Source organism: Lycium barbarum, chromosome 6 (assembly GCF_019175385.1).
Source record: "Lycium barbarum isolate Lr01 chromosome 6, ASM1917538v2, whole genome shotgun sequence".
NCBI classification, from domain to species: domain Eukaryota; kingdom Viridiplantae; phylum Streptophyta; class Magnoliopsida; order Solanales; family Solanaceae; genus Lycium; species Lycium barbarum.
In genome coordinates, this window is record NC_083342.1 from 137,058,783 (window position 1) to 137,129,629 (window position 70,847).

Here is a 70,847-nt window from a genome sequence, read left to right on the forward strand (position 1 = left end):
CGCAAGGATCATCCCACAATGACAATCATCATAAGCAAACAAGTAGTAGAGGAAAGTTCCTTTGAGCTCAAACTCAATTGTAAAATCCCCATTGGACACATATGCCTTTTGGCCATCATAAGAGACTTCACATGCCAACAATCTAGCAAGAAAAGTATCTACCAAAGCAACACCATCAACATAGCTATCATCGAGATCACTCACAACATCAAAGTCAAGCTTATCGATTGACATAGGGCTACTCAAGGATGACACTATGCTCTTAGCATGAAGATAACTTTCCTCACTAGTGTTCTCATCGACAAATGGATCACTTGAATAAAGCCAAGCATTAATATCATCATCATAAATGGGAGGAGTATCATACAAGAACTCACTATCAATGTCAAAATTGTAAGAGTAGTCTTTAGTTGGGTTTCGCAAATAATCGAGCAAATCAAATTCTTCCTTAACCAAAGGATCACCCTTTTTCAAGAGAGAAAGGTCCATATCAACAAAGGAATAGTTAGCACAACCTTCATCAAAACATATGTTCTTAATGGCATTCATGAAATAGAAAAAAAAATGAATTTTTATCATGTTATCTTTCCTTTCAAGCAAACTACTCATTCTACTCTTGCCAACACATGACAATGCACTTGCATTCTTCAAACTAAACTCAAAGTTACTTGTACAACTAGAGTTCATGCCTTTACAAGAAAAGGAATCAAGACAACTACATTCACTTTGGTTAACAATGCAAGAAGACGAATTATCAAGATTACACAAAGATAAGCCACCATTCACATTCAAGGTCTCAACAATATTACCATTCTCTTCACACATGTCAACACTAGATGGACACAAATTAATCTTGCGAGAAGATTCTATTCGGTCATCAAAAGGATCAACTAGTGTATGATCACTTTCATTAATAACATCATGAACACTTGAAGTATTAGGGATAAATAACTTACCTTGATGCTCAAGACAAAGATCGTCTTCCATGGGCTCACTTCGTTCCTCCAAGTATGGAAGTTCTTCACATGAGGACTCATTTAGCAATTCTCTTCTTTGGGAACCTACAAAAGTGTCTACACAATGTGGTATGGTAAGCTCCCCTTCTGGAGGCACGTTAACACATGTTAACACCTTTTTTGCCAAGCAAAGTGGGACGGTGATATCACCATCATCTTGTTCTTCATTACTCCCAAGTTCATCATTCTCATGATTACCCTCATCATCTCTTTCCTCACATTCTCCTTTATCATCACTACAAGTGCCTCACAAAATAAAGGCTCTTCAATTAGGCCACTCACTTGCTCTATGACCAAAACCATGACACTTAAAGCATTGAATAGGAGTTTTCGTACCTCCTTCTTTTGTAGCATACCTTGGAGGTTGCTTGTCACTTGGCTTCTTAACTTGAGCACTTTTTTCAATAGGCTTTTTGGTGTCTTGCATGGAACCTTTGTTCTTTTGCCAATTGGAGAAAGAGGAAGAAGTTTCCTTTTCCTTGTTGTTGTTCCATAAGCTCACATAGCTCCTTGATTTGTTGGTTTTGTCATCTTTGAGACCATTTTCGACTTCAATAGCCGTTTCAAGCGTTTCTTGAATGTTCCTATAGTTATGAAGCCTCATTTGGGAGGAATGTCATTATTCAACCCGGCCCGGAACCGAGTCATTTCTTGCACGTCTTCTTCTTGAAAATAAATCCTCATCTTGGCAAGTTGGAATTCATGGAAGTATTCTTCCACACTTCTCTTGTCTTGTTTCAAAGTGTACACCTTCTTGAGTTGTTCTTACTTATATCGCTCGGTGACATACTTGTTCCGCATGATTTCTTTAAGATTACCCCAAGTGGGTGGCATTGGAAACTCGACAATTCTACGAGCCCTCGATTGAATCTCCCACCATGTTGAAGCATAACCCTCAAATTGAGCAATGGTATAGGTAGCCTTTTTCACTTCGGACATCTCATTTGTTTTGAATATCCTATCGCATTGCTTAACCCATTCAAGAAAGGCATCGGGATCACAACCTCCCTCGAAAGGGGGAAGAGTCATCTTAATAGAATGGAGACTCGTGTCTCGTCCTCCCCCATGTCCATGATGTTCCTTATATTCACCATCAAAATCATAACCTTGGCGATCTCGCCCTTGGTACCCTTCACGACCTTGGTACCCTCCTTGCCTACCCATGTGAGGTTGATAGTCATGTCTTCTGCCTCTACCTTGGTTTCCACCTTGTCCTTGGCGTCGTTGGCCCATCCCTTGGTTCCCATACCGTTCATGCATCGCCTCATCTATCTCATCCTCATGATTTGAGCAATCATCCCGGTTGTGTTGTGGTTGGATGGGTGGAAGGTTGTGGATTGGTATAGGGTCATTTGGACGTGGATCATTTGGTTGGTGAGGTGGTTCATTTAGCGGTGGTTCTTGTGGTAATGGGTCATTTCGTTGACCTAATGGAATGTTATTTGGGTGGGTAATAATGGGGTTGTGGGTGGTTTCAATTTGAGGTGTGTTTTGAGGTGTGGTTTGGGGTGTGGGGTTGTACATTTGGTGAAAGGTTCTGGGTGTCATTGTCATTGAACGACTTTGATTAGTCCTACTTGTATCTCCTTGGTATAACACCCGAGGTGAACGGGACACCTCCCTACTACCACTTTCCAAGGCTTCCACCCTACTTCCCAAGGCTTGGATAGCATTCAAAATGTCACTAAGAGTAGGTTCCCCGATGGGAACTTGTATTTCATCTCCCGTGGACATGGTTCCTAACAAAGACACTCAACAAAACAAGCAAACGTGTTAGGTTAGTATAAAGCAACTCACAATCACTCAAGTATACCTTGTGGCTTGCCTCACAAATTGCTTCGGCTCAAGGTTGTAAGCTTGTTCAAGTTGGTTAGTCTCAAAGGATTCAAATGCTACTTTTGGTCGGAATAGATTCTTGTAGACTCAAGAAGAACGGACGACTCAATTAAAACAAACGCACTTGAATCATGAAAGTTTCAACGATACTTAAAAGAGAAAAGCTTGAAAGAATTGGCACGAAAAGAATCCGGACGCAAGAACTAGTTAGCAACTAATAAGATCGATTACTAGTTGTTAACTAGTTGTAAGAATCAAAGAAGGGAAGTTAAGAAGGAATCAAGCCGTTTTCGAGCACTTAGACAATCTTCTGCGGGTCGTACGTTAGCTATGCGTCGCACACCCGTCGCATAAAACAGTACCCCTCTCTGAATCTGACACTTAGAAAAAATTTCAGAGTTTTCAGAGTCGTGCGATGGCCATGCGTCGCACAAGAATCGCACAAAATACCCCTCTCTGAATCTGTGCAACACACGTTCTACAGAAAATCAAAATTTTCGAGAATTTTTTTTTTGGGGCCCGTGCGTCGCACGCACGTGCAGTGATTTTTTTATTTTATTTTTTGTAAAAATCAGAAAATAAGACTTAAGTATTTCTGATTTTTTTTTAATGCTTACTTGGGCCCACAAACACTATTTGACCCTTTGACTAAAATTTTGAAGATCAAACCCCTTCTTAAGTCATCTTCTTCCTTTGAAGATATGAACAACCTCAAGAACACAAGAATAATTCAAAATTTTATCTACCTTCAATTCAACTTCAAATTCGCTCAAATTTCGGATGTAGGCTCTCTTTGATATGGAGAACAAAGCCCACTAGAAATTAGCCTTCAATTTCAAACAAATCACAAGATCCACTTTTCAAGTTCTTGAGTTCTTCAAAACTTCAAATACCAAAAATGGTAGATCCCTAAATCTTTAGTCAAATACCTCCAAATTTCAGATTCCTACCCTCCTTCACTAGAAGAACAAAGCCCAATAACTTTCAATCTCCAATTTCAACTCAATCACCAAACCCACTTTTTGAAAAAAAAATCTCAAAGCTTCAAAGCTCAACAATTGTGATTTCAAAACCCTAACTCCAATTAGCTCGAAATGAAAGATTTGGACTCTAGAAACACTAAGAAACTCTAATCTAACACTAGATTCAACAAAATCAACAAGAAAATTCGAGATTTTTTTTTTAATTTCGATTTTTTTTTTTTTGTTGAATCAAAACCCAAGACTAGATTTGTTGGAACAAACCTAAGTTAAGCTCTGATACCAATTGATATAATAATAAAAGGAAAGACAAGAGATAAACAAGAACTAAACAAGAAATAAAGATAGAATAGATTGACACAATTGAATAAGACTAAAAGACAACCCTAACCATAAAAGATTAGGACTTTCAATTAGATTATCCAAAAACACCAAACTCTTAAGGAGACCAAAAGGGATTGATTTCCCAATTAACCACCTTCTCAACAATTCAAACAACCAAAAGCTTAGCAAGCTCTCAAAACACTCAATCCTAGAGTTTTTACAAGTTTTCAATATCTTATCAAAATAATCTAAGTCTTCCATGAAAAAGAAGAAAACTATTTATACTATGCTAGAAATAAAAAAAAATAGTAAAATGACATAAACACCCTTAATGAGACAAGGGCCTTGTTTGGCTATTCATCTTTCTTCAAAATCTTGAAATCTCCTTTGCAAGAATAGCCAACTCTTCCTCTTTTAGCCATTATGATGACTTTCTATTTCCTTTTCTTCTCCCCAAGCAATCTTCATCAACAAATGTACTTGGGATCCAAGATGCTCATCAAAAGTATACTCAAGAGCCTCTCGCTTCATAAATAGACCTTGCAAGTGTTGTAGTTCTCGAGCTTGGCTCCTTGTGAATGGCCTTGAGGCAAATAGGCTTGCATCATTGGTCATAGGTGGGGGGGCTATGACAACGAATGTCTCCAAGTCTTACAACGGTTTATTGAAGAAAGCTATTGGATTGCCCATTACTGCCATGGTCCGTTATACGTTTAAAAATCTTGTTGATCGGTTTGTTGAGAGAAGCACCCTTGCTAATTTGTTGATTGCGGATAAAAAGTTTTGGCCACGCGCTATTGAAAAGAAGTTTGATGAATACTGGGAGAGGTCCCTAAAGCACACTGACATGAAGCAATACAATACAGCTGAAGGGGTCTTTGAGATTCTGACATTTGCACAAGAAGGTAAGGGCGGAAATATCTATAAAGTCTCTGTCGAAGGGAAAAAATGTTCGTGTGTGAAGTGGAGAAACTACCATATGCCATTAAATTTTGTGATATCCACGGAATTCAACCAAAGACCTATGTTAGCAAGTACTACAGTTGCAGGTTTTACAAGCAAACGTACAGCGAAAATTTTTCACCGTTGGGTGATGAGACATATTGGCCACCTTCTCCCTTCAGTTTAATTGCAAACACTGAATATGAGCGAACTTCAGGAGCGCGGAGTACAACTAGAAGGAGGAATGAAATGGATATAGCTCCTGCTCGCATGGCTAGAAAGTGAAGTACGTGCAAGCAAACAGGTCATAACAAGAATCGCTGCCCCGATAGAAATCAGTAGTTGTTGTTGCTTGTTGGTTTTTATGTTTTTTCTTAAGTTGTACGATCGTTGTTTCCTTATGTAAGCTTGCAAGAATATATAACATGTCTTGTGCCGTTTAATAGTTAGTATGTAATTTAACATTTACTACTCAGTTAATGTGTGATGTTTATTTAACTTATATTTTAGTATTTTTTATTTATGTTCACATATATAACACATATTTAATTATTGCATGTGTTAAAATGTTTGTTTGAGTTAATTACTGAAATTAACTGTATGCGTTAAAAATTAAAAAAATCACTAATTTTTTTTTGTTATTAAAAACACAGCCGGATGATTTAAATCTGGCCAACGTCTTACAAACTATTTTTGTAAAACGGTGGAGGGGGGAAAATATACATGTAGTAAAACGTGGACCGATCCACGTTATACAAATAATTTTGTATAACGTGGATCAGTCCACGTTTTACAACATACAAAATTATTTGTATAACGTGGATCAGTCCACGTTATACTATTAATTTTTTTTTATTGGTTCTCGTTTGACAGTTGGAAAAAAAAATTGGGGTATAACGTTGGCTCCTCCACGTTATACCCCTTTTGGTATATAGTGGAAGGCAGTCCCCTTTTAGTTTATACCGTGTATTTTTGTGTCCTTTAGGCTCCGGACTCATAAGAATTAGGCATTGGTGATCAAGAATGGCGGTCATTTCAGACCTATTCATTTATTTTTATTTTGGGTACGATTGCAGACCTGTTCAATATGTACATTATACTCTCGGGGGAATGTCCAGCATGAATGAGTTGTAGTCCTCTCCTCTCTAATCAAATAAAGAGGAAAAGGAGTATAGTCACAGAAAAACAAATCTTTGAGATTGGAGTCCACTCTATTATTATTATTTCCACATTGCAATAAATTTTCATCTTAATTTCTAACCCAAATTGAATGTCTACTTTTCTCTATTAATCTTTCATTTAGAAAAAGCTTAAGTTGTCAAAAAAGAGGACATTTTGCCATATTTTATTGCACAAGTTCAATGTGACCAATTTTCCTACATTTGCGTACAGCTTTTTTCCTTCTTTTTGTTCCTATGTCGTCTCTAAATGGTTCAAACCAAACGCGGATTCGGTCTCTAATTTGATTTTAATTGATGCTAAGTCAAACATATACATTTATTTCGGACAAAAAGGAATTCCATTTTAAAATTATATGTTGTTGAAGTTGTTATAGAAAATCTTATAAACTCCTAAATCATACTCCTTCCGTTCTAAAAAAATTGTCCTCTTTTAACTTGACATAAAGTTTAAGAAATAAAGAAAGACTTTTGAAATGTGTGATCCAAAATAAGTCTTAGATATTTGTGTAGCCGTAAATTATCTCATAAAGATAAATTATTTCTAATTATAAAAGGTAACAATCTTTTTAGAATAATTTTTTTTTAAAAAAAAAATATATTCTTTTTACACAGAGGGAGCGTACAAAATTAAAGTGTTTTAAAATTTAGACAGTACAAAAGCAAATGCAAACTTCGAATAAAAGCAATGGCCAGTCAAGTCAAAGGTCGAGGGCGTAGAGTCAAAAATCAAAATAGAGAAGCTAGCTAGCTAACTCCCATCAATAATAAAATAAAATGCAATGTCTTTGTCCATCACTTGTTTTCAAGGGAATGGCCGGTAGAAAAAAGCCATGAATTTAGTCAAAGTCTACCATGCCCTTCCTGTACAGCCTCTCCCTTTTATTATATAATAATTTATTTAACTATATATAAATGAATCATTTTTGTTTGTTAACTTTACGTGTATATGGCTTTTCACAATATATTGTTATGATTTGACTTGGGCTGGGGCCAGAATTAGTTTTTGCATTTACACGGTGAGCAACTTTAGGACGTTGAAATTGCAATGTTTCATTACTAATATTTGCAAGAATGATGTAGCCGAAACCCTTATCTCGTTAAGTTGGTGTTTGGACATGAATTTGTTGATTGAGAACGGAGTTTAAGATAAGTTTATTAATGGGTTGGGACCTGCCCGGACCTGCAACCGGTTAGAAAACCGGCCGGTTTCCGGTCAAAAAACCGGAACTGGTTACCGGTTAACCGATTGGAAAGTTGGAAACCGGAACCGGCCGGTTTTAAACCTAAAAAAAAAACTTTTTTGTTTTTGTTTTTTTGTATAGTATATGTATATTATAGTATTTCTTAGAAAAAACTACTTATATGCTTATATATATTTATATAAGTTAAGTTTTTTCTAAGTTTATAACTTTGTATTTATAACTTAAGTATATTTATACTAGATATACCTAAAATATATTTATAATATAAATATACGCAAGTTATAAAATAGAAATTTATAAACATAGAAAAAACTTAACTTATATGCTTATATATATATATTATAACTTAAGTTATTTTTTCAAGTATATAACTTTCTATTTTTTAATTTAAGTAGATGTATATTATAAGTATATTCTTAGTATATTTTAGGTATATTTCTAACTTAATATAAGTAAGAATATGAACACAAATAAATAGAATACAGCTCAATGAGCCATATATTTTATTCATTCATGGATAACATTTATTTGCAAGTTGTATTTTTTTTAACTAGCAAATAATGCATGAGTTGCAAAAAAGTAGTACAAGAATAAAATCAAAAAGTGTCAATCATTTGGCTAATATCCGCAATATTATATTCGATCATTGAGATATCTTCAAAGTCTTCCATTTGGTCTATTCCACTTTGTATCAAATCTTCAATCTCTTCCTTTTCGCCTTCCACCGCTTCTAAGTTTTGGTTGCGTCGCTCCGATCTAATCCAATCGCGAATGCAAACTAGTACTTGCAAGCTAAAACCGGATAATGAGTGTCTATGTCTCCAATTTGTTGTCTTTCTTGGCTAAATGCACTTTCCGAAGCTACGGTTGATATTTGAACCGTAAGGATATCTCGAGCCATTCTTGAAAGTACCAGATGACTCGCCTTGTATTTCTTCCACCATGCTAAGACGTCCAAATCATCTAGTTGGTTGATATCCACATTTGGCTGCATCAAATAAAGGTGATATTCATCAAAGTTTGCATTATGAGAAGGAATTGGATGTGAATGTAAAACTTTTAAATTCGACAAACCCGACAAGCCCTTTTTGCTACTTTGAGAAATAGTAGGGCGTGGAGCAACGGGTGTAACACTTTCTTCCAAAGTAGAATAATGACTAAAAGTTTTTCTAAACTCGGCATCAATCGCGAGCTCGGCGTCATGTAAAGATGGTTCAACTCCCTCGTCAATTTCTAAATAGTTATAAATTTGACCAACCAATCCTCTAGTATAAGACATTTTAAAACAAAGATTTAAAAGAGAACCAAATATAAATAAAGTTGGGATGGAAAAAAAATACTTCTTAAATTTTGTTGTCATAGAAAAAATAGCCGCTTGATAACCGGATTTATCTTTATACTCATATAAAACTCTAGCTATTTCCGTTAAGTAGGCTAAAATTACGGTTACCGTGGGATATAATTGTCTAGAAAAAGCAAGAGTTGCATTATAAATTTTTTGTAAAAGTTCAATACATTCCTTAACATCTTCTCAATCGTTAATATTTATCCAATCATCACTATCCGTATTTAAATGGTTGTGAACTTATTGTATGGGAATCTTATAATCATGTGCTCGTTGTAACAAAATGCAAGTGTAGTTCCACATAGTGTCAACTTCTATTCGAATTTTCCTAGGTCTAAAGACATTTTGCAAACAAGAATTCTTAAAATCTCTCATTTTTTGCTTATTAGCATTACAAAAAGGAAAAGCGACCGCATTTCTAACGTTTTGAATAGAATCTTCAAAATAGTCAAGACCATCTCTAAAAATCAAGTTTAAAATATGACAACTACATCTCACATGAAAAATATTCTCTAGCGGAGGGTTTAATTCCCTTTTTAAAAGACCAACCGCCTTTGTATTTTTAGAAGCATTTTCTAAAGAAATACAAAGTGTTTTTCTATAAATGTTACAAAATTTCATAATAGTTGACATTGAATCCGCTAAAAATTTTCCGTCACGACGACCTTTCCCTTCATCATATAAAAAAGCTATAATTCTTTTTTTCATCACCCAATTATCATCAACCCAATGACATGTAATAGCAAAAAAAATCTAACTTGTTAAAACTAAGACCCAAATCGGCGGTAAGAGAAACATTACAATTTAAAGAATTAAATACATGACGCAAATAAAATCTATAATATCCGATCTACAAGTACTTCTAGGAATACCCTCAAATAACGGATTATAACAACGTTGAATATAAGTAACAAACCCCAAACCCGAAGGAAAGGAAAATGGTAAAGCATCAAAAGCAACCATTTTAGCTATTTCTGTACGATTCTTTTTCTTGCCATAGCTAAAAATTTTACCAGTTCGTGGGTCTATTGTTTGTTGAGTACCCCCACATTTGAACCCGTTTTCTCTCCCCCAAACATCCCTATGTCTATTTCTCATATGATTCGTTAGTGAACCCATTCCACCTTCATTACTAGTTTGTTGCCTAAAAACAAATTCTTTTTTACATATATTACATATAGCTACTTGTCTATCCTTATCTTTAGTCATAAATTTCCAAATCCTAGAGGTTGGCCTACGACTTTTTGGCGGTTTGTTTTGTGTATGTGATTGTGCAGGATGTGTATCTCCTATGGGATTTTCGGGGGCGTGTGTTCCATCATCATCATCAATTTCATTAAAAGTGCCGGTATAGTGTTGCATTACCTCATGATCTAAAAGTGGATTATTTCCACCAATATCAATACCTAAATTAGGTGTTTCGTTCACAAATGTTTCCTCCATAAACCCACCCAAACAATACCACTACTACCGCCACCACGTCTCACTCTCTTCGACATTATTAAATAGCAATAATTTAAATCACACGCAAATAAATCACAAGAAAATAAATTGCAACAAATTAAATTGCGTAAATTAAATAGCGAAAAATAAAGATAGAGTTGGAACGAAGGTATCAAATTGCCGGACTAATTTCCACCAAAGTGCAGGCGGCTAGAATTGCAAATCCACCAAAGCTTTGGAGCTACTTCGGATTGTTGCAAAATCACCAACTCCACCAACATTTTTTTTTTATAATTGCAAAACTAATAATTGAAACTAGAATAAAACTTTATAATATTTAATTGAGAGAAATTTAAAGTGGCTAATTGTTGCAAAGTAGCTATAATTGAAAGAAAGAGAAGAGTGAATTGGTGTGGATTAAAATTGAAAATGGAGAGGGGTTTATATAGGGGTGGGGGATGGGTTAAAGTGTATAAAAAAAAGTTTGCGGGGGGGGGGGGTTGGGAGGCCAAAATGGTCGTTTGGAGCCGTTGGCAACGGCCATTTTTGCAAAATGGATTGTTGCCCAAAGGTACAGTGGACTGCTCATTTAAAAAAAAAAAATTGACCGGTTAACCGGTTATAACCAGCCGGTTCCAGTTAACCGGTTAATCGGTCGTATTTTTTAAAAACCGGCCCGGTAGAGAAACCCCGGTAGACCGGCGACCTGTAAACCGGTTTTAAGTAACAGCCTTAGTTTAAGAGACAGAAAAGGACTTTTTAAGCTTGTAATCTAAAATAAATCATAAATACTTATGTGATTATAAATCATCTCATTATGAATGAGAAATTTAAAGTTAAATTATTCTCAAACAATTATTTTTTAACACACTAAAAAGGAAAGTGCATCACAAAAATTGAGACAGCGAAAATAGTATTTGAAGTTGAAACAAAGGTATTATTTGAAAACTAAAGTTCTGGACGGTCATGAAAACACAATTGAAGTTTTGTGAATTGAAAAAACTTGTATTGTAACTTATTTTTCAAACTCCACATTTCAAGTTTGAAGTGGAAATAATGGGTCAATTTAATAAATAAACACTAATTTGATTGCTTTAAATAATCTTCAAAACATTTTAAACAATATGTAAGGACAACCGGGTCATTGACTCATGAATGCTTTTCGAATTTTTCTTACGGGAAAGATTGAAGAAATAGGATCGTGTTTGGTGCATGTGAACAACAATTATGATTTTCTGGTCACTGCCGAGGAAAATTTCAATTGCACAGCGTAATGTTTAATGGGAAAACGGAAAAGCACATTATTTTTTTTTAAAAAAAATATGTAAGTCTGTATTTTGACCATCTTAATTTCCCAACTGGTATCCCACGTACTATCAGGAATTTCGAACAAGCTACAATGTCAATATACTTTTCCGCCAAAGTTAGTAGTCAGCTCAATAAGCAAGAATCAATAAATTACTGGTAGAACTAACAAACTAGTTGGCTCCATATTAAATGCACCCCCCAGATATTTTGAGAGCACATCTAGACTGATTGTTTTCAAGACACTACGTATTATATTTTTAACACAACTTTGGGACCTGGCTCGGCAAAGCATTAAGGAGGCTTGGACTTGAATATGTCTAATGAGTTGATTAACGGCAGGAATGAAATTTTGGCATCATAGAGTTTCTAGCAAATTCAACAATCAAAGCTTTTGTTTGAATATCTACTTTTGTTTTACGTGCATTTAGCATATGCTTATAGAGATCTTACTCTCTAGTATTCTCATATAAATAAATTTTTGAACTTTAGTTATATTGCTATTACTAATACGAGAAAGTTATTTTTAGTCTAAATCTTTTATTCGGCTCATTTATTTCATTATTCAAATTTCAAATTCACTAACTCATATGTTTTGATTATAACTTTTTACTTCTTTTTTTCAGAAATAACATTTATTTAATCTATACATAACCTATAACATAGATTAAAAAGAGCAAAGCTAGTTAGTTCAGATAGGAGGAAGAGAACGTCTATTGTTCTGTAGATATAAATGATTTTATATTGAGGGGTTATGTGTGGTTATATTGTCCTGTGTATGGTATTGAATGAGACGTGATAAAACCTATTTGGTCTTTTTTCCCTACATGGTATAAGACCCACGCACGTTATCACTATTCAGTGTCCCGATGTTGTTGACTCACATTATGGTTAAGAATGTATACAATTGGACTCTCTTCAACTGACGGTATTTTCACATGAACTAACTTTTAAGTATTTGAATTTAAGACTTTCGATCTTTCTGGGCTAATGCCAGGACCCCTCAGACCATATATGTTACATTATCCGACCTAGACAAATGAAAAAAATATTTAAATCAAGTCAAGCTTACTAGTTCGAATTTCTATTTAACATGCATACAATTTTTATAATTTGTATTGTAGAATCATACTACCCGTCAGCATAATTTCAATGGATGAAAGGCAGAGAAGAAAATATCATACTTATAACATATAGCGAAAGGAAAAAAAAAAATTATAAGGCATGTGGGCCTCTCCTGGTATACCTACTCAGTCAAAATTATTTTTGGGCAATTTGCAGGATTGCTCTCGGCGGGGGTGATCTTTAATTTTTGCTCCTCAAATTGGTGGTCTTTAATTTTTATCCTTTAATAAAAAAAAAATTGGTTTCGAGTTCAAACCATGGCTCAGTCAAAAATTAAAAAAGAAATCGCAAGGCAAAGTTTCAAACTCTACCTTAAGATAGAATTTTGAAAATTCTGCATTGCGAATCCAAACTTCTGCCTTGCGATTTTCTTTTTATTGAGCTGGGATTCGAACTCAGAACCTCGGGATATTAGGCGAAGGGCAAAATTAAAGACCACCAATTTAAGGCGCAAAAATTAAAGACCACCCCAAAAGAAGGGCAATCCGCTCAAATAAATGATTATTTTTAATCCTATTGAACTTTGTAGTTTGTTAACTTTAACTTATGGGGCAATTTGCACAATTAGCCAGGGGGACTGCGGTGGTCTTTAATATTTGCCCGGTTTCGAGTGGGAACCCCCATCAGTCAAAAATTTAAAAAATTTGTAAGGTAAAATTTGATTCGCAAGGCAGAGAATTGCCTGGAAAACTCTGCCTTCAAGTTGAGATTTGCTTGCAAAACTCTGCATGCAAGCAAAAGCAGAGCTTTGCTACCTTTAGACAGAATTTTACTATCTTTAGACAGAGTTTGAAACTCTACCTTAAAGTAGAGTTTTGCCTTTAGACAGAGGCAGAATTCTGCTATCTCCTGACAGAGTTTGAAATTCTGACATAAGCCAAATTCTATCTTAAGACAGAGTTTTGCCTTATGTCTGAAGGCAAAACATAAGGTAGAGATTTGTATTAAAATAATTTTTTTTTTTCCTCAGTTGAAATTTTGAAATTTTTTTACCTTTACTACCGAGCCGAGAGTCGAACCCCCAATACTAGGGGAAGGCCAAAATTAAAGACCGCACAAAAAATGTAACGTATGTGTGCACACAATTTTTTCCGCTACGAATTTTTACTCAACTTCATATTTCGGTGACATATGAACGCCACTGTCACAATTGAGAAGATTCCCTGGACGCGTATTTTGTTACATGGTCCTCATATACACCAAGGTTGTGCTGTATTACATATGATAGTTCTTTGTTTCTACTGAAATTCTCTCTTCCGATTATTTTTTTCGCAACTGAAATTGAAATAGAAAGATTTTAACAAACTTAAGGAACTATTGCGGCAAGTATGACTACTGCGAACTAGAGGTTTTGACATTTGTATACAACTGACCGTTAACCCGATGATGCTAACAAAAAATGTCATCTCCAACAGTAGAACTTGAACTCCAATATTATTATTATTATTATTATATACATAAAAGATACATGATCGACTACAATCTGCTGCAGTCTACAGGGATAGTGATTCCTAACTGGCATCCTCTAGCTAACCGCGTCAATAAATGATTTTGGGACCCACACACTTGAACATGTCCATCCAATTAAAGGCCTCACACAACTATTGTGGGTTGTGGGAGTAAAAATCTTTGGCTGGACAGCGCTTACAGTTGAATATCGACCGTACTACCAATTCGCTCACAGTGCGATCGATGGGAGAAAGCGTTTGCCTTTTTTGACTCCTCGACTAATTACTCTTCCATCATTCATATATAGTGCCCCTGATCGAATCGCACCTTCAAACACGTTTTTTTTTTTCTCTCCTCAGAAATCTCTTAAAAGAAACTAGCTATATGCCATGAATGGCTTCCTTTTAGGATATTGCCCGACTATAATGCAAGCTCCACTATATATCAGTGCTTCTAACACCTGGTAAATTCATACCGTTGTTTAATAAAAATAAGAGTACGTACAAGTCTTGCGCACTGACTGGGAAAAAAATATACTCATACAACCTGGCCAATTAAGATTCTATATATTGCCTATGGATAAAATAAACTACAAAAGAACGCATCACATGATAAAAAGAAAAGTCAGAACCACACTAACACGACTGTCAAAACTTTTTTATGACATGGTTATTTAATGGATGACCAGTAGTATGTACAGATGCACGCACCATACATATGAAGAAGAAAAGATGGTCCTACCAAACAAGCACACACTCGCGAGGATGGGACAGGTACAACATATATAATGGGGAACCTAGCACAGCTAGAGGAAGTACGTAATTAAGTGATAAAGAGTCTAATAAGTAGTATAATTAAGCGGCACAGGTGGGACAGGTGCAGCCAGGACCGCACTTGCAGTGAGCCTTTCCAGTAGCGGCAGTGCTGCCTTCACTCTTGGGACACGTGCAAGGATTGCACCCACAGTGCTCTCCGCATGAGCACCTCTTGTGCGCCATGCTTGCGTCTTCCCCTGCGCACCTGCATGCATATATTCGTGATTATATATGCGTTTATGCTCAATTGATAAGTAAGAGAATACTACTTATCCAATAGTGCATAAAGTATATACCTGCAAGCAACGCCGCCAGGGCAGGGAGAAGGACAACCGCACCTTTCATTGCATGTAGCAGAACTTCCTCTTACATCAGCCATATCTCTAGACCTCTTTCTTTTGTATGCTGTACCTATAGGTGGATACTACTACTTAATTAGTAAGCACTTATTCGCAAGCCGATATGATATATATGGGGAAAATTCCTGTGAAATTTAAACGGAAACAAGAAAAGTGCAACAAATTAAGGGCTGACCTAGACAATTTATGGTTATCTTAAATGATACTAGGTGAGCGGATAGATAGGAATGAAGACCGCCTTGCCTTTAAATTTGGCTAGTCCAGTGAACCAGGTGGCTACACTCTGCGGGATCCCATGACACCTGGCTATTACGTGTCAAGCCGCCCGCTTAATTCTTACTCTCTTTTCCCATGCATGCCACCTATTCTTCTTCAAATGTCCCCTACTCAGCTACTATCTACTGCTCCCCTCCCGATAAAAAAAAGTCGACTTATGCAGCTCAATTGGTAAGAGGCGATTCCCTTTGGGGAATGTAAAGGAGCACGGGGACGCGGGATCGAGCCCAAGTAGCGCTGCATGCGTGAATATGAGCTGATACCTGGGCGACTGTGCAGAGACAATACCTTAGGTGGTGGGTCCCAGAGTGGATGCTTTTTTTTTTTATATAAAAAAAAGAGTTCACTTAGCAAATCAAGAAAGAATTAATCTTGTTTTTTCATATTTTTCCCTATTAAGTGTTATATGATCAAATCCCAATGTCTATCTAATTAGGGATAGTTAAGTCAAATTACTTATTTTTATCTAGGAGTTAGTATTTTGTGTAAATGGCTAAGTGAACTCTTTTTTTGATCCGGAGAGAGTAGCTAGTAGTATTGCTATTTCCACCATGCATATATAAAATCACTTTAATTTTGTACACATTGATTTGTAAATACTAAGAGCCGTTTGAATTGGCCTAAAAGTTGGTCAAATTATCTTATAAGCCATTTTAACTTATTTGGATATTTGATAAAAATAAAAAATAGTTTAAATTAAGTTAAAAAATGCTTAAAATAAGCCAAAACCAAGAAGTTGCTCAACCCCTTTTTTTTTTCTTAAAAGTCATTTTGATTTGACCAACAACTTTATCCTTTTATCCCTTATATTTTCTATTAATTTCAATATTACCCTTGCTTCTAAAAACCCTTGAAGCACGTAACTGCTTATTTATAAAATAACTTTCAGCATTTAAAAAGAACTTTAAGCACTTATGCTTAAAAGCTAATTTTTTTAGCTAATCCAAACGGGCTGAATTACGTGATTCTCAACGAACGTTCTCTAACTATATTGTAAAGTTTAGAATTTGATAAATTACAAAAGAAAGTAAATAGCTTGTTGTAACTCCTCAAAATAGACTATAAAATCTGATAATGTCCAAAAGCAAGTGAATACACTACTCTACTAAAATAGGCTTACATTAGAAATTCAGTCTTAAGGCTGTTTCTACTTATTATGATCATGTCAAATAATGAAGTTTTTGAATTACCAACCAAATGGAAATAATATACCGAATTGTTATGTTGAGGTAACCGATCAAGCCATCAATTTGTCAAATCGCGAAAGTCAGGTGGGAGTGATTGAGACGATCAACACTTGATGTGCCTTTTCTTGGCCCCCAACTCATGCCCTCCCCCCCCCCCCCCCCCCAACCCAAACCTCCAATTCATGATGACGAGTATTTGACTAAGCATGAAATTTTAAAATTTAAAAAAAAAAAATTTAAAACAAGCCATAAATATTTGTGTGACTATAAATTCTCTAACACAAAGTTGAAAGTCTAAAATTAAATTATTATTAAATATAAAAAGATATCAATTTTTTTTTTAAACTAAAACGAAAAGATGGTCAAACAAATTGGAGGGAGGCGGTACTTTGGTTTAGATAGTACTGTCACGGTTTCTGTGAGTTGCTGCTACACACACGATTACGTACATCGAATGCACGTTTTGATAATTTCGTCATCACCACTCTTCAATCATCATGTCTAGAAAGAGTGCCCCAGACACATAAATCATATTGGAGTACTTACAATGTGATTTTAAGGTTTTACGTTTAAATCTCAAAACCAGAAAGTTACTACATTTTGGTCAATGATATATAGAAGGAATGTGCCCAGATTTCTTCAAGGATGGCGTAGGGAGTTGCTCATAATCGTAATGTTCCTTCTTAGAAGCAAAAACATTGTGTTTATAGGGGTACATTTCCTCTTAACACTTGCATAATAGGTGTGGTGATGATTCATCCATCATCCCTTCAAAGAGTAGGCAGTGGGCTCCTCCATTAACATTAAAACGTTGTATGTTACTACTAGTACTCATGCTTTGGTGTCAGCTCTTTCCAAAGTATCCTACCAAATAAGTCTAATTGTTGCGCTGCCTCCTGTTGAATGGAGTAAAGAGAAATACACATCAGTGCTAGCAGAGACTGGGGAAAAGACGAGCTTATTGCTATTTTCACAATAAAATATCCTCCAGACACTTCATATTTTACCACAAGAAATACTATGCCTCAATTCCAAGCAAGTCGTTGCCTTTCTATTTTACAAAGCCTCAAATTATTTGATGCTATTTGTTACATTTAGCCTCCAGGAGTTAAACTAAGGAGTTTTACTAGAGTTTCTAGCTGTATTCTTACATTATTGTCACTGAGGAAATTTGTAAGCTAAAGTACTCGTGTAAGTTCTAAATATTTAGTTAAAAAGATCTATTCATGATTGTCAAAAAAAAAAAAAAAAAAAAATCTACTGATGCATGTATAGTTTAATCCACAAAAGAGAGTTGGTTAAATGGTCCATTGACAAGAAAGAAGTGACAAAGAAAATGGGACTTAAGGAGAAATATCATGCTATACAATCTGACGAATATCAGGAACTTGAATCCATTTAATTTTATCAAACTAAGTTTTTAATATATGTTAAATCTTTTCTTTTGCTACTGCTACTATAAACTCATACAAATGGGCTGGAGGGAGTAAAGTGTAACCATGCTGTAGCATACTATGCTTAACTCAGCATATGAAAGGGTGAGAAAATTGCTAAGATGCCTTAAAGTCATGATACAACTCATGTAAAGTGATGCATGTTGCTTATACATGAAACTGGTCATATACTCCACCTTATATTGGATAAAACATCTTCTCACTCTGAGGTGGAGTCTATGGAAAGACGGTCAGAAACGCAGGTACGGACACGGAAAAGGATTGCACAGGTGATGAGCAAGAATTAAAGATTTTAGAAAATGACAATGCATGGGTTTACCTTGTAAAGGAAACTGGTCATAAGAAGTGGCGTTAGGTCAGAGATTTGTTCAGATAATGGTAAGGCTATCCAAGTTTGGTGTTCTTTTTTTTTTTTTTTCACGAGCCTTCTAAAATGATTATTTTCCTTAATGATGATGATGTATAACAAAATTCTATGCAAAAGCTTAAAAGACAAAAACTACTAAAGATGTGTGTATAGATAGAATACTCAAAAAGTTTTGCTCATTAGAAGGACATAAACTTACCAATCATTACTTTGCTAAGTATCTTCAACTCCAAGTTGTTGAAGAGAATCAGGGGAAACAAGGAACACACGTCTAGATGTTTGATACCGGAAAACTACTATTCCTTTATATGCTGCCCGTGGTACACCATCCTGATGAAATAAACAGTTAAAGCAAGTTTTACAAAAAGCAAAAGAACCACAGAGGACAAATCCATTCACAGGCAAACAGCTAGTGTGAGTAGACCTATCCATGGTCCAAGCAAAGAACCGATATGGGGCCAGTCAATGGTCCATATTAAACACAGAATACCCAAACCCATATTCGACTTGTGTCCCATCATAGGTCTAATTTCAACAGCATGAGCATCCTTTTCCCGGAGTAGGACTCACCATGAGCAACAAATGGGCGTTAAAAGAATTTATCTTTAAAAGTTGAAAACATAACATTAAATATAATCGAACTTTTATTTACCAAAAAATAACTTAGTTTGCAGTTCAATTAAGACTTGAGTAATCAATTGATCGAGTAACCAAATCCACAAATAAAAGGCTATAAATTAGTCTAATTTTTTAATAAATTGCCTCCTATTTCAGTTTTGCCAATTCTATACATGTAGGTATATTATTACAGAACAAATACATACTATTAAAATATAATTTCAATATCAAATATATCAAAAATATAAATTATAATAAATATATAAGGCCAGAACAGCCAGCGTACAGGCCATTAATACTGTTCAAATCTTGCACATATTGGCAAGCTCATTTTTTGTTCCAGCCCAAACTCAGAAAGTTGACTGGTCCCCAAGCCCATAGATAGGCACAAGTGAAACGGAAGGCGGCAAACATGTATTTCAAATCTCACCTCCCTTTACACCTCAATCCTTATAAGGGGATGAATTGTGGAATTGGGTTCTGTAAATGACAAGTGCTAAAAGGATAAAATCAGGCATGAATTTTGAACTCCTCAACAGTCTGTTTCAGAGTTATGTAGAATAGATGCCTAATATGCAATGCACAGCCATATCCAACATATATAATGACTGCATCTAAAGAACCCACCAAATGAATATGATCAAATCTCAGGTCATAAGCAATTCTATATGAAATAGAAGGCCTCACATAGGCACTACCTTCCATTCTTCAAAAATGCCGAACTTTCGTGCGATATCTTCAAAGTCTAGTTGGTCTCTGTACTGAATACGCACATCACCATCTATGTTAAACGCTTTTAAAACAGCATCAGCTCCATGGATGGGCTTGGCCTTTTTAACCAAGTCACCAAAGTGCTTCACGTAGTTGTCCTGAGAACACGAAACCACAAGAGGATTTAAATCACGAATTTCTCAATCAACTGTCTAATAATGTGACAGCTTTCCTAAATTCTTTAATTTTCAGTACATAATCCTCAAATCATTACCTCCAAAAGGTAACTAAGGTCCATCGACTTCCAATCAACCTTCCAACAAAATTCCAAGGTGGAATACATGTCATACAAATGGAAAGAATGAGTAGACAAGGAAAAAGGGATGATGGAAATAAAATAACACAAGGAAGTTAGTAACATGCCTGTACATCATTTAGCTTAATTGGCTCAAGATACTGCTTGAAAAACTGCCCCAAACTAGAACCCTGTAAATAACAAAAGATTGTTGACAAGGTTTAAGGAGAAGTTTCTGTAAGGTTGGTAAATATTGGGAATATTCATCTTATTCACCAAGATGGTCGAACAACAACAACTACGCCTCAGTCCCAAATAAGTTGGGGTTGGCTATATGATCCCCATTTCTTTATTTAGATGGTGGAAATTGATAAAACAGCTCTAGAAGGGATGAGCAGCAATGAGAAACATTTTTCTCTTGATAAGTATCTGATTAAGAAAATATCACACCATTGTAGATAAAATTCTAGCTCAACTTCGTTTAATGAGCCAAAGTGCAAATGATTTCAAGGAGGATTTGTATACACATACATGCTCACCAAAATTATACGTTCTGCAAACTTCCGGGCGAATAAATTGTCGACCTCTGTGATTTTCTTTGAGCCTTAGCCAGTCATCCCAGTAAGTAAAAGTAAGGTCAAAGAAAATCTTTGAAGGCTCCCAAGGCAATTAATTTATACAAGAAATAACCACATCAGTTGGAAAGGATATGCCTTTGGCCACTTTGGAGATAGTTCGGCCCAAGTTGATTTTGAAAGCATCCACCCAAGACCAGGGAAAAAATCTGAGCGGTAAAGAGCATCTGCAGTGTAATCAATATAAAGCGTTTCAGTGGGATTAGATAAGCGATGCTCTGTTCACTTTGCTAAAAACCACCTAAATAACACCAATATATTCCACAACATCGAGCAGAAAACAATGGTATTAATCTCCATGGGGGAAACACTTTTTCTCAGCTCAACAATGACATCAATGTGTAAAAAGGGCAGCCCGGTGCACTAAGCCCCCGCTATGCGCGGGGTCCGGGGAAGGGCCGGACCACAAGGGTCTATTGTACGCAGCCTTACCTTGCATTTCTGCAAGAGGCTGTTTCCACGGCTCGAACCCGTGACCTCCTGGTCACATGGCAGCAACTTTACCAGTTACGCCAAGGCTCCCCTTCAATGACATCAATGTGTAAAAACATTTATTTATTTATTTATTTTATTTTTTCTTTGGCAATTCAAAATATTTAATTGAAGCCCGCAATCCTAGAAAGGACTATAGGAGTCCAGAAAAGAGAAACGTGGATTTCTCTTATGACAAACTTAGACATATTAATTTGCGTTTGTACTTTGTACCAAAAGAACAGGTCAGTTATGAATGCTAGACCAAAGATATAACTTACAAGGATCTTGGACGAACTGCCTTTGTCCATTGTCATTCCAGGAAGAAATAGCCATGATCGACCTGGGATGTTCACCACAAGGATGTAAGAAATGTTACACTTGGGACATTCAGAACAGGCATTTTTCACCAATCACCCCCATGTTTTAGGCCGAGACCCATTTTAGTTGGTTCACTTAGCATATTTGGCAACCAGCTTATGCAAGGAGCAGTTTTTAGTCCTTTTGCTAAGAATGTTAGATAATCAAAATGAAAGTTTATTCCCCTAGCTACCATCAGATTTTCTCCTACCACAAGCCTGGTAGAGCAGGAGATCTTGAATGCATTCTGAATCTGATACAATTGTGTTGGTTCTTTAAAGAAAAATCCAAAAGGTTGAATGGGGAGTTGGACAACAAGAGGGAAAAAACAGATTTTCCTGAGACTAACAATCCTTTGAAAGTAAAGCATGAAAATCTGGATCCTTTGAGAATGCCCTTACTTGTCTCTGTCAAGAAGAGTAGCTCCAGCCTCAAAGTAGTCAAAAAAATCAGCGGCAATTTCCATATCATCTGCATGTCAGAGGCACAGATATCATGAGAAGAAAAAAGTACAGAGAATATGCAACATAGTGATTAAGATAGATCAGCAGTACCTTCTAGTATGATAACACGGCTAAAATTATGCTTGTGAAACAGCTGATCCAATGCCCACTTATAATGACCTAAGGAAAGAGTGGTCCAATGGCTAAGGCAAGACTAACACTTGTTGAAATAAAAATGAGCAAAGAAAAAAAATGAAGAAAAAGATAAAATCATCCTTACGTGCAATTTTGTAGTATGCAATCAGCTCCCCTGGTCTTTCAGTATGCACAGGTTCAAAATCTAAGTGCTGTCGATAAAGAAATTAAAAAGTCCATTCTTAACAACAGTCAAGAAAAAAGTGCCAAGAAGAGTTTGATTTTGATACCAAGCTAAAAGCATTGGTTGTACACTACAGTTAATGTGAGGCCAGAACTGTTATTCGCTAGTCAGCAAAAGATAAAAGATACAGACTAAAGTAACTGCAGCCACCTAAAACTAAACGATTAAAAAATAGAAGCTAGATTCATCTCATATGCGACACAAACCTTTTACTAGAACAAATTTAGCAACTGATAGGTTATAAAACTATGAACCTTGTAGTATAGAAGATGAATGTACATATAAAACAGAAGTATGGCTACTCATACGAAGAGAGAGAGGAAAAAATCACACATAGAGCGAGAAAGAGCAAGAGAAAGGGAAAAGTTGCAGCTTAAAAGCATATTTTTTTATTTTTTTTTTTGAGAAGGTAACAGTAGCTTAAAAGCATAAATAAAAGAACACATGCCTCTTCCACTTGGATTGTCTTATAGTGAAAGAGGACAAATTGTGTCACATAATGAATAGATGAAATATAAAAAGAGTTGAACTGGTAAGGAAAACATTTACATGTCAAATATAGATTATGCATGGTTTCCCTTTCTATTTTTTAGCAGATAAAAACTACTTATGGGCAATTTTTCTACTAACGTGTTTCACAGTTACACAATCTTGTTATTGGAATGACGATGATCGATTGTTGCAAGTAAAAACAAGCCTGGAAACAATGAGTTCACATTCTTTAGTCTATACTTGTCCTCCAAGTAAGGACCTGCCTGATTTAAATTTCACAGAGAGAGAAACCCCAAATGAATCCGTTTTCCCTTTCTCAAGGAGTAGGGAAGAGTACCTGCATATATGTCAGCTGATCATAGCTCAAAGCAAGCTTTCTAACATCAGGATTTGATCCGTCCTGCCAAAGGGAGGTAGAACAGAAAGTAGGTTCAACAAGAGAAAAAAGACAAGCATACGATAGAAGGCTATGAGAGGGGAAATAAATGGGTACCTGGGATATGAAAAGAGGATATTTTGACGCAACAGATGTTTGGTATCTGATGACAACAAAGGAAGTACCGGGCTTATCAGCTGAGGCATCTACTATTTAATAAAAAGCAGATAAAATTGTTTTGATACAAAGCATACTTTAAGATGGATTTAATAGTCCTCTCCAGGTAGTCAGCACGGTTGCAAGCCATAACAACTACAGCAGCCACTGGCATCTAGTAAATATAGTAATTAGGTGATGAACAAACATTTGACAGAATTAAGGTCAACAGATGTTGGTAGCGAAAGTATGATTGAAGATGTGAGGATGTATGTAAACCTGTACATTTCCAATCAACTTTTTTATTCCTTTACCTGAAACAAATAATTAACAAACATCAAATATATAAATAAGAACAAATACTTGTAGGCATGAGTATAACTAGTATTAGAGCCCATAACATTAATAACTCAATGATGTGAACTGACACATTGACGCTAACAGATTTTTATTTATCATGTACAATGGAATAATACTATCATGTTTACAGGAATAGATTTCATATTACTGCGACTAAAAGCAGTGGCTTTTGGACGAAAAATTGAAAGAAGAAAGAGGAGTTTATGAACTTACTTTCAAGATCCTGAACAAGAGCCCTTAATTGTCGGCACTCCTGGTCCTGACGCTTCATTTGTTCTGAAAATGTAGCAAGATGAAGATAAGGAAAGTACAACTACCCGTTCAGCAAATTTTTTAAAAGAAACCACACCATTTTTTTTCACTGCACTCAATTAAGATAGGACGAAAACCTACATAAAAATTTCAAGATAGACGATTTCCAGTAGCTCCATTTGTAGAATGGAGGAAATAAAGCCATTTCTCATATAGTTGGAAAGAGGACAACAAAGAAAGAAAAGACTACACCGGAGAACGCAGTGCACCTTCAAGAGCCACAACTCTTCCTTGCTGCTGGCTAATCTGTTCAATAAGCAACCTAGTCTGACTTGTACAATGATTTTCTGCTTCAATCTGTATCATTCACATGATTTGTACACATTATGAGCAATTAAAAGTTCTTTTATTCTTTCTTTAGCATACATCATTGACACAGGGTGCAGTTGTGTGCTGCTAAGAAAATGCAAAAGAAGATTAAGCAATCTCCTGTTGAGAAGAAAAGAAAAGAAAAGATTTTCTGAATGACATTGTTGAAAGATACCTTCAACTGGAGCATATGAAGCTTTTTAGAAACATTATGTTCAGAATACGTGACGTGAATATAAATACAATACTTAAAACAGTAGGGCACAGGAAATATGTCTATGGTATTTAGATTCCATGTAGGGAGGATGACTAGATGAGTCCAGATACTCACTGCAGCAGCAAGGCGTTGTGCATATTCTGACTGTGTCACAAAAAGCCGCATCTGAGCAATGTAGCAAAAACAACCGCTTAGAACATACCTACTTCACCATTAAGCAAACACTAATCCAGAACGAAAAAAGAGAGTGAAGTTAAATTCTTCTCATAACACCTATGTCAACAGAACCAAGTAACCTCAGATGCCAAAGTAAAGATGAAACAAGCTAATAGTGCAAAGAAAGGATTCCTTTGGGTGGTGGACAAGTTGTGGCTTTCCTTTCTATTTATAAATGCGGTATCTATGCTAACTTGTGTGCACCACTGGGTACTTACTACCTCCTACCAGCACAGATATCGAATAAATCCGTCCACCAAGCTAAGCCAGATGAGAGGAACTTGTACTTTTGCCTCTATAGGGTTGCTACCGCAATTTTTCAATTGTTAGGCCAGCCCCTTGTGGCTAAAATTCGTATGGAGTGATGTTAATTTGTAGTTGACCAATATGAGAGAATTAATTGAAGAAGAAAGATAGGGATAACAACCTGTATGTATATGAAGGCGAGAGCAGCGAGGATGAGCAAGTAGCGTAACTTGTTCCCTCTCATCTCTTCTTCACTCTTGCTCCTTTTCCGATCCTAGATCTCTTCCAATTTTTACCCTCTATTTTCTTTATTACGGCTGAGTAGTTGTTAGGTACCATTTGATTTTACATTTCATTTAGTAACAGCATGCAAATAAGTTTTTTTTCTTTTTTCTTTTGCATATAAATGAAAATAATACCATCTCATTAATTAAAAATTGAAAAGACTAATAAATTTATAACTAGTTGTACCATATTGATAAGAATTAAAATCTAAAAAATATATGCATTTAAATTAATTGAGAATTTAAATATTTCAAATTTGACATAAGAATTCAACAATTATAGATAGGTTATTTCGTAAATTCAAGTCTTTTATTGATGATATGACGCTCGAATTGATGAAGAATTTTGTCCAAAGTCTCAACAAAAGGGAATTCAATAGCTTTCCTTAAGGTTTTGTCTAAGAGCTTAATAATTGACTCTTATATCTAACCCTTGGTAACAGTTGCTTTTTTATTTTTATACATAATATATTTCTTACACAATATTTGAGTATAGCTGTTATACAAAGGTAATTTTACAAAGAGTGTACTACTACTGTAATGATGCTATAGAGGAGTAAAATATAACATGAAAAATTAGTTCTAGAGAAAATCGGGTCATTATAGTGAAATTGTCATAGATATTATCATATCTTGTGGATGTCTATTTTTAGGAGAAATATTAGGGATAATACTTTGGGACCAAGTCAATATTCTCCTATAAATAGAGTTGTTCCCTTCATTGTATTCCATCCCTCAAAAGAAATAAGAACTTTTTTCTCTCTTTCTCTACAAATATTCTTGCTTTAGTTTATTTTTTTATAACACGTTATCAACACGAGACTCTACTGTCTCAAGAAATTTTCGAAGGCTGAGATATGGATAATTTTCAAAGCAAGTTTGGATTAAAATCCAATTATGAAGACATTTGTTTGATTGATTTTGCTAATACACACACGATATTCAAAGACAAGAAATATTTTTCTCATTTACTTATGGGTAAGGCAAATGTTAATACCATTTCTGGTAGTACCAATTTGATTGAAGGCTTCGGAAGAGCCACTATAATTTTGCCTAAGGGAACAAAACTCATTATAAGCGATGTCATGTTCTCTCCTAAGTCCAGAAGGAACTTATTAAGTTTTAAAGATATCCGTCAAAATGGATACCATATTAAAACAATGGTTGAGATGAATCTTGAATACATTGGTATCATCAAGGATGTCTCTGGCCAGAAAGTTGTTATAGAAAAGTTTCCTGCTTTGTCTTCTGGCTTATATTAGACAAAAATTGGTGTAATTGAGGCACATTCTGTCGTAAACCAGAAGTTTACTGAAGCTAATACGTTTGTACTTTGGCATGATCGACTAGACATCCTGGATCTATAATGATGAGACGAATTATAGCAAATTCAAACGGGCATTCATTAAAGAACCTGAAGATTCTTTTAAATAATGAATTTTCTTGTCCTTGTTATTAAGGCAAGTTAATTATTAGGCCATCATCTACAAAGGTTGGGTTTGAATCCTCTGAATTTTTGGAACGTATACATGGGAATATTTGTGGACCTATTCACTAACCTAGTGGATTATTTAGATATTTTATGGTCCTAATATATGCTTCTTCTAGATGGTCTCATGTGTGCCTACTGTCATCTCGCAACTTGGCGTTTGCGAAATTATTGACACAAATAATTCGATTATGGGCACAATTTTCTGATAATCCGATAAAGTCTATTCGCCTTAATAATGTTGTAGAGTTTTCATCCCGAGCATTTAATGATTATTGTTTATCAATTGGGATAAGAGTTGAACATCCTGAAGCTCATGTTCACACTCAAAATGGCCTTGCAAAGTCAATAATTAAACATCTGCAGTTAATTGCAAGACCATTACTTATGAAAATGAGGTTGCCCACGTCTGTTTAGGGTCACGCTCTTTTGCATGCAGCAACACTTGTTCGTCTCATACCGATAAATTATCATAAATGTTCTCCGTTGCAATTGGTTTTGGGTCAAGAACCTAATATATCCCATCTGTAGAATTTTTTTAATGTGTCGTAATATGGTTCCCCCATTAGGAATATATGTTGGGTTTGAATCGCCCTCCATTATTCGCTACCTTGAAACATTAACTGCAGATTTGTTCACTGCTCGATTTGCAGATTGTCGATTTCATGAGACAATTTTCCCAAAATTAGGGGGAGAGAATAATGAAATAAAAAGGGAAATTTTGTAGAGTAATCCATCATTGTCTCATCTTGATCCACATGCTTCTGTTTGTGAGCAAGAGGTCCAATAGATTATTCACTTGCAGAAAATAACAAATCAAATGCCAGACGCATTTACAGATTTGAAAAGAATTACCAAATCACATATCCCTGCAGAGACTGTCCCAATTCGGATTGATGTCCCTGTAGGACCATCTACTAGTGTCATAGCAAATGAGTCCAAAGCAAGCCTGAAGCGTGGTAGACCATTGGGTTCTAAGGATCGAAATCCTAGAAAAAGAAAAATAAATGGTCAAGATGACACTACGAAAGAACCTCATAAAGAAATTCAAGATTTGAACAATATTGATATTCTTGAAGAAATCAATGAGCCTGAGACTCAAGAAAATGAGGAAATATCAATTAATCCAATTGATGTTGGGACTAATTTGAATCGATTGGAAATAAATGTGGATTATGTCTTTGCTTATAATGTTGCAACAAGAATTATGCAAGATAGTGAGGATCTTGAACCCCGATCTGTTAAATAATGTCGAGAAAGATGTGATTGGCCAAAGTGGCAAGAGGCGATTCAATCAGAGTTAAATTTGCTTACCAAACGAGAAGTTTTTGGACCTGTAGTTCAAACACCCAAGGGTATTAAACCTGTTGGTTATAAATGGGTTTTTGTGCGAAAAAGAAATGAGAAAAACGAGATACAAAGATATAAGGCATGTTGTTCAAAGTCTCGGGAAATGTATTCAATCAGATTGCAAAGATCATTATATGGTCTGAAGCAATCCGGGCGCATGTGGTATAACCACCTTAGTGAGTATTTGTTGAAGGCAGGCTCTACAAATGATGCGATATACCTATGTGTTTTTATAAAGAAAACAATATCTGAGTTTGTTGTACTTGTTGTATATGTTGACGACATAAACCTTATTGGAACTTCTGTAGAGCTCAAAAAAGCAATTGATTATTTAAAGAAGGAATTTGAGATGAAAGATCTTGGAAAGACAAAATTATGCCTTGGTTTGCAAATTGAACATTTGACAAATGGTATCTTTGTCTATCAATCTGCCTATACAGAGAAAGTGTTGAAATGGTTTTATATGGATGAAGCACATCCATTAAGTACTCAGATGGTTGGTCGGTCACTTGATGTGAATAAAGATCCGTTCCGACCTCAAGAAAAGAATGAGGAAATTCTTGGTCCTAAAGTACCATATCTTAGTGCAATTGGTGCGCTAATGTATCTTGCCAATACAACAAGGCCTAACATAGCACTTTCAATTAATGTGTTAGCAAGATATAGATCTGCTCCTACAAGGAGACACTGGAACGGAATTAAACACATATTGAGGTATCTAAAAGAGACTATTGATTTGGGCTTATTTTGTTCTAACAATTGCAGTCCCGGTCTGGTTGGTTATGCCGATGCAGGATATTTACCTGACTCACGCAAAGCTAGATCTTAAACAGGCTATGTGTTTATATGTGGAGGTGTTGTCATATCTTGGCGATCTACAAAACAGTCTATCGTAGCTACCTCATTAAATCATGCTGAAATAATAGCAATTCATGAAGCAAGCCGAGAAGTTGTATGGCTAAGGTCAATGATACATCTCATTCGAGAAAAGTGCGGTTTGAAATGTGACAAAATACCCACAATCTTATATAAAGATAATGCAACATGCATTGCTCAATTGAAGGGAGGATTCATAAAAGGAGATAGGACAAAGCACATTTCACCAAAGTTGTTCTTCACACACAAGCTCCAAAAGAATGGTGATATCAACGTGCAACAGATTCGTTCGTGTGATAATATGGCTGATTTATTCACTAAGTCTCTACCAACTGCAACTTTCGGAAGATGGTGCACAAGATTGGAATGCGAAGACTCAAGCACTTGGACTGAAGTTCTTATCAGGGAGTGTTAATACATGTTGTACTCTTTTTTCCATATGAGGTTTTGTCCCACTGGGTTTTTCTTGTAAGGTTTTTAATGAGGCAACTAAAATATGTATTATTACAAATGTGTATTCTTTTTCCTCCACTAGAATTCCCCCCCCCCCCCCCCCCCCCCTCGGGTTTTTTCTAGTAAGGTTTAAAAATAGACATCCAAGGGAGAGTGTTATAGATATTATCATATATCTTGTGGATGTCTATCTTTAGGAGAAATATTAGGACTAATAACTTTGGGACCAAGTCAATATTCTCCTATTTAGAGATGTTCCCTTCGTTGTATTTCATCCCTTAAAAGAAATAAGAACTCTCTTCTCTCTTTCTCTACAAATATTCTTGCTTTAGTTTATTGTTTTATAACAGAAATACTGTTATAACGAATGACAATTATAGAAAGGTTTGACTGTATTACATAAATAAATCTTCCTTTTGCTCAGATCAATGTTTATGTCTGTAGTCCTAAAATATGTACTCAATCTTCGTCAAATTTCAATCTTTTATTTACTTTCTTTTAGTATAGTTATAAGGAAAATCTCGTTCCGCAGCAGTTTACATCATTATTTGACTTGTAAATTCTTGATTTCAAGAAATTGCTTTAATTATTTATTTATATTTAAAAAGAAATAAAATTAAAGCAAGAAGAGGAAATTATAGAACTTTCTAAATATCAAACAAGTACAACTAAAGAAAGTATAATTGTTATTCTCATCTCATTCTTTTTTCCCTTTAAATCTTTTCACTCACACGTAATGTTAAAAGTACTTTTTAAAAAAATGTTAAAAGTAAATAACTTTATCAACAATGAAGCCCTAGGAAGGGGTAAATATGATCAATATTTACTAAGCAAACTTCACACATTTTGATCACTAAAATGGGATAAGTATAATAAAAAACTTATTTTTTTACATCAGATCATTGATGATACGACCATGTGTCTTCTTCACGTTATTTTGTTACCTATTGTGATTAATTGATGTGCGTTTTTACCTTATTTATTACTTAACTATGATAGAATAAAGTATATTAATTTTGAATAAACATGGAGTGTGATTAAGTTTTTATTGTGTAGTTATCAATTTCGTATGTGCGCTATCATTGTCTATAATTGTATATTGGTTTTCTTTAACTTTTACTTTGTAGATAAGTTAATATGATCATTATATTAAAGAGAAGCTAATAAAGCAAGAAGTAGATCTCATCATACAATAGGACTAAAGTAGAGGCATCACTAGTCCACATTAAGCGAAGATTACAACACCCAGAGAATACTTTTGCCAATAGCTGTAACCAGATGCATGATACTTTTATGAACACTCAAATTGGCATCCAAAATTTGGACAAATATCTTATATTACTATATTAGCACCACTTTTACAAATGAAACAAGTAGTTATTGAACAATGGAAGTCTCTTAGATGCCTTGGCAGTAGAATAAGAATGGACCTCCGGTCCCCTCTCCTCCCGCTTGTGCTGCTTTGACAGTTAGGGCCGACTTTATGGTCAGATTTTATCTGTTTATTCCATATGTGTGTGTAACTTTCAGAAGAAAAGGAAAAGAATATAAGCCCACCCTGATTTCAACCAATCTAATTTTAAAGGAAGCACGGTATCAAGGAAAGGCAACTATCCATATAACAAAGCTCCAAAGAGAAATGCTGCACCAAGATATGCGCAGCAACATCAAAATTAGACTTCCGAATTTCGAATCCAGGCACTGTGGCGGTAGTATTAATAATGACAATTATATCCTACTCTAGCATTCTTGTTGCCTTCCACGGAAGTGGTGAGGAATCATAGCTATGTCATTAATCTGGTTTATGCTTTTTGCCGAATACGCACCACAGCACAAGCGGTCCCCGACAGACATCTTCCCTTTACCTTATAGTTTTATGTTTTATGAGGGGAAAGTGGAGTGGTTGTCCAACCGAGCAAATAGCATATTTATATTAATGAGTAATCCTAGAATGACAAGCTAGCTATTAGTCCTATCCTTAAGTTACTTTATACTCAAGTATTCTCATTCTCCTCACATCATAATCCCAAATACTATCATACTGGCCCACCGTCCATCCACCCACCCTTTTGGTTTATTTTTCTTTTTTAATCCCTAATTAAGGATAATGCATCTGCAGTAGGTATGTTCTACTACTACTTTTTTATTAATCCGGGTAGTTGGCCATTTTGGTGTGCTCCACATATTCCCATTACCAGTTTCTTTGGCTTTTCTTTTACTTGAGGGAGCTGTCTATACCTCGTGATATCCTCCTTGAGAAAAAAGATTAAACTTCACTTTCTCTGGCTACCACCCTATACTTTACTAAGACCACGTGATCTAGTATCACTACTTCCTCTTCTCCTCCTCCTCCTCTTTTCCAAAAGGACATTTCTTGTCCTGTATGTTTCCTCTCTGGGACTTTAAAACGTGCTACAAGATTCAAATTGTCTCTGCAGCTGTCTCCTTTTATTTTTCTATCATGACGAATTAGCTTTCAAGAGCTCAGACTTGAAAAACTCTTCCTGTCCATCCCTTTAGACTGCTTCTGCTTCTGCTCCGTCGCTACCTTATTATATCTCTCTCATTGTTTATTTGCATCTGGTTTTGTTGGTAATCTACTTCTACAGTTACCAAGGGGTTGATATCCTCCTGCGATTTTGCTGGTTTGGAACTGGAGGCGTCATCATGAATTTAAACTGGTTCGTGCTTCTATTCATCTGCTTTATTGGACAATCTTCAGGACAGCAGAGACAAACTGATGAGGTGAACATTGGAGCCATCTTTTCGTTTGGTACCACCAATGGCAAAGTTGCCAGAATTGCCATGGAGGCTGCTGTTCAAGCCGTCAATTCTGATCCTTCTCTTCTCGGCGGAAGAAAACTTGCTCTCACCCTGCATGATTCAAACTTCAGCGGATTCCTAGGAATCATTGGAGGTATATATATTTACTCTTTATCTTTTCACAGATGCAATTCTTCTTTATGATCTCTCACTCTTCTTATCTCTGCCCAGCATTACAATTCATGGAGACCGATACCGTAGCTGTAATTGGCCCTCAAAGTTCTGTAATGGCCCATGTACTCTCTCACCTTGTGAACGAACTCCATGTGCCCCTCCTATCTTTCACAGCATTGGACCCAACACTCTCACCTCTTCAGTACCCTTATTTCATTCAGACGGCTCCCAATGATCTTCTTCTAATGACTGCCATAGCCGATATGATTAGTTATTTCCAATACAGAGAGGTTGTTGCTATTTTCTCGGACGATGATCAAGGTCGAAATAGTATTACCGCTCTAGGTGATAAACTCGATGAGAGGCGCTGTAAGATATCTTACAAGGCAATACTTCCGCCTGAACCTATGTCTACTCGTGACCTGATCATGGCCGAGTTGGCTAAGGTCAAATCAATGGAATCTCGAGTTATTGTTCTACATACATTATCCATAACAGGTCTCAAGGTCTTTGAGATTGCCCAGGAGCTTGGCATGATGACTAGTGGATATGTTTGGATAGCTACTTCATGGCTTTCCAGTACTCTCGATTCAACTTCAGTTCCGCCAAAGGTGGCTAGCTCTATACAAGGTGTTCTCACCCTTCGTTCCCATACGCCAGATTCCCCAAAGAAGAGGGCTTTTCAATCAAGGTGGAACAAGTTGAGTAATGGCTCCATCGCTTTGAATGTTTATGGTCTGTACGCCTATGATACTGTTTGGATGATTGCCTATGCAGTCAAAGAGTTTTTCAATCATGGAGGCAAGATCACCTACTCAAATGATTCCAATTTGAATAGTTTTGCTGGAGAGGCAATGAATCTTGCTGCTCTTAGCATATTCGATGGTGGTGAGCAACTGCTTAGTAACATATTAAAGACTAATATGACTGGGGTAAGTGGTCCAATTGCATTTAACCCAGATAGATCCATGCTCCGTCCCTCATTTGATATTCTCAATGTAGTTGGCAAAGGATTGCTAAGGCAAATAGGATACTGGTGTAACTACTCTGGGCTATCTGTTGTGCCTCCAGAGTCTCTTTATGCCAAACCAGCTAACAGGTCAAGTTCAACTCAACGGTTGCATCAGGTTATATGGCCAGGGAAAACTACAAAAAGACCGCGTGGATGGGTATTTCCAGACAATGGGGGGCCGTTAACGATTGGAGTCCCGAGGAGAGTTGGCTACAAAGCATTTGTTTCAGAAGAGGAAGGTACTGGAGTAGTCCGTGGATACTGCATAGATGTCTTCCTTGCAGCCTTGAAGTGTCTTTCATATCCTGTGCCTCATAAATTCATCTTGTTCGGTGATGGACACAAAAACCCAAGCTACAGTCAGTTAGTAAACATGATCACAGCCGATGTGGGTGTCAATGTCATTGCAAGTATATTCACGCTACTTTAACAGTCAGTGTAACATTGTTTTTCTTACTCCGTGATAGGTATTTGATGCTGCAGTGGGTGACATTACAATTGTAACAAACCGCACGAAGGTTTTGGATTTTACTCAACCATACATAGAATCAGGGTTAGTGGTGGTGGTACCTGTGAAGAAGATGAGATCGATTGCTTGGGCTTTCCTGCGGCCATTTACTCCCCTGACGTGGGGAGTCATAGCCGCTTTTTGCCTTGTTGTGGGAACCGTAGTGTGGATACTAGAGCACAAATTTAATGATGAATTTCGTGGCCCACCCAGGAAACAGGTGGTCACAATTTTATGGTGAGTCAATTGGATGCCTTCCGGTTAGCCTTCCAAGTACTTAGTGGGAAGTTAATGCAACAATCTAAGTAGTAGGATCCTACAAAGCTGCGCAAGAAGCTATATATAGAAAGCAGTTTTTGAATTGATTTCTTGCATTTCCTTCATGTTCGAACCTCATAATTTACATCTTGCCCTTTAGGATTTGAACTCATCTTCTTGTATGCTATATTTCGCTTGCAGGTTTAGCTTCTCAACTATTTTTGGAGCCCCAAGTAAGTATCTAGTTTCTCCTTTTCCAAAAGTCAAGATCATAATTGTATTTACGCAGTGTTAACTTTGGCATAATCGGTCAGTTGTAAAAACCTTTCAGGAGAAGACACAGTGAGCACATTGGGTCGAATTGTACTGCTTATATGGTTATTCGTAATGTTGATAGTTACATCGAGCTATACCGCAAGCTTGACATCGTTTCTAACAGTTCAACAGCTCTCCTCATCTATCCAAGGAATTGAATCATTGGTAACAAGAAATGACGCAATCGGGTACCAGGTAGGCTCTTTTGCTGAGAACTACTTGTTTGAAGAAGTCAACATTGCAAAGTCTAGGCTTGTTCCTCTTGGATCACCAGAAGAATATGCTGATGCCCTTGAACAAGGAAGAGTTGCTGCTGTGGTCGATGAACGTCCATATGTGGATGAGTTTTTAGCAACTTACTGCGGGTTCCAAAAAGTTGGCCCAGAGTTTACCAGAAGTGGGTGGGGATTCGTAAGTATTTCCTTACTCATATATTTTACTAACACGTATAGCTAGGTAATAAATGGACATGAGTTGCAAAATGAGTGAAATGACTTATCTAAAAAGCTAGTCATGTAACATAAGCTGATAGCTTGATCCAATTAATTTATAGGCATTTCCGAGAGATTCCCCCTTGGCAGTTGACATGTCAACGGCAATCTTGCAATTATCTGAGAATGGAGAGCTAGAGAAGATTCGCAAGAAGTGGTTAAACAGAAAAGTTTGTGGGGGGCAGAGCTCTGCGGTAGACTCAGAGCAGCTTCAGTTGACGAGCTTTTGGGGTTTATTCCTCATTTGTGGAGTTACTTGCTGTTTCGCTCTGCTTGTATATTTCTGCGTCATGTTGTGCCAGTTCAAACGACATTTTCCTGAATTAACGCGGCGTTGTACTTCTACTGGAACTAGAATATCACATTCTGTCCGGCTTAAGAAATTCATATCTTTTGTGGATGAGAAGGCAGAGATATCTGCAAATAGGTTGAAAAGAAAGCGGATGGAAATAGAAAACCCTTCCATTAGCTAATGCAAATCGAAGCTTGAAATGATGATCATTTTCCAAAAGAGAGACTCGGAACCGTTTTCATTTCCATTCTTGTACATTCAGTTTTTTTATCACGCAACAACAGTGTAGAGAGCATCTAGTGTTCAAGAATTAAGCATTAACTTATAGTAGTTTAATACAATACGATGTTAAAGTGCTATTGATGTACATCTCCACAAGAATAAGGAATAAGATGTTATGTTTTGGGCTATTGATGTACAACTCCAAAAGAATATGGATGAATTTGTTGAATGATGTTTACTGAAGAGACAGAGATAGAGAATGTAATATCGTGTATGGGCCAAATTGTCACACCCATGGGGTTGCCAAAAGGCTAATTACTGAATCAAGCTGCTTCATCATGTTAGTTGAACACATTTTGGTTTTCCTTAAGAGTTTTGTTCCTTTTGATGACACTTCTTTTATCCAAATGGTACCTTATCCTCTCAATAGGACACTTAAACAACGAATGTTATCCAAAATGTATTTTTGGGTCACCTTTTGATTTCCAACGTAAGGAAACTGGCGGAAGAAGTTATATTTAACAGAGGAAAATTTATGGGCCACTTACTGGCAGCTTTAGCAAGCTCAGAATCCATACCCTTCAGAGTTAGGAGACGAACACCACGACATTGGAATTCTTCACCCCTCTCTCTCTCACACACACATGACAACAACCCTAATCAGCATTCCAGCTCTAGGTACCTTGAGCTGTTGCACAAATTTAAGGAGATGGTTGAAAATCATCTTGTTGAAAATGCTTGTTATTTACAAATAATTGGTTTGAGCAAAGATAATCCTAACAAATCGGGAGCACAGTAGTTAAACCTATATATATATATATATATATATATATATATATATATATATATATAACGGAAAAGGGCCTAAATGCCCTCGAACTATGGGATTTGGTACAATAATGCACTCCATTTATCTTTGCGCTCTAAAATGTCCCTGCCGTCAACCTATTGGGACTAAATTGCCCTTATTTTTAACGGCAAGAGTATTTTTGGCCTAATAAATGGACGGAGGACATTTTTGTATCAAATCCCATAGTTTAGGGGCATTTTAGGCCCTTTTCCAAAAAAATAATTAAATTTTATTTATTTATTACGTGTCACATTTTAATTTGTTAGTTTGAAAATTAACCTAAATTAATTATATCCCAACACAAAATTCGGATCCACCTAACCCACCCCGACTTAAAATGGTGACTGTAGTAACATCTTTCCCCACCGATGAGCCACCATTAATCTCCACTGTCCTTTCCTCTATTGAAACAGCCCAAAACCTCCATTAAAACCACCACCGTAACAGCGCTCATCCCAATGGCTCATCGAACCACCATTAAATAGCCAATATTCTTGACAGTGTTACGCTGGTGGTTTTAATTACCCGTAATTTCACTTGAAACCCAGTAACTATATAAGGGAAATTAATGGGAATGTTCATGTGGCAAAATTGATTACCCTTAATTTCACTTGAAACCCAGTTACTATATAGGAGAAATTAATAGGAATGTTCATGTGGCAAAAATGATTATCCAAAAATATTCATTTTAAAAAATATTACACTTCATAACTGCATGAGATAACCATCCATGCATTTAAATTACTAATTCGTTTTTTTAACAGATTAGATTATTTGTCTACATAGAACCACCAGCCAAGAATATTGACTAGTTAATGGTGGCTCGATGGGCCGTTTGGATGAGCGGTGTTACGATGGTGATTTTAATGGAGGTTTTGAGCTATTTCAATAGAGGAAAGGACGGTGGAGATTAACGGTGGCTCACCGGCGAGGACGGATGCTGTTACAATCACCATTTTAAATCAGGGCGAGTTAGGTGGATCTGAATTTTGTGTTGGATATAATTAGTTTAAGTTAATTTTAAAACTAACTAATTAAAACGTGTCACGTAATAAATAATTTTTTTTTATTTTTTTTTTGGAAAAGGACCTAAAATGCCCTTGAACTATAGGATTTGGTACAAAATGCCCTCCGTCCATCTATTGGGCCAAAAATGCCCCTGCCGTTAAAAATAAGAATTTAGGCCCAACAAGTTGACGACAGGGGCATTTTAGAGGAGAAAATTACGTATATATACATAAAGTCATTTTGTGCTTAAAATAAGCTCAAAAAAATAATTGAGTCCGTTTAGCTTAGTTTATCTAAAGCAGCACCTATAAACTATTTTGAGCTTATAAACTCTCTTTTTTGTAAACCCATCCAAACAGGCTGTTTGGTGATTGGGTGAGTCTATTTTGCTGGCGCTGGCTGTTACTCTAAACCAGTAGGCAGTAGCCACCGTTGTTGTTGTTGCAATGGCCATATTATGTCAGCCTCCACTCTTCGCCTGCTCCTCACCCAATCCCTCATTCAGATTAAATGTGTCGGGTCAGTCCCGCACTCATGAGCCTGCACCGGTTTTCAGCTGTGTCAAGTCATTCGCTCCGGCCACCATCGCCAATCTGGGCCCCGGTTTCGACTTCCTTGGCTGCGCTGTTGACGGCATCGGCGACTTCCTTACTCTCCGTCTCGACCCCAACGTTCACCCTGGCGAGCTTTCTATTTCCGACATCTCCGCCGCCGGAAAGAAGCTCAGCAAAAACCCTCTCTGGAATTGCGCTGGCATTGCCGCCATCTCCGTCATGAAGATGCTCAACATTCAGTCTGTCGGCCTCTCTCTTTCCCTTCACAAGGGGTTGCCCTTGGGCAGTGGCCTCGGCTCCAGTGCCGCTAGTGCGGCTGCTGCTGCTGTTGCTGTCAATGAGCTTTTTGGCGGCCCACTGAACTCGTGCTTGCTGGGTTGGAATCGGAATCGAAGGTCTCCGGTTACCACGCGGACAATTTGGCACCCGCTATTATGGGGGGTTTCGTATTGGTCCGGAGCTACGATCCTCTTGAGTTAATTCGCCTGAAATTCCCTCACGAAAAAGACCTCTTCTTCGTGCTGGTGAGTCCCGAATTCGAGGCCCCAACAAAGAAAATGAGGGCGGCATTGCCGCAAGAGATAAGCATGTCCCATCACGTTTGGAACTGTAGTCAGGCAGGGGCGTTGGTGGCGTCTGTGCTGCAGGGAGACGTGTCTGGTTTTGGCAAGGCAATGTCCTCCGATAAAATAGTGGAGCCAAGGAGAGCACCACTGATTCCAGGAATGGAGGGAGTGAAGAAGGCGGCAATGGAAGCAGGGGCTTTTGGCTGCACCATAAGCGGAGCTGGGCCCACGGCAGTAGCCGTTACTGACAATGAGGAGACTGGGAGGGAGATTGGGCAAAGAATGGTGGGGGCTTTTCTGAAACAAGGCAAGCTCAAGTCCATGGCGATGGTGAAGAAGCTCGACCGGGTTGGTGCCAGGCTTGTCAGTAGCCATCCCAGATGATTTTTGCTGCTTTTTCCAATCCATTAGCTTCACCTTTCCATAGGGATTGCGATTGTCAGAGACTGATCAAATTTTGTCCATTTGGGCGGGCTAGCTGCTTGAACTGCCAAGTAATGGAATAACTTCAATTTTTGCCTCATCCTGCTAGTCTTTTCGCAAATTGGCATCCAATCGTGACAATTCTGTGGTTATTAGCAGGTAAAAGGGGCATTTCGTGATACCTCTAAGTGTTGCGTGTGCTTCGGTTGTGTTGTCATGTAAGAAGAGCGAATGGTATCAACTCCTCTAGAAGTAGAATTTGCATTATCTTACATTTATACTTGACGTTCATTTTGTTTTTCGTATCCCTGCGAGTCTTCCCAGTCTTAACATCCGCCGAGTTTGAATCCTTGACATTTTATTGTAGTTTCATTTGCCTCAACTCTCATTTTGCTGTATAGTGCTCTATGTTTTCAACGTTTTCTAGCCCACATCTGATCTGTCTATGAGATACAATGCACTAGATCTACAACTCAATCCTTCTAGAGGTTGGCTTCTAACCGACCCTCTTTACTCACTTCATGTTCTCAATTGATGCATGCACTTGGTGCTGATGTTAAGGGGTCTATTTTACCATTTTCTTGTTCTTTCCTCAACATAGTCAGTGAAAGAGGAGAAAGTAGGCGTTTGGACATGAATTGATTGATATTTTTTAAAAAAATAATTAAGTTAAGCTGGAAACAAGCATTTAAACATGAAAACAAAGGTGAAATTTTGTTAGTGAAGCTTGAAAAACTCAAGATCTTGTTTACAAGTTACAAATTCCATATTTCAAGTTTGAAGTTGAAATAATGAGTCAATTGAATAACCAACATTTATTTGAAATAATGAGTCAATCTGATAACAAACACTTATTTGAAATAATCTTCAATTGAGACCATTCAACTCTCTAAAGCAAAACTAGATACATCGAAGGGACAGTTCTGCTATGGACGAAGTCAGGGCCTTAACTGATCGTATAACAGAATGATTAAAGGACCTTTGAGATTCAGGAGCTCTTTAAGCTTTTTATTTAATCACCACAAGTTATACTTAAAACAGATCAAGCTAACACCCTTTCCGGCAATTCAGCAGAGCTTTTCACAAGTATGGATACTAATCAACTGAGCAAAACTCGAACCAAACATGGATAACTGGAGATAGAAATGTGGAAACTGCAATTATAATTGACAGGATATGGGTCTTAAAACTCATCCAAAAATCTTGTACTGGTCTACACAACTCATAAAACTGAATAGCAAAAACCACTCTATCCGACAAGGAAACCATAAAACAAAGCAAATTCAAGGCACTAGGCAGGGCAAGATGTCAAACAATCACATTAGTTAGCAGCAGCAGCCTGCTTTGCACCAAGAGCAAAGAACTCTGAAATCACTTCAAGAGGCATACCCTTGGTTTCAGGCACTTTCAAGAAAACAAATATCCATGATATAACACAGAAGATGGCAAATATCCCAAATACACCAGCAAGGCCAATAGAAGACAGCATCACAGGTAGGGTGTAGGTAACAATAATATCCCCGATCCAGAATACTAGGGCACAGATGGCAATGCATGTACCTCGGACCCGAGTTGGAAATATCTCTGAACAGAGTATGTTGGGAATGGGCCCGAGCCCCATAACAAATGCGCAGAAGTACAGAACAACACAAACTGTTGATATAGCAGCCTTTGCAACAGTCCCCATAGTCACTAAATTTCCAATGACTAAAGCAACGAGGGCAATTATTAAGATTGGAATTGTGCCTAGCAGCAGACTCCTGCAATACAACAAGGCACAGAAAGGCAGGGATAGTAATCAGATTTGAAGGACCGGAACGTAAGGACAACAGGACATCCATTCACTCTTTATTCAGCCTTGAACACAAAGTAACCATCCAATGCTTAATCTACTATATATACGAGGAGAGAAAGGAAGCTAAGGTCTATTTTGTGAGAAGCATTGTGGAGGAGAAGTTGATACATTTACCAAAGCAGATGTACAAACAAAGATGGATGAGAGGCCTCGTCTTAAAATGAGTGGGAACGCTTCCCAGAGGCAATAAAACTTGCTTGAACTCTAAATCAACAGTAAATTAGAAGCGGCATGCAAAAATGAAAGGATTTGAATACTTTCTCCCTTTAGAGGACAACAATTTAGTGCATGGGAAGGTTTCTTTTTCCTTGTATGGCCAGACCCTGGTTTGAATGGGAAGCCTCCCACTACATCTTGCTACCATTATACTTTTCAGTGCTAACACTGGCAAAGGGCACCTCAATCTTCCATCTGCCGGAGCATAGAATTTTTGCAACATCTCCATCACTCCATCTCAATCTAGCGAACAGTCTACTGCAATGGAGATGCATTGCATCCAAATTCCAGACATGTCTATTAAAGGAGGGGCTTACACCTTTAAAGAGAGAAGGGGGTAAAGAGAAACACCACACTATTGGAGATGAGAAATCAAACCAAAATACTTTGCAAGCCATTCGGACAAGGCACGAAAGAGTTCAGAGGAGGAGGAGGAGAAGTGAGTGAATTGAGAGGTTAGTTAGAGCAGCACTGTATGAAAAACATCATATTCACGTTTGTTCAACAGTAGTTACTCAAAAGGAAGTTACCTCCTGCCAGAGATATCCATAAGCCTCATGGCAACAGCTATTGCAGGGAGCATTAAGAAATATGTGATTGCAATCATCAGCAGAGCTGCAGAAGCAGAACTGATGCCAATGTTTGACAACAGAACTCCTACACCTGCTTGCTCAAGTATTTGCGGAGCGTAGTACGTAACTCCATTTCCTGAGAACTGCATAAACAACAGGTCCACGTAAGAATGTTACAAAGGAAAGCAGACTGTTATGATACAGCATCTATCACCATATGTGTCCTATTAACCAAGCTGACACTGGCATTCTTGTGCAAGGATGCCGAATCAAGAAGTAAAATAGAAAAATCCCGAAGATATCAGAGGTAGGGATATCTTAAATTCTTAATCACTGCTATTATATTTTGTTCATGCTACCTAACAAAAACTGACACATTGAAAGTCACTTAGCATCGACTGAATTCTCACCAATATCCATCTATGTGAATGCTGAACATACATCACCCTATTAGTTATCAAGTTGTTTTATTGTTTTGTTGGTTCACATGATCTATTACATGCTCAAGATATATAGTGGCCGATCACAACATATCCATGTCATCCCTTGATTAAGATACAATTCAAGACGAACAGTCTAACCTCTTATGATTCTGCGGAGAAATTTCCCCAAAACTTAACCTATCAACACAAATTTTGGTCGAAGGTGGGAATACAGGTCCAAACAACAATGTCGGGAAAGAATTTATGTACTACACTTCTTGAAGAAATGAATATGCTTCCAATTGACTCTTAGCTGCATAAAATCTCCAGAATCACAGTTGAGACCGAAACTGCGCCAAATGGACACTCAAAAGCTTCTAATATATAGCAAGAACGTTACTGATTTCAAGAAGGAACATAACCAACCTGCTAAAGAGAAAGGCTGCTCACGGAAATGCAAGGGAGAAAGACATCAGTTACACTATATTCTAGTAATATTAGCAATTACCTGCTGAAGTAATTGAATCCCCGCGCCAACAATCAATGCATGCTTGACTCCTGGTTCAAACAAATCGCTCCAACTGGGCCCTTTACTAGATGCTTCGGATGGATGAATCATAGCTGGTCCAACAGGATGTTGATCCATCAGATCTTTTGAATATAAAGCAGGCTGACTCACCAAAGCAGCAGCGCGGACAAATTCACCACCACCTGGCATATCACCCCCAGTAAGAGAAGCTAAAGATTCCCTTCGAATTCCCTGAGTTCCACCCTCATGCAAATAGATTCTTTTAAAACCTCCCTCCTTTCCATCATCGCCTTCTCTCTCTGTCCATTTCCATGCAAGCTGCCATCCACCACCAATGCCAGCACTGCTAACTGGCTCACCATCATTACCCTGCATTATGCTAAAAATACTTCCATGGGATGGAGGCGGAACCATGTCCTTTTCCAAGCTTGTTGCCTGACGTGATATAAGTGGGCTCTGCAAATTGTCATCAGATTCTTCAGCTGCAGCCTCAGATGCATAATCATCACCCTCAATGGCAAGGTTTTCTTCATCCCACTCTTCATTTTTTGTTTGATTTCCAGCAACACTAAACATGCTGCCCAGATGTGGAAAGAGCATGCTTCCCTTGCTTCCTGCATCCGGAAGCTTCTCATAAACACTGCCAAACAGAGCGACAACAGGGTCCATGAGGGGCACATTATGTGCAAATGTGCTTCCTTGCCGAGATGCAATACCAAGTACACTTTGCCCAGTGACAGGCCGAGCAACCAAAGAGCGTCCCTGTTCAGGCCCATATAACCTAATTTGATCTTTTTGAGCACTTGGTTCCTGGTCTTCCACAAATTCATTTGCTGGACCAATAATGTACTCCTCCACAGATGTTTCACCACCAACTCCAAGTCCCTCAACTAGCAAAGCCATTTCCCCTTCAAATAGAAGTTGCATCAATATTAATACCTGGCAGATAGTAACTTTGCCATTTTCTTAGGAAACCAATGATCACTGATAAACTAAAGGAACTGACCAGCACTAAAGTCAAATGCACAAACATGAAAAGTTTATAGATACTTCCAGAGCAGAAGGCAAGATGTCATATGCATTTTACCTTGAAAATTCCATGACTTTTTCCACCTCTACAGAACCAAGCCAGTACAATCACCAAATTTTACTGTTCCGACTACATGCCGAAGTAAATACTGAACTAAGCGACGTAGTATAGTCCACGTACTTGGCCCATGTAAAAGACAACTGGGCCTGCTAAAGACATAACTTAGTAAATAAAAGTATACCTTATCTAGCAACTTAAGCTTTTAGATGAGGTCAACAATTATTACAATTAATAAAATCAATTTAGGAAGTAAGGAAAGACCTTGACAACATCTTTGTCAGAGAAAATAAGAACTCCCCAATTTTGTGTGGCTTATCAATCTATACACCGTATAATGTATCAAAATTCAACATAATCAACAGAGCATCTTGCTCTTCCATAACTCTAAAATTCTGCATCATTTAATTTGCCAGGAAAGAACTATTCAAGAAATAGGAGAACATTCAAGGAGCATACTGATAAAAAGATGCAATATCTCATAATTCTCTCGTGCCAACTTATGTAGCACTTCAACTGGGATTCAAAAATCTGTTTACTACATTAATACTAAAATAAAATATCAAATTAGTAGTTGCAAAGCTTTGAGTCTGCATTGACTAATTAAATGAATTTAAATTATTGAAACTTAGGAAAGTTGTATACATAATATTACTAGTTGAATGTTGTCAAACAATTTTGAATGTCTCAAAATTGAAGGAATGTCATATAAATTGGGACATCGGGAGGATGACATGTGGAGAAGAACCCAGGCGTCATAGAATTGGATAGACTCTAAAATTTTATCTTTTATTAGTTTATTAGTTAGCTAGCATCCAGAATCATAGTTAATCTACCTCACCAAATAAAGATAGACTACAGAATAAGCAAACACCAAAAAAAACAAAAAAAAGGAAAGAAATACTTCTGCTGGTTGGGACTTTAGATTAGAAATTAAATTTGTCAGGTTATTTGTTGTAACTCTTTCTCAAGATCTGATGATCGAGAAAAGTTCTAAAGTTGGAGATTGATAAATCAGTTAAGTCCTTTTATGAGAAGCTTCTGGTTAGGGAAGAGGTTAGTTTTCCACATAACTCGATTCCTAAGGTGCCGAGGAATGTGTGCTTCTTTGCGTGGTTAGCTACTAGATGGGTGATTTTGACGGCGGAGAATCTTAGGAAATGAAAGGTTGTCAACATGAGTTGGTGTTTCCTTTGTAAGGAGGCCGGTGAGGACATGGATCATATTCTGCTACATTGCAAATCAGCCAAGAGGTTATGGGAGGATATCTATAGATGGTCTGGCGTTTCTTGGGTAATGCCAAGATCCGTGAAGGAGTTGATGTTCAGTTGGAAGAGCAGGGCTAGGTGAAGAAGGCACAAGGCTTGGAATGTTACTCCTATTTCTTTAATGTGAGTCAATTGGAAAGAGAGAAGTAGGAGAGCTTTTGAAGGGGGTGGAGATAAGCTTTGATCATCTGAGGAGTAGTCTCTGATCCCTTATTTTCTTTTGGTGCACCCATGTAGTTCTTGTTTGTATGGAGGATTGGGTGTCTTTTGGAGAGAACCATATTTTGTAGGTTTCTCCTCTTTTGGTATACCTCTTGTATATGGCCAAGTTGGCCTTGTTATTATTAATGAAAACTTTTAGTTGATCAGAAAAAAAAAAAAAAAAAAAAAAAAAAGATAAATCATCCACTTCTCAAATGACTTAGCTACTGAGTTTTATTATAGAGCTATTTTAAAAACCTGGAGGAAGAAGAAGCAAAGTAATATTATGAAATTTATAGCAATTATGAAACAATCACGTCATTATATTCAATGACTAAGAATATTTTTTTTCAAAAGTATATATGCAATTACTAAGATCACCTTCTATTATTTATGTGTCCTTAGTTCGAAATTTCCTTTACAAACTAGCCATCCTATAATATCAAGAAAATTTTGTTATTCAGAAACATCCATAGTTTTTATTTTCTTTCATAGCAGTGTTGTTTACCTGATATATCCAATACCTGAATTCACTTTCTATGCATTTTTGTATATAATTAACTAGCAGTATTGCTAAGTCTTACAAGGGGAGGGGGGGGACTAATCAATTTAGTGAACCTGTCCAGACGCAAACTACTTGGGGGATAAATTGACTATAGAAAATACGCCAAATTTGCTTATGAAAATCCATCTAAATGCTAGGTCAGCCATCTAAAAGCATTTGTTCTAGGTTGCAATATCTTTTGCAAATTTTATGATTAAAAAAAAATCAAATACAGATTCCATGAGCTCACCGGATACATCTTCCCGCCCGCGGAGCCTCTGCAAAACCTGCTTTGCATCTAGCATTCTCCCTTTACTCACAAGCCATCTGGGAGACTCCGGCAAGTAAAATATTGTCAATAAAAAATACAGAATGGAAGGGATGGAAAGTACACCAAGCATCAGTCTCCAAGCAGGAGAACTCATCAACGAGATGCCAAAAACCATACAATATGAAAAGAACATGCCGAGACAGCCAGTGAACTGAGGTAGAGTGTTCAATGAACCCCTTATCTCTGGTGGTGCTGTTTCAGATATATAAATAGGGACAAGAGTAACTGCCAAACCAGCTCCAAACCCATCCAAAAGTCTTGCCAAAAGTAGAACGTAGATATTTGGAGACCAAAGCATCACAAGGCCACTAACAAAAAAAAGAACCGAAGAAGTTATGAGCAAGGGACGACGACCAAGCCAGTCAGCTAGTGCACCAGAGCAAGTTGTAATCAAGACAGCACCAATAAGTGACATCGCAACAATAAGTCCTTCCATAGTAGGTTGTGTTTCCAAATTAAATTCCTTTTTAATGTAGAGAATGGACCCTGTATTTTGAAACAAAAACGAGTAGAGAATCATAACCAGTTGAAAGATATCATCAAGACTTTTAAGTAACATCTAAGGACGGCAAGAACGGAACGGATAACCTTGTTAGAAATCCGAAAAAATTATGAGACTGACGAGTGCACGAGATACCAGATTACATACAAAGGCAATAAGATTTTGAAGAGGAAAGATGGAGTAACATCACGAATCAGTATTGAAGAGATAGGGCATATGTGAAAAGATTACCAGCTATAGTGGCATTGTCCCATCCTTGCAAGAAGCTGCCAATTGCAGCAGCAACCGCTACAAGCACAGCTCCACTCATTTCCTTTAAACGAAACTGACGATAAGTACCTTTGAATAGAGAGAGAGAGAGAGAGAGAGGGGAAAAAAATAAGATTTCGCCAACTTTGTCAGTGATTCAGCGCAGATAGATGTAGAATGAAAAAGGGGGGGACAGATCGGAAACTGAATTCGCATAGACGAAGGATTTAAAAAAGAGATGAAGCTGTTTACCTTAAAAAGTGGAAGTGAGTCTCTCGAGCGAGAAGGAAGGGGGTTTTCAAGAAAGGCGAATCAGAACATGCAGGAAGCGCGATCGTCGGCTGTAGAATCAAGCTATCTGCACCTGAATTTCAGAAAACGACACGAAACAGCTGAGTAGACAAAGAGGGGTTTGGGAAATTAGGAAAGCAAAGCAAAGTACAAAAGAATTATACTTTATTGGGAGCCGTTGGTAGGGTGACACCTGCCACCAAGTAAGCATCTTTCGTTGCGCCCCTCGATTCGCATTTTCACATTATATCCGCCTCTACTAACTATAATATCTGTGCTAACAGTAGAATGAATTGTATATATACTAATTCAAAGGAGTAGGTTTTGTGATAATACTAGTAGTGAAAAAGACGCCTAGGCTTAAAGGAGGATTGATGTCCGCTCTGCATCTAATTCGTGCATCTGTCTTAAATTAAGGTGAATCTCCAGCTTGTTCTCCATTATCATATCATACAGTAGGAAAAAACAAAAATATAAAGGCAAAAGTCATAGATAGGCCCTAAATTTTATTACATTTTTTTCATGGCTACCTAAATCAGGAGTTGTACCTATTGACTACCTAAATTACTCTGAATTTATACCACATAAGCATCTTTTAGCCTTTTTTTAATTACACTTGGGCGCGTGTATATACATCCAGATGACGTGTATTTTAGCTCCATTTAACGCCTCCCACGTGAAAAATAAAATCCACGTGGTTTTTTTTTAAAAAAAAAACGGGTTCCTAATGTAAATGGGCTACCACTAACCTAATTCCCATTTTCGTTCTTTCTCTCTCCCCGAGCCGTCTCTCTCACCGCGAAAACATCGACGGTGAGTATCACCGTCGATTAAAGGTGTTTCGAGGATAATATCTTACGTGTAAGTATCTTAAACCTTTGTATCTCTCTAGATTAGTTGTTAATTGTGTTCATAATGGTTGTTTAAGGTTGCTAGGATTTTACTTTTTGAGATTAGTTTAATTTTTTTGGTGTTTGTTTAGTATTCCGTCCCTTTCCGTTACTATATTTGTAGTGTAGTAGTCGTTTCCTAGTGGTGAGTGGGATTAGAAAGTTAGTATATTCCGTCCTTTTTCGTTCCCTTTCCGTTACTATATTTGTAGAAAGTTAGGTTTTTAATTTCCAGATTTGGGGTTATGTGTTTGAGAATATTCCCTGCTCCATTTCTGTAAAATATGCCTTAAAAGTGTGCCCTTTTGGTAATTTTGCTGAAATTAAATCATTTTGTGATTTTTTTTTTCCAGGTTTACCTTACTAATTGGCCATGGAGGAAGTCATATTTACACACATTCACTACGGTGGGACCTTTGTAGAAAATCCTGACCCTAATTATCATTCCTTTTTAGTGCCAATCATCAGGTATATCGAGAAAGACTACTTTTCCCTAATGGAATTATTTTATTATACTAGAGAATTAGGCTATTTATCAGTTGGTGGTTTTTTTTACCAAGATGCAAATACTAGAGAATTCAATGTTATTGAGTCTGACAGACATCTACTGGACCTAATAAAAGACCTAAAAAATGAGGACCCCTTTCATGTATATGTCCTTCATTCATTGGATACTGCCTTGGCTGAAACTGATAGGCCTGTTGGTCTCTTAAAAGGCCCAAAAGTTTCTTCTAGTCCAACTAGGTCATCAAAAGGGGTTGGGGCTGTTGATAACTTAGATAAAAAGGGTGTTGGGGCTGCTGCTGATAACCTAGATCATGAGGGTGTTTGGTCTACTTATGACAGCCTAGATCAGGAGGGTGTTGGGGTTACTCCTAAGTTTGTATATGGGGTTGAAGCATCTAATTTATCTGATTGTGTGAGTAGTGATTCAGATCTAGGAGAAATACCACCAGAAGATGGGTCAGATATAGATGAGGAGTTGAGAGCTATTAGACAAGAAAGAAGAAGGAAGCAAATAAAGAAAAAAAAAGTCTGCTGCAACTCAAGAAATTCCAGTTGGAGAGGCTGGTGGTATAGATAGAGGGTTTAAGGATATTGGGAAAAATAAGTCTAACAAATATGCTGGAAAATTGGGTGGAGATGAGGAATATATATTGATAGCTCTGACTGTTGGAGTGAAGACAGTGAAGAACAGCTTGATGTAGATGCTGTAAGGGGGGGTAGATTTACCTTCTAGAAGGAAAAGCAAAAAAGTTAGGTATGATGAAGATTGTGAGGTGGCTGTTTTTGAGCTTGGAATGGTCTTTGATGGTGTAACACAATTTAGAAAGGCTCTAGCAGACTATGCTGTAGAATATAGGAGGCAGTTGAAGGTAAGACCAAATGATAGCCATAGGGAATACCAAGTGTAAATGGGTGTTGACAACTAAGCTTGATAGGGACACAGGTGATTTTAAGGTGATTACCTATCATCCCATTCACAAGTGTATTCCTTTGAACAAAAACAAGATGTGCACTTCTAAGCTAATAGCAAGGAAGTTCAAGGACAGAACTGTTTCTCAACCTTACATAAGGATATGGGAAATTCAGGAATTGGTAAGGGACAAGCTTGGTCTTTATGTTGGTAGGACTGTTTGCCACAGGGCAAAACAGAGGGTTATGATATAAAATATGGGTGACTGGAATCTGGAATTTTCCAGATTATGTGACTATGCTGACATGATCAAGCAAACCAATCCAGGAAGTAGTTGTTGGGTTAAAATTGATAAGGAGACTGAACCTGGGAAAAAAATTTGTGTGTACTTCTATGTGTGCTTCCAGGCATTTAAGCAAGGCTGGTTGGATAGGTACAGAAAAATAATAGGATTCGATGGTTGTTTTCTGAAAGGAGCTTGTAAGGGTGAGCTATTGGTAGCTGTGGGCAAGAATGGGAACAACCAAATGTATCCTATTGCCTGGGCAGTGGTGGATACAGAGACTAAACATAGCTGGAATTGGTTCATAAAGTACTTGATTGCTGATCTAAATTTGCGAAATGGTGAAGGGTTGACTGTAATGTCAGACATGCAAACGGTACCATTTCTGTTCCATTTAATTAAAATTTCAGTTTAGTAGAGGACATTTCAGTATGTTTAACTATTTTTTTTTTTGGGTACTATGCACACTTTTGGAAGGGACTTATTCCTGTCTTATTGGAGCTACTGCCAAATGCTGAGACAAGGAGATGTGCTAGACATGTTTGGAGTAATTGGCACAAAGAGTGGAGAGGAGAAGAAAGAAGGAAGCAGTTTTGGAGATGCTCTAAGGCTAGCTTTGAAGTCAAGTTTAAAGAGGAGATGGATAAAATGGCCAAATTGAGTAAGCCCAAGATAACGGAGGATTTTATGCATTATGAGCCTTTTACTTTTTGTAGGGCATATTTCAAGTTTCATTCCAAGTGTGATGTTGTGGAAAATAACATGTGTGAGACTTTTAATTCTTGGATCTTAGCTGCTAGACATAAATCTATTATCACCATGTTAGAGGAAATTAGGCATAAAATGATTAATAGGCATGTAGACATGATCAAATTTGCTGAAACTTAGATTGATGATATTGCCCCTATGGCAAGAAGAATATTGAAAGAGAACAAGGAGTTGTCTAATAGGTGTCATGTTCAAAGGAATGGGGTTCATGGTTTTGAAATTAGAGATGGTGGGTTCACATTTGTTGTCCACTTGGATAAGAAATATTGTGACTGTAGGCTATGGATGTTAAGGGGTGTTCCTTGCCCTCATGTTGTTTGTGCTTATTATTACTTGAATCAAGATCCTGATGCACATATATAGCATTAGTATAGGAAGGAAACATTTCTTAAGGCTTATAGACACTTCATCCAACCTATTACCAATATGAGGATGTGGCCTAAGACTACAAACCCATCAATAGAGCCTCCAGTGCCAAGAAAAATGCCTGGGAGACCAAAGAAGAAAAGAATGAAGGATAAAGATGAGCCAAAGAAATATGGAAAGCTGTCAAAGAAGGGTGTGAAAATGCCTTGTTCATTTTGTAAACAAGTTGGCCATAACAAGACTGCCTGTGGAAGAAGAGTAAGTACAATTGAATTTGTCATATTCTTAACTTTAGTTTGTTACATATAAATCTCTAATTTTCATCCCATTGTTTCTGTTTGGTAGCATGGAATGGGTGGTCCTTCTCAACCAATACCCTCAACTGAAAGGCAAGGTGGTCAATCTCAACCAACTCCACCAACTCAATCCAGCTCTGTTTGTAGTGACACAAGTTCTGTGCCAAGAGATGCCCAAATTGTTGCTCCAACACCAGCAATAAGTATATCTTGTAAAAGTTATTTACATCTTCATTTAAATAATACAATTTATACACTTTGGATCATTTATATTTTTAATTGTGTAATATAGTCTAGAACGAAGAGTCCTGCACATCCAACTGCTAGTTCACAATCAAGCTCAATTTGTGGTGACACAAGGGCTGTGCCAGTAGCTCCACAAAAGAGGGCTCAAGTTGGAGCTGGCAGGGGAAGGGGCAGAAAAAAAATCACAAATGCAAGAGGGGTACCATTTGTGAGTGCAAGAGAAGACTCTTCTTCAGGTCAATTGCCATCATTATCAGGCCACAAAAGGGCATATACTACTGCTGGTTTTGCTGCAGCTACTGGAAATAAAAGTAGGCCTACAACTGGTTTTGGTGTATACTCTAATCCTGTTACTGGAGCACAAGTATTTAATGTAATAAGTTCACTTTATGATTTGCCTTTATCTTTGTTCAACACAATTTACTAATGTTTCACATTTTAATTGAAGCCTGGTACAACAAGTGAGAGGGTTATACATGGTGCAACAAAGTTGAAGAGTGCTTCACCAACAAATATTGATATTGGTTATAAAGCTCGTGGACTGAAATGGCAAGGAAAAGATGCAATGACCACATCACAACTATCCCGATTGAGAGCCAACATGAGAAACTAAAAGGCTGCATCAGAAGCAACCAGAACTTCAGCAGAAGGAAGCTCCAACAAGTAGTTAATGTAGGAAATTTGTGACATTTAAGTCTCTAAAACAATGTCTTTAGTATATGTAAACTGCAGCAGTGCTGTCTAGCTAGACTTATTATTATGCATTATTGTTGTGCCAATGACATTAGCAATGGTACTTTTCGATTAGTGCTAATCAAATTTGTGCCAATACTACTCTTCAATTTATGCTAATGAGTCAAACATGCACGGGGCAGATCAATAGGATTGGAATAGGTGCCATTGGAATATAGGCAGCAGCTGTGGCAGTTGTGCCATTTGAAGACAATAAATTTCCGCAAAATACTCAACAACCAAATAAATGAGACGGTTGGAGTCAAATACAACCGATTAGCCCATAAATCAAACACCACATCGGGTGAATTCAATTCACTTCATTGAATTAACCCCATCCAACTTCATCTAGTCCACTTAATCTTCCATTTCAACTATCTATAAAACCCACTAACTTCATCCCCATTCTCTTCATCCCATTCAAATTATCCCATTCACTTGTTAAAACAAGTTCATTCAACCTAAAAAATGTTGGCATATTTCGAGAAGAAATTAACACGGTCATACGTAGAAAGTGATGATTTCGTACGTTTAATTTAGCATCCATGTTTCATTTGCTATTTTTATTGCAATAGTTTAGTAATTTTTCATGTTTTTTTTTGCAGGTGCTTCCTACTAATATTCTTGATGTTCTACCAACCACAAAAACTCATGCCGTTGTTGCTTATGGAGAAAAACGTTACACTATGACCTACAAAATTGGAAAACACGCACGCCTCTGTCTCGGGTGGAAAGACTTTCTGGAATCCGAGAAATTGACAGAGGGAGATACACTCTGTATTTGGGTCTGCGAGTGTAAGTGCCGGGAGGGCATAGGATTCGATGTTCAAAAGAAGGAAGAGGAAGAGGTCATAGTTGTTGACTAGGTCTCTATTTTCTTTTCTATGTATGATGCTAGCATTTTAATGAACAATTGCTATGTTTCTTTGTTGATTTATATTCATGTCATATTTGCGACTAATTCACAACGCCAAACACAAGCCAAGTAATTTACAAAATCTAATAACCAAAACATTACTACAAACATTGAAGAAAATCTTTGTAGGAACATTACAAACAGTAACTAGGAAACAATTAGACTACCCAACGATAATTTTTGCAAGTAAAAAAAATAGAAAAACAACGACAAGCCTGTTGAATTTGGCTTTTGCACAGTCCCTCTCTTCCTTAATTTCCTTCAATTTTTGTTTCAATGAATCATACTTGCCTCCAAGTTCCTTCATTTTATATTTCAATGTATCCCTCTCTTCTTCAACCTCTTTAAGCTTCTCCTTCAAAAGCTCAACCTCTGGAGATGGATCAATCCATTTAAAATAGCCACATCCACCCTTATCCTACATAAAAGTAAAAGAAAATTATGAACACAAAAAATCCGAAAAAATGGCCGAAAATGAAATTTCCAAAAATCAAAATTTTAAAATAGGTACTCACTTTTGGCATCTTGCAACCAAAGAATCTACGACCTGGGTTGTTAACTGTTCTTGAAGTTCTTACATTACAAGAATTACCACAATTACAAATAACATTTTCATCTACAATCCCTGAATTTTGTGACATTGCTATGAAGAAGAGAGAACCAAGACAGAAATAAGAGACAATACAGCCAGCAACAACTTCAAATCGAGAAACAAGGATGAAAAAAAATGAACTGAAACAAGAGAGAGAAACGGGGGAGAAAGGAGGAGAAAGGGGAGAGAGAAACGGCTGAAAATGGAGGAGAAATGAGAGATTTTGGGGTTATTAAAAAGAAAGGGTACGTTGGAGTTGCCATATCAGCAACAACACAACCCTTCGCACGCCAATTTTGTGTGCAACACACACGAGCTGCCATGTAGGCAAAAGGTGCTTATGTGGTATAAATTCAGGGTAGTTTAGGTAGTCAATAGGTACAACCCCCGATTTAGGTAGCCATGAGGAAAATGTGGTAAAGTTTAGGGGGCTATCTATGACTTTTTCCAAACATAAAAGAAAAGGTAGTTTAAAAGGAAAAGTGGGTCAGGGCACTATTTGATAATCAGAATCCAAGACAGGTAATTACAAGGTACGATTACGTGGCCGTTGGTATCATGGTGGACTTGCGTATTACATTCATATTAATATTACATCCTCCAGGCAGGATGTAACACTCCATACCTTTAACCTAAGTTTTGATCATGATCCAAGACTTAGAAAATCAGATAAAGAATGTGGGAATTTGGAATTTCCCTGTTTAGTTGTAAAATGGGGGTTTACGCCCATGAACAGTGACTGTATTTCAGTATACGGGCTGTATTTCAAGTCTTAAACTCGTACCAAAGATTTCTGAGCATTCTGGAATTTGACATTTGGAGGCTACATTGTTAAATACGGGATCGTATTTCAAAATACAGCCCGTATTTCAAAAGGTATTTGGAATTTGGGAAAACTTCCTTGATGAAAGTTGTAGATCTTTGAAATATATTTCCAACGGTATATTATGGGAATCAAACGGACATCTGTGCAAAGAGTTATGACCATTTTACTGAATAGACGCAGTGCAGTCCATACGGAATACAGACCGTATTTCAAATACGGCCCGTCTTTCAAAATACGGCCATTATTTAACTGGGCGGAAATTTAATTTTTCCAAAACTGTATATATTCGTCCATATCATTTCAAATCATTATTTTTCATTCCTTCAAGCCCTAGAACGACCTCCTACCCTCTTCCATCATCAAGAACACCAAGGTAAGCCTAATCTAATTATTCCAAGTCTATTCTAATACATATCCTTGTAATCTAAACAAGAAATCATCATTCCTAAACTAGGGTTTTCAAGAAAACCCATCTCAAGGTTCAAGATTCAAGATTTTGGAAATCTTCTTCAAAGTTCAACTCTTTAATTCAAGTTTTGGAGCATTACCAGGTATGTAGAGTTACTATCTATGTGTGGGAACATCATTGTTCTTCCCCACGCCTCATAATCCATAAATTATGATTCTCTACTAAAACTAGGATTTCTATACCATGCTCATGATAACCCTAGGTCCATGTCCATGATTATATTATGTATGAATTGTTATAATTCCATCTGTTGACACCCAATTTTGTCCCGCCTCTCCCCCGAAATACTTATGTACGCTTCTAATATTTTTGGCAAATTAAAAATATATATTTATATTTTACTATAATTATTAGCCTCTTATCAATACCGGCGTTTCATTATTCTATTACAGTTACTAGCTATTATTATTATTATGATTATTATTATTATAATTCACAATTTTTATCATTTCGGCATTTTACCAGCTTATGCACACGCATCGCATTTATCTTCGCGTAATTTAATAATAGCATTTACTTACTGTTGAATTTCAAATATATTATCGCACGGCTATTACGGCGTCATTTTATTTTCATATAAATACTAATAAATACATACTTTATATGAGGGGATATTTGAGCACACTCAGTATATGATTAATTAAAAATGAGTCTCTTATTTAAATTTAGAAGCCAAACTATTTCTTCCATCCAGCATAACACTTTAAAAACAACCAGCCCAAATCAGTTAACCCATCATTTTAATTCACCCCAACCCAATTTTCAGACCAGTCCACATTTTAATATCCAGCCCACACCACCGACCCGACCCGCCCCTTTCACTTAACAAAGGAAACCCAAGGGTTTCCTTCATTTTTTCTCCTCAGCCGCACACCCCTTCCTCTCTCTCTCTCATCCGCTCCTCTCCACCATCTCTTCGTCCCCACCACCGCCGTTTTCCCCCCGCTCCTCTTCCTTTTTCACCTACCGCACTTCCCCCCGCTCCCTTTCTCTTTCTTCAACGCAAAAGCTAAAAAATCCTATAAATAGTTGTGAGTTTAATCCTTAGAGGAGGAGTTTTCGATTCAAAAAATTCCCCAAGAAACTGAGGTTTTTTTTTTATTCATGAAATTCCCCAAGAACAGGTTTTGGAATGGCAGAAACCCCCCTAAGAATCAAAGCTTTCGAATCGCAATAATCCCCGGAAAATTAAAATTCTGAAACAAGTTCTTGAAACCCCGAAAACTCTAAAAGATAAGTCTTTTAGTCGCCTAAAATTCCCTAAAATACGAGTTCTATTAGCAGTTTTAATCTTGTTTTATTATCAAGTCGAAATATCAGATCAATTTTTTTGTTTGCCTGGGTGTTGCTGCGAATCGAGCATCGCAAGCTCGGAGTTGGTAGTGTTCGGGTAGATATCGAAACCTTCGCCTCACTTCGCTGCACCCGAAGAAGGTAATTCCCTTCCCTTTTAATTTCTGTAGCTTTGTATTATTTAAGGGTTAATTATATGCGTAGTTTGAGTAATCGGCATGTTTTTAAACTTTAGCTAAATATGTGGTTAGTTGTATACCAGTTTTGGCGTCATGTGTTTTAGCTAATATGGTTAGTTTTAGAATTTTGTTGATGGTCCTCGTATGGTTAGCGTGCACTTAATTTATATTCCCGCTTTGAATATATGATTTGTAGTCCTGCTAATTAGTCGTCTCTTTAGATCTTAACCAAGTAACTGATTGGTGTAATGAGGAAGCTATTAATATAATCAAATGTGTTCATGTTAAAGGTTAGTCCTGCTTGGGTTAAATATGCTGATTGATGAGTTCAAACAGGTTTAAGGAGCCCTCAGGTCTTTTTTTAGATTGTTTAAAGTAATTGATCATATGTTTTGGAATAAGTTTGCTCATTGACTTAGTTTCATTTGCGGTTAGTTAGGATTAAATCAGATCTGCGGGGACCCAGTGTGGTTCCAATATGTGCTCGTATCTACATGTCATTAATGCGTACTTATGTTTGCTTAAGGGTCATGATGTTGTTAGGTCATACTGTACGCGTCGCATCATTTGCTTACACTATTTTTAAGAATTTGAACATATCATAATGCATGACCATTGTTGACACCCAATTTTGTCCCACCTCTCCTTCGAAATACCTATTTACGCTTCTAACATTTTTGAAAAAATTAAAAAAAAAATATTTATATTTTTTACTATAATCAATACCGGCGTTTCATTATTCTATTACAATTACTAGCCATTATTATTATTATTATTATTATTATTATTATTATTATTATTATTTTTTTTTTTTTATTATTATTATTTATTATTATTATTATTATAGTTCACAACTTTTATCATTTCAGTATTTTACCAGCTTACGCACACGCATTGCATTTATCTTTGCATAATTGAATAATAGTATTTATTTCACTGAGGATTTTTTGGGTTCACGAAATTACCCTAAGAAATAGAGGTTTTTTAGGAAGGTGAAACCCCCCTCAAGAAAGAAAAGATTTTTGGATGGTAAACCCCCTCCCCTAAGAATCAAAGCTTTAGAAACGGAGAAATCCCCTGAAAATAGAGCTCTCTGAGTCGTCCAAAATCCCCCCTAAAAATAACAAGTTTGCAGTGGTTGTGACAGTTCGAAATATCGAGTCAAAAAATATCAACACAATTGTTTGTCTGTTTATTCGTCTGTTCGTTGCTATGAATCCGAGCCTTTCGAGCCCCGTTTGGTAGTCGTTGAGGTAAATCTGAAAACCCCCATACCCACTTCGCTGCATCCGAAGAAGGTAATACCCCTTCCATTAGTTATTTTTAGCAATGTTTGAGTGCTTAAACTGCTTACGTGACTCGTTTGATCGTTGATGATTTAGTTCCTGTTTGTGTTCATTTGTTTTAGTTGTATTACGCGTGTTTGAGCTTAGCTCAATCCTGTGTCTGGTTCTGTGGTCATTTAGTTCTATATTAGTTATCAATTTGGATTAGTCATGTGTTTTGTTAAGTTCACATTACTTATTTGTTCGTCATTCGATTAGTTTGGAATATTAGTTTGTGGTTTGCTGATGATGTGGATGTGTTTACCTTCAGTTTGCCCCTGTGAGGGTTCATTTTATGTTTTTGTTTTGATCAACCATATGCATCCAATTCATGGCAGTTTAAGTGTAATTTGTATGCTCAATAATGATATCACAGGTTAGTTTAGGTCTACTATTATTCTACACACTAGTTTAATAGAAGTCCTGTCGTTGTATGCTCATTGAGATATCTGAGTAATTTAATGTAAAACAATGGAATGTTATTGCAGTTTGATGTCCCTTCCGTATTAGCTGAGCATAAGCATGTTTATCTTTTGCGTTTCTTTAGTTGTGGGTCTCAGTTTGACTCGAACCTTGTTTGTCATTTGCGTCATGGTGACTCAACTTAAAATAGGTTATTTACTCTCCCCTATTTGACTGAAATATGTTGTAATAAAAATGAATGAGTTTCAACGTGTTAGACTAAGTCATTAAAATCTATGTTCTGAATCTCATCTGTGTACACTAGGAATGCCAGTTTTGGTTTTGTATTGTTTGAATCCCCTGGGTATGAGTTCATACACTAAGGTCTCTGCTTATTCTATAAAAGTTTAGATAAACATTTGACCTTGGCATAAGTTCATTTGGGCCTGCTTGGTGGAGTGTATATTAGTCCAAATTAAACATTAGCCTGTTTCTTCTGTTGCCATTCTTAGTTTAGTTGCTGTTGTAATCTGTACTTAGTCCAGATATTAGCATATGGTGTAACTTTAAGATAGTTTTGAATCCACCGCTGAGACTTCAAACTGATGACAGTTTTAAAAGTGTAACTTTGTTCTCAATGTAGTTTGGCTAAATTTCTAGTTTGTAACTGTTTCTTGGTCAGAAATTTGAGGTTTGTTTTCTCCTAAGGTTTCTGGGCTGATCAGTGTAGAGCAGAGTCTGGTCCTCTCTTACTTATGTATAGGTGATATATGATAGGTTGAGGAAGTTGAGCATGACTTGGTTTAGTTGATTTCTTTTTCTTTCAGATTCCTCTATGGTTATTTTGTTCCTTGCTAAAGGTTCGATTAGTAACTAGATAAGCTATGTGAAATCTGCAGCCCTGCTTGCTACCTAAAATTGGTGTTTAAAAGAAGTATGCATGCTACACTTGATGTAATAATTGCTATTATAACTTTGCTGCCTTCTTAGAAGAAACAGATTATTATACTTTGATGAAGTATCACTGATATGAATAAATACGCCGGACCCTGCATTGTTTCTGTTTCTTGACTTCATTCGCATGCTCACGCCTGTCTTCTTTTCCCCATAATCATGAGTTGCATCCCTATGACTATTTTACTGCTTTTCTATACGTTGTGTGATTCCAGGTAGGCCTCCAGTTAACTCCCAATAATGCAGATGTGCGCACCCTTGTTGTTTGCTTGAGAATTATGCATATGTATACATGATGTATATTTAATTTATATATGTATCACCCGTGTACGACGCATAGTCTATATTATCATTTGGTGACGTTCAAATTTTGTGCATCGTTGCAAACATATTTCAGTTGGCTAGGTATATTCGCGCGTTATTGATATACCTCTATTTAAACCAGCTATGAATATGTATACATGAACTATATTTAAATATACATAGTATATACACGGTATGCTGATTTGCTTTGAGTTTACATTTCATACGTTTAACATTATTCATGTACTGATTCTTTTCTTTTGTTTTATGCATGATCATCGCATACGAGTCCGAGGGACTCGTTCTTCTCCCGCATTCTGTGTTGGGCTAAAAGCCCAACGACGTCTCCTCCGTATCTGGTTCTACCCGCAGCAAAGAAAAATAGAAAGACATAAAATTTTCTGGGTCAAAGCCCAATAAGCAGCAACAGCCCGTAGCCGCAACATATAAAATTTACTGGGCCTAAGCCCAATCACACGCACAGTTCCAGCAGTTGGGTTTTAAGATGGACCAGACCCATTTCATCTTTTCTTTCTCTCTTCCTTATTTTGTTGTTGTGTATTTATATTTGCTTTGTATGACTAACCTTATCTTATTTTTATTAACTTAGATGAATCCTAATGAATTGGTAGATTTAGTTTTAGTAATGGGTAGTTAGTTTAAGGAAGACTAACCGTCAATTCCATAAATTTTATTATCTTCTTTTTATGTTAAAATTATTTATAACGTCTAATATTTATATTTTATCTGGAATGATTGATTCGCAAAATGACATGACTATATATTTTTATCATAAACGTTTCAAGACGTCATTAATATGTCACTATAAATTCAAATATATTTTATAGGAAACTCATTCAAGTTGAAACAATCATGCATATTTTTAAGCTAAGCATAATTAATATAACATATTTTAAATTCTATTTATAAGTCTAGATTTTTCTATATTGCTACATTCATATAACATAAGTTGTTCAAAGTTCAAAATTGCTAAATCTTTTTTTTCAAAAGCTATTGTTTATGGGCAAAATATCATAATTTCATACGAGTCTTATCTTCAAAGCATGTATTATATTTTCATATAAAGTCTTAGCAATATTTAAGCTTTATTTTAAATAGCATTTAAAATCTTCTTTATGCAAATTATTATATTTTCTGTATTTTAAACAACATTCTTATATTTTCCTTAAAACTCTTAGCAATATTTCTTAGCTATTTTCTTGAAATTTAAAGCGTCTTATTTAGCATTAATTAACCTAAGTTTGGCCGGACAACCGTAGTTAGCGGATTCTAAAGGATGCCTAACCCCTTCCCTTTAGGATAATATAGAGCTCTTACCTAGAATTACACTGGTTAAGCAGACTATTAACGGACGTTTAGTTTTAACTTTACCTTAGTTAACATCTAGGTGTCCTAATTCACCGTTAAATTAATTAGGTGGCGACTCCTTAAATTAAACAAATAGGAATCACCAATACGTCATACTCCTAATTTTGACTCCGGTTAAAATGGGGTATGACAACCATTTACCGCTAACCGTTGTTGTCTAAACTAATGACCTTGACTGTTGTATGCATCTCCTATCGCGCTGCTTCTTTTGATTCTGGTGTGATTTTTATTATTCCTGATTATGTAGTGTGTAACATGCCTAATATGAACCCTCCGGGACAGTTGGTTGACTGTTTTGCTGAATATGATAACTTTCTTGTACATCTAGGAATTATATCTTGAATAGGTTCAACAAGTTAAAATCCATGCACTGTTGAGTCTAAATATTTTGTTAAGTTCAGTCTGCTGAAAATAACTCTGTATATCGGTCCAGTTTTGATCATTCCTTAAGTGTCTTAGATAATAAAGTTACTAATTAATGATTCACTACAGAGTAATCACACTTCTTTAGTTTAGTGACCTCTTCTCATTCTTGTTGAGTGTTTCTTCTTGTTTATGGTTTTATTTAGGGGCCTTTAGGTCATTATTGCGCTAACTTTGTTTGGGGTTGGTTTCCTAGTTTTCAAAGTGCATTATTCATTAATGTTAAAAATCTGTGTTTGAAATGTATATCATCTATGCTGCTTGGTTGAAATCTGAAGCATATATCCATTCCCTTTCAAGTAAATTACTGTGAACAGTATCGTCTATTTCTCTCGCTGCTATCTGGTTTAAATAAATAGATTAAGGGACAAATATGAGTAACATACGAATCCAACGACCAGTTTTGTTTGGAATTTCATTTTTGTGCCTCTCTTGCAGCTTCTCTGTTACGGTTTAAGGATTTGAATGATTTGGTTAAGATAGCAAAGGGTGCGTCCTTGTATTTTTATCAAATAAGATTCAGTTTAACATGAACGTATGTTAAAAATTGGCTTTTCTTTATAAAATATAAGTGAGTTTTGATTGAGGAGTGTCAAAATAAGATTAAAAAGAGATATATTTCCTTTTCATTCTAACAAGGAAATGAGTACCTTTCTTCCATAATTAACCCAAAAGAGTACTTTTTTTTTTTAATTTTGCTTAAACTTCAGCCCTATGCCACTACTGGTCGCATGTGTATAGCAAAAACGTTAATCAAGTGAGCAGTTCGTCACTCTTTACTCCCGAGACAGAACTTACAATGGATTGTTCAAATTGAGAAATGTTTGGTCTGAGTCATGTTTAGTTTGTCAAAGTTGCCTGCGTTTCTAAGTTTAGAATGACTAATTGCTTGGTTGTCTCAAATACATTGCCTGAAATTACTAAAGCATAACATCTTCTATAAAGGTAGTTTAAGTTTACCCTACTCCTTGAGTCATTCGTGTCTTTTATGTGGTCTCTATCACCCTGCAAATTACCATAGTGTATTTGTGAGTCGACTGCTACTGTTGTGCTGCCTATCTGCTTGGTTATTATATCTGTTGATTGGAACCATGGTTATGCTCGTAAGAATCTCCTATGCTGCTGTTTTGTTTCCGTCATGGTGTCTGTCCTTTATTAATTATTGACTGCTATAATATAATGTTGACACTATATTTAGGAAATCATTGGTTTTAAAGAAAATGAATGCTTCATGTGATGAGAGTGTAATATTAAGCCTAGCTGTTATTGTTTCGATGTTTCTAAAATTGAATTTCTGTGTTTAGCATAGTCGATTGGTTGGAACCTTTCCAATACACTTATGCGTGTTTTAATATATGGAGTATACTCAAATATACATTGTATATATATAAGTCACTGATCCTTTCTTTCTTTTATTTCACATGTTTAGCCTTATTCATTGATTACGTACTAATCCTTTCCCTTTCGTTCTTATGCATGGCCATCGCATACGAGTCCGAGGGACTCGTCTTCTTCCGCATTCAACAATGGGCTAAAGCCCAGCGAAACTCTCTTATCGAGTCAGCCCCTATCAGTCCTGTCCGCAGCAAAGAAAAAAATAGAAAAACAAAATTCTGGGCCAAAGCCCAATGAACGGGAACAGCCCGCACCAGCAACATATAAAATTTATTGGGCCAAAGCCTAATAGCATGAATAGTGCGCAGCAGTTGGGCCTGGAAAATGGGCCAGATCCATTCAATTTTCTTCCCCTCTACCTTATTTTATTGTTGTGTATTTTTTATTTGGTTTATATGCCTAACCTTAGCTTATTTTATTTTCTTAACTTAGAGGAATTCTAGTAAATTAGTGGGTTTAGTTTTGGGATAAGTTAACTTAAGGAAAACCAATAGTTAATTACCTAAGATTTCTTCTCTTTTGTTAAATTTTTCATAGTATCTATAATATTTATTTTCATTAGAATAATTGACTTTCAAATAGCGTGAGCACATGTTTTAAATTAAAGGACTCCTTTTGTTTCTTTATTATCTTAAAATTGGAAATATGGTGGATATGCCAAAAATGAATTCACGTATGTTTATAAATAACTTTGCAAGATTTGTCCAATTAGCCGAATGTAGTTTAACTAGTTGAATAATAAAAGGAAAAAGAAACTCACGTCCTTTTATATCATACTTATAAAATAAAGCTAGATTTTGTTTACACCGCCATATTTACATAACATAATTTTATTCAAAGTTTAAATTTACTAAAAGCTATTATTTCTATGCAAACTATTATATTGTCAGCAAATCTCATTTTAAATCACATCATTATATTTTGTTTAAGGCTTTGGCATCATTTATAAATCTTATTTTCGAATAGCATTTAAAATCTTCTGTTATGCAAATTATTATATTTTCCAAATCTTATTTCAGGCCGTGTTCTTATATTTTTTCTTAAAACCTTAGCAACACTTCTTAGCCCTTTTCTTAAAATTTGAAGCACCTTATTTAGCATTAATTAATTAACCTAAGTTTGACCGGATAACCGTAGTTAACGGATTCTAAAGGATGTCTAACCCCTTCCCTTTAGGATAATATAGAACCCTTACCTAGAATCACACTGATTAAGCAGACTATTAACGGAGGTTTAGTTAGCTTTACCTTAGTTAATAAATTAGGTGTCCTAATTCACCTTAAAATCAATTAGGTGGCGACTCCTTAAAATAAACAAAAAATAGGAATCAACAATATGTTGTACTCCTACTTTAACCCGGTTAAAATGGGGTATAACACCATCATTGAGTTCTTAATATGTCTTTATGATTATTGAGAATCCGTCTGTAATTCATGAAAACTCATATCTTGTATTCCATTGATTCTTGCATGCATGTTTTTAAATAAAAATGTTTATTTCATGAATATCCTATATGTCTACAAGTTTTCATGCAATTGTATTATATAACTATGTTCATGCCATGACTCAAGATACATACATGCTAAATTCAAGTTATTTCATGAAATCATGTTTACAAGTTATTTCATGAAACCATGTTTACAAGTTATTTCATGAAATCATGATTACAAGACAAGTACAAGTTAATTCATGAAAATCATGGGCTTCTTAGCCAATTATATCATGTTCATGTTTTTGGGAGTTGCACAAATTACCGAAAAGGCTCAGATAGCCTGAAACTACGTAGCCACCGTAGGACAAAGATCGCTCCGCCCAGTTAGGACAATTCCTTAATTTCACACTGAATGAATCCATCAGGAACATTACCACCTTATACCCTGGCAAGGTATGGGGATCTGCTGGTCCGGCGAGGTACCAGACTCCACGTACCCTCGTGGTGATATCATGTTGTCGGTTTATGAAATGCTCTCCCTACTTATCATGTTTTACTTATGTTATATATATGTATCCATGCTCATGCTCATGCTCATGCTCATGCTCATGCTCATGTTCATGTTCATATTGATACGCTCAAATTACACCTATTAATGGCGTAAAGCGGACGTTGTCAAATATAGTAACCCAACAAGGTTGGGGTCGAATCCCACAGGGAATATGGAGAGAAAAGAGTACTAATCGTATGCGATACCAATCTTTAAAGGCTTTAATCCTATTCCGGATAGTTTGAATTGATTGTTGAATAATGTAATTGAATACTTTGACTTAGAATGTAATTAATATGAGAGAGAGACTAAGGTTGTGTTTCCCAATTTGATTAGATATTATGCTTCGGATTTCAATGTGATATACTTCTAATGGTTGTTCTAAGAATATGCACTTGATCTCTTAAAGACTTCTTAATGTTTCCCAACAGTTAAGCAGTATTTCCTCTTTATGATTCTTCCGAATATAAAAGAGTTACAATCGAAGAGCGACCAATAATGCCAATTTAGACTTATTCTTATTCCTAAGTTAGTCTATTAAACGAGGGTTAACGCCTCGAGTCATTGTTATTCAATCTTACCAATATTGACTCTCTTTCCCAAGAAAAGTCAATATAATGGCTTCGGCTAATGCTTGCAATCATTACCCAACGTTACAACACAAAGATAGAATAAATAACAACAACCATTATGCATATATCAATAATAGAAACCCATTCACATAATACCCATCATGGGATTCACAACCTTAGAATTGAAATTAGCTACTCATAATGTTTCTTGACAGAAAAAGCTTAAAGATTAACATAATACACTTACAATACTAATACAAGATGGAATGAGAGTGAAGTTGTTGCCTTAAATGCTCCAATCACTTCAAGATTAAAAATCTAGGGTTTATGCCTCTAAAATAAAATCTGAAAAAATGAATTAAAACCCTACATTATGTATTTATAGAGCCAAAAATCGCGCCAAGTTTCTGGACAAAAATGCCCTTACGCCGCATTGTTACGGACCGTAACTCAGGTTACGGTCCGTCCTTCATTTCGTCATTTGACCACTTCGACGTTACGGCCACCATGCGACGGACCGTACCCTGTGTTACGGTCCGTCCTTCTGAAGCGTAAGTGGTGACAATTACTTGGCAACTCTCTGGAATTTTGGATGATGTTACGGTGAAGGGTTACGGACCGTAACACTAAACCGTAACACTGAAGATTTTATTGAAACTCTCTGGAAATTTAGCTCATGTTACGGTGACATGTTACGGACTGTAACATGAGTTACGGACCGTAACACTAAACCGTAACACTGAAGATTTTATTGAAACTCTCTGGAAATTTAGCTCATGTTACGGTGACATGTTACGGACCGTAACATGAGTTACGGACCGTAACACTTCACCGTAACACTGATGGTTTCAATGAAACTTTCTGGAAATTCAGGCCTTGTTACGGTTCAAAGGTACGAACCGTAACATGAGTTACGGACACCGTTACGGTCCGTAACATGAGTTACGGACCGTCGCTTAGCTCAAATTTGTCCGTTTTTCCAGCATTACTTCTCATTTCCGATCCTTAGTTAATCAACCCTATAAAACACAAAAATAACATAAGAAACAATATAAAAACACTTAAAATCAAGCAATATTTCTAGTTACAAAGGCATAAAATGTGCCAAAATTCACGGCACATCAACACCCCCAACTTAAGCTTTTGCTTGTCCTCAAGCAACTACAACAATACTCACTACTAACACACGACATCTTAGCAAAATAAGAATGACTACGGTGGTTTTGGCATGTGTTCCTAGCACGGACTCTTCAATTCAAGAAAAATATTTAGGCTCTTATCCATCTCCTATTTGTGACACAAGATGCACATTTCGGAAAAATGTCAATTCATAGGGGCCTCTATGCACATGAATTTCAACTTCCGGAAAGCCAGTTACTTTGAAACCTACAATCCTTATGCCCTCACATAGACCAAAGAATGTCCCAACACACATTTACGACATAAATGGGACAGAAGACTAAAGAGACAGAAGAACACTCATACTCACAAAGAAATTTGCATACCATGCGTGCACATACCATAGGCTTGCCTTTATTTTCCATGCATTCAACTTTGAACAATTTGATCGTGATCACATTAGGACTTTTTGGGCTTCTAACATTGGCTTAGGGACGGGTAGGATGAATATTTGGGTATCGGTGACTCACTCTCCTCGACACTTCTTTTTGACTTCATTCACCATTCTTCATATCATTTCCGACCCTCCATTTTTAGCGCGGATTTATTTAGAAGTTTGAACAATTTTTTTTTTTTTTTTTTTTATATATATATATCCACGCTGAATTATGTCCCTTTATATTCGTGATTACCCCCAACAGGCCTTTGACCTCATTTTCCTCATTTTTGACTTATCACCCCCAACTTAGGCTTTTAGCCTCATTTTCCGCATTTTTGACTTGTCACCCCCAACTTAGGCTTTTAGCCTCATTTGTCAATCTTCCGTGTCAAGGAGGGACTTGGTGCCAAATGGGTTTATTCGAAGAAAAAGTCTATAGGCTCAAAAATGGGAGACTAGGGATCATTTTCTGTACGGGCCAGGCTCATTTAAGATACTTTGGGGTTAATACAAAGAAAGCCTAAGATCACTTCACAATCTAATTCTCCTTAGAATTCACGCACGACCAACCAGGCAAGTTCTAGATTGCAGGCATCATATGCAAATAGAAGCTAAAAACTCACAACACAATGGCATAAGGATTGTTTAAATACTCCGACTTCATTTCCGTTTGAAGATTTCACATACATAAACACCCTTTCTTTGCAATGTCATTAAAAGAACCATACATGTCAATATCAACAACTCAGTTTTGATGTACATCACAAATTATTTTTCGGAGGGATATCATTGAACTTGTAAAAACCATTTTTATCTATGCTAGAAACACGGACCACCACCACTTAAGTCAGCATTACTTTACTTCTATATTAAACATTCTAAACATGCTAGGTTCAACATACACACAGCATTCTTCGGGAATAGAAACACATAGCAAAGAACAGCCGAAGAACGTCCTAACACATACTTGTTAATAAAAACAATACCAACAAAACAAAACAATAACAATTGTCTTAAACACATGCTTACTATCACAATTTTGATAAGATATTTACCAAAACAAAACAATAAAAACAATATCCAGTATACTAAAACAGCAATCCCAACAACCAATCAGCAAATACCACACCCCCAGCTTAAAAGCATGCATTGCCCTCAAAGCATCAATATAACGCAGTAAAAAAATTTGGAGGGCCTCCCTGGAGCGCACTAGGCACTCGGATCTGTCGCAGCATCATGGGGTGGAGCAGTGGATGGGGGAGAAATACGGTGAGCCGGCTCTGTAGGCTGAGTTAAGCTAGAAGTAGCTCCTGCGGTGTCGGAACTTAACCGGGACTCCTGGCGGATTCTTTTCAAAGTACGCCGCTCCTCTTCCTCATTCTGTGGGCGTAACTCAGCATATGGATCAAGACTTTGGAGAGTGGGCTCGAGATCTGGCGAGGCTCTGCTTCGCTTCCCTTTGTCCAAAGAGGGGATATCCTCCTCCAACTCCTCGTCGTGCTGTTCCTCAACCGTGTCATCGTTGTCATCATCCCCTAGTAAGCTCTGAATCGGCTGGTATAGGGTCTGTACCAACTCCGTGTGTACTTTAGGAAGCTGGTCTGTCGCCACAGCCACTTCCTGGGCCTTCAATTTCTGCACATCATCCTTGACAGACCGCAACTCACTCCGAATAGCGCCCAATTCCATAGTAGGGTGTGTCCTAGTCAGCTCAGTCATCCTGCGCTCAATACCATCTATCCGGGAGTGGATTTGTAATGATTGTAGGTGGTCCGCAGCCATCTGTTCTTTTATCTGTTCTTTTATCGGTCGCAGCGCTGCATCAATAGCCCTTTTTGTGTATAATTTTAGCTCAGTCATGATCTGCTTGACCTCCCTATCTGTGCGATCCGCTTGTAAGACCACCGCCCCAAAATTGTCCCGGTTGAACATCATTTTTCTCGCAAGCTCGGGTGGGACTCCTGGTGTTGCCTGCGGTGGTGCTGGGCTTGCTCCAGTGGAAGAGGTAGGACCACCCGAAGTAGGTGCGGCTGGAGGTGGCATAGGCTGTGTAGCATGATCAGCCGGTGGAGCCTCAGAATCTGTGTGCTGATCCGCAGCAGCTCCCTCTTCACCCATGATAGCCAAGGGTATAACATCTGATCCCGTAGGCCCCTCCGGCACCTCAGAAACCGATGCAGAGGGCAACGAACCCTGGCTGAACACCTCATCTTTCCCTTTTGTGATGTCATAAATATGGCTGGCAATCACACTGTGATCGATATGGGGTAGGGGTTCTGGTTCTGCACGCAAACATAGTAGCGTAAGCAGGCATGGATGAATGAGGGAAGTGGCCGGCTGGGTGGCTCTCTCTCGGAGGTCTTCGGCTATCAGTCGCCCGAAGTTGATCTTATATCGCGACATTATGGAAGCCACAAGAACAGCCCTGTCTGGAGTCAAATAATTATCTGATTGGGTAGGACGGATTCGGAACAGAAAAATTTGCCACCAAAACTTTGCCTCTGGCGTTAGGGTGTTTTTCCAAATCCGCGTGGTGGCTGTCAACTTTGGCACTATGGCCCATTCAGGATCTGTTGTCCGTGCAATAACAGAAGCTACCCATTTTCGGACGGGGATTGTATCCTTCTATTCAATTTTTTAGGCAAACTCCCCTTCTTCCGCTGCTGTAGGCTCTATATAATCTTCCCCGAATAGTGTTTTATTTATAGCCGATGGAGAGACATCTATCTTCTTTGTCCGGAATACAACCTCATTCATTGCCGGTACTTGAGTTGCTCGCTGCCCTTTCTTCACTACTTTGAATACAGCTGCCCCATATGAAGCGTAGAATTCCCTAACAAAAACCGATATGTAGGACCCAACGGGGTTTTTCAAAAACTCCAACTTGTGGAATCGGATAGTATCACTAATGCCGGGATATCCTTCGATTCCATCGAAAATGACATTCCGTTCCTCGAAAATACTCCGCCTTGGGTCCATTCCCTCACCTTTTACCCGCTCACACCCCTTGTTATACAAATCTTCAAATCCCTCCACATTAAACCGGAGGATCTTCTCAGTCATAGTTTGCAGCCGAATGTCAAGTTTCCTTCTTTCCTGTTCGCGCTCTTTTTCGCGCTCCTCCGCAGTAGACTGTCTAATGGGTGGTTGAGGTCGGTGTGTTGGTGTGATAGCCCGCTGGGGTTCACTTTGGCTCGACGAACTCGACGAGCTCGACTCTCTTAACTCCTCAGTCGAGGAGGAACTTTCTGATTGTGGGTCTGGTTGGCTGGGTGCAACTGGTGGGGGTGGCTTGCTGGGTGCGACCGGCCTGTTTTTAGGACTGGCGTCCTTGATCAGATCGTCGTCGCGCAGCCGTGAGGTTACCTTGCTTGCAGCACGACCTTTTCCTTTTTGCGCGACCTTAGGTGAAGCCTTCTTTGATTGTCGTGGTTTACCCATACCTGTGGAAGGAAAAGTTAGATATGATGTACGAGAAGTTGTAAAAATTTTACACCTTATGAATTTAAGCCAAAGACTTTAATTAGGTCAGGTACCGTAACACAGACGACGGACCGTCGATGGTGTTACGGGCCGTATCTTCATCCGTAACTGAAATGGTTCAATTAAGCAAAGGGACCGTAACACAGTCGACGGTCCGTATCATAGTATACGGTTCGTAACGTCGCACCGTAACGTGATCAAAATTTCCAGAAAAGTTACTGGAAATTTGAGAGGTGTTACGGTGTGATGTTACGGTCCGTAACGTACGTTACGGTCCGTAACACATAATGACGGGCAACAGAGTAGCAAACAAATGGCTTGGCCAAATTTTATCGTTTTAAGCACGAGGCCAAGATTTTCGACTTAATGATCCATGGGTATGTTGTGAAACAATATTATATCCCCTCACATGCCTCGGGTTACTCAGACTTCACCCGATTTTATTAAAGTTTTTATTGGGGACTTGTATCGAACAGTTGGTGGGCAAACCGATTTAGTAATTTCACGAATGAAACCTTCAACCGGATTTGCCCTCCAATTCAGTGGGAAGCAGTTGCTTGTACCCACGAATCTTTTAAACAACACCAATACCAATCCCAACCCCCAACCAATGTCAAATCCCCCATAACTT

The 70,847-nt window shown here is 37.1% G+C and overlaps 6 protein-coding genes and 1 pseudogene across 13 annotated transcripts; 3 read left to right on the forward strand and 4 right to left on the reverse strand.

Moving 5' to 3' along the window:
* Positions 1–14,793: 14,793 nt before the first annotated feature.
* LOC132599400 (metallothionein-like protein 4B) lies at positions 14,794–15,538 on the reverse strand. The gene is made up of 2 exons (XM_060312751.1): positions 15,260–15,538; positions 14,794–15,168 (listed from the first exon to the last, which is right to left on the reverse strand). The coding sequence occupies exons 1-2, from the start codon at positions 15,340–15,342 to the stop codon at positions 15,003–15,005; spliced, it is 249 nt and encodes an 82-aa protein (XP_060168734.1). The 5' UTR covers positions 15,343–15,538; the 3' UTR covers positions 14,794–15,002.
* Positions 15,539–17,246: 1,708 nt separating this feature from the next.
* LOC132599401 (alpha-1,3-mannosyl-glycoprotein 2-beta-N-acetylglucosaminyltransferase) lies at positions 17,247–25,542 on the reverse strand. Of its 5 annotated transcripts, none has more exons than XM_060312753.1 (19): positions 25,384–25,542; positions 24,855–24,905; positions 24,424–24,511; positions 24,116–24,178; positions 23,828–23,856; positions 23,641–23,717; positions 23,504–23,549; positions 23,348–23,410; positions 22,420–22,486; positions 22,251–22,319; positions 22,098–22,167; positions 21,618–21,679; positions 20,942–21,032; positions 20,762–20,855; positions 20,359–20,421; positions 20,210–20,248; positions 19,923–20,093; positions 18,806–18,936; positions 17,247–17,681 (listed from the first exon to the last, which is right to left on the reverse strand). In XM_060312753.1, exons 1-18 carry the CDS (start codon positions 25,444–25,446, stop codon positions 18,820–18,822), a joined length of 1,323 nt encoding a protein of 440 aa, XP_060168736.1. In that variant the 5' UTR covers positions 25,447–25,542; the 3' UTR covers positions 17,247–17,681; positions 18,806–18,819. The 5 variants fall into 5 exon arrangements, with proteins under 5 accessions (XP_060168736.1, XP_060168735.1, XP_060168737.1 ...); XM_060312752.1 differs by having other exon boundaries at positions 23,822–23,856; XM_060312754.1 differs by lacking the exon at positions 25,384–25,542 and adding an exon at positions 25,175–25,198 and having other exon boundaries at positions 23,822–23,856.
* A 5,891-nt stretch (positions 25,543–31,433) lies between these two features.
* On the forward strand, positions 31,434–36,463 carry LOC132599403 (glutamate receptor 3.2-like). Its single transcript, XM_060312757.1, has 6 exons — positions 31,434–32,571; positions 32,649–33,991; positions 34,071–34,348; positions 34,571–34,602; positions 34,701–35,095; positions 35,238–36,463. Exons 1-6 carry the CDS (start codon positions 32,322–32,324, stop codon positions 35,646–35,648), a joined length of 2,709 nt encoding a protein of 902 aa, XP_060168740.1. The 5' UTR covers positions 31,434–32,321; the 3' UTR covers positions 35,649–36,463.
* Positions 36,464–37,774: 1,311 nt separating this feature from the next.
* LOC132599405 (homoserine kinase-like) lies at positions 37,775–39,472 on the forward strand (annotated as a pseudogene).
* Positions 39,473–40,236: 764 nt separating this feature from the next.
* LOC132599404 (monosaccharide-sensing protein 2-like) lies at positions 40,237–47,473 on the reverse strand. Of its 4 annotated transcripts, none has more exons than XM_060312761.1 (7): positions 47,322–47,473; positions 47,119–47,230; positions 46,849–46,930; positions 46,035–46,601; positions 42,664–43,592; positions 41,692–41,876; positions 40,237–40,850 (listed from the first exon to the last, which is right to left on the reverse strand). In XM_060312761.1, exons 3-7 carry the CDS (start codon positions 46,925–46,927, stop codon positions 40,412–40,414), a joined length of 2,199 nt encoding a protein of 732 aa, XP_060168744.1. In that variant the 5' UTR covers positions 46,928–46,930; positions 47,119–47,230; positions 47,322–47,473; the 3' UTR covers positions 40,237–40,411. The 4 variants fall into 4 exon arrangements, with proteins under 4 accessions (XP_060168744.1, XP_060168742.1, XP_060168743.1 ...); XM_060312759.1 differs by having other exon boundaries at positions 46,849–46,956; XM_060312760.1 differs by lacking the exon at positions 47,322–47,473 and having other exon boundaries at positions 46,849–46,956; positions 47,119–47,275.
* On the forward strand, positions 47,462–51,484 carry LOC132599406 (uncharacterized). The gene is made up of 3 exons (XM_060312763.1): positions 47,462–47,574; positions 48,401–51,139; positions 51,227–51,484. Exon 2 carries the CDS (start codon positions 48,421–48,423, stop codon positions 49,129–49,131), a length of 711 nt encoding a protein of 236 aa, XP_060168746.1. The 5' UTR covers positions 47,462–47,574; positions 48,401–48,420; the 3' UTR covers positions 49,132–51,139; positions 51,227–51,484.
* Positions 51,485–53,234: 1,750 nt separating this feature from the next.
* LOC132644767 (uncharacterized) lies at positions 53,235–53,802 on the reverse strand. Its single transcript, XM_060361373.1, has 2 exons — positions 53,587–53,802; positions 53,235–53,489 (listed from the first exon to the last, which is right to left on the reverse strand). Exons 1-2 carry the CDS (start codon positions 53,710–53,712, stop codon positions 53,235–53,237), a joined length of 381 nt encoding a protein of 126 aa, XP_060217356.1. The 5' UTR covers positions 53,713–53,802.
* Between the last annotated feature and the right edge of the window lie 17,045 nt (positions 53,803–70,847).

Excerpts from the sequence above, each read along its gene's own strand:
- LOC132599400 (XM_060312751.1), bottom strand. The coding sequence starts at position 15,342 with ATGGCTGATGTAAGAGGAAGTTCTGCTACATGCAATGAAAGGTGCGGT. Across the intron at positions 15,169-15,259 it reads CCTGGCGGCGTTGCTTGCAG|GTGCGCAGGGGAAGACGCAA; the intron begins GTATATACTTTA and ends ATATGCATGCAG.
- LOC132599401 (XM_060312752.1), bottom strand. The coding sequence starts at position 25,446 with ATGAGAGGGAACAAGTTACGCTACTTGCTCATCCTCGCTGCTCTCGCC. Across the intron at positions 23,411-23,503 it reads ATCCTCTTTTCATATCCCAG|GACGGATCAAATCCTGATGT; the intron begins GTACCCATTTAT and ends TCCCTTTGGCAG. Across the intron at positions 22,320-22,419 it reads TGCATACTACAAAATTGCAC|GTCATTATAAGTGGGCATTG; the intron begins GTAAGGATGATT and ends CTCTTTCCTTAG.
- LOC132599403 (XM_060312757.1), top strand. The coding sequence starts at position 32,322 with ATGAATTTAAACTGGTTCGTGCTTCTATTCATCTGCTTTATTGGACAA. Across the intron at positions 33,992-34,070 it reads TAAACATGATCACAGCCGAT|GTATTTGATGCTGCAGTGGG; the intron begins GTGGGTGTCAAT and ends ACTCCGTGATAG. Across the intron at positions 34,603-34,700 it reads AACTATTTTTGGAGCCCCAA|GAGAAGACACAGTGAGCACA; the intron begins GTAAGTATCTAG and ends AAAACCTTTCAG.
- LOC132599404 (XM_060312761.1), bottom strand. The coding sequence starts at position 46,927 with ATGAGTGGAGCTGTGCTTGTAGCGGTTGCTGCTGCAATTGGCAGCTTC. Across the intron at positions 46,602-46,848 it reads GGACAATGCCACTATAGCTG|GGTCCATTCTCTACATTAAA; the intron begins GTAATCTTTTCA and ends TTCAAAATACAG. Across the intron at positions 40,851-41,691 it reads ATGGATATCTCTGGCAGGAG|GAGTCTGCTGCTAGGCACAA; the intron begins GTAACTTCCTTT and ends GTTGTATTGCAG.
- LOC132599406 (XM_060312763.1), top strand. The coding sequence starts at position 48,421 with ATGGAGGAAGTCATATTTACACACATTCACTACGGTGGGACCTTTGTA.
- LOC132644767 (XM_060361373.1), bottom strand. The coding sequence starts at position 53,712 with ATGTCACAAAATTCAGGGATTGTAGATGAAAATGTTATTTGTAATTGT. Across the intron at positions 53,490-53,586 it reads TTGGTTGCAAGATGCCAAAA|GATAAGGGTGGATGTGGCTA; the intron begins GTGAGTACCTAT and ends ACTTTTATGTAG.